The sequence below is a fragment of the Oryza brachyantha genome, chromosome 6 (genome assembly GCF_000231095.2).
Source record: "Oryza brachyantha chromosome 6, ObraRS2, whole genome shotgun sequence".
Classification (NCBI taxonomy): Eukaryota; Viridiplantae; Streptophyta; class Magnoliopsida; order Poales; family Poaceae; genus Oryza; species Oryza brachyantha.
The window spans coordinates 15,373,779-15,445,867 of NC_023168.2; the positions used below are offsets into that span (position 1 = coordinate 15,373,779).

General features: G+C 39.9%; 1 protein-coding gene, 1 long non-coding RNA gene and 1 pseudogene across 10 annotated transcripts; 2 read left to right on the plus strand and 1 right to left on the minus strand.

The window, feature by feature from the left end:
* The first annotated feature begins 28,814 nt into the window (after positions 1–28,814).
* On the plus strand, positions 28,815–31,038 carry LOC102722871 (annotated as a pseudogene).
* Positions 31,039–35,622: 4,584 nt separating this feature from the next.
* Positions 35,623–52,466, plus strand: LOC102699319. Of its 8 annotated transcripts, none has more exons than XM_015838785.2 (5): positions 35,623–37,105; positions 41,612–41,696; positions 47,199–47,335; positions 47,446–47,540; positions 51,025–52,466. In XM_015838785.2, exons 3-5 carry the CDS (start codon positions 47,221–47,223, stop codon positions 52,339–52,341), a joined length of 1,527 nt encoding a protein of 508 aa, XP_015694271.2. In that variant the 5' UTR covers positions 35,623–37,105; positions 41,612–41,696; positions 47,199–47,220; the 3' UTR covers positions 52,342–52,466. The 8 variants fall into 8 exon arrangements, with proteins under 8 accessions (XP_015694271.2, XP_015694274.2, XP_015694272.2 ...); XM_015838786.2 differs by lacking the exon at positions 35,623–37,105 and adding an exon at positions 38,269–38,643; XM_040524962.1 differs by lacking the exons at positions 35,623–37,105; positions 41,612–41,696 and adding exons at positions 46,555–46,710; positions 46,900–46,981.
* LOC102705822 lies at positions 40,801–42,793 on the minus strand. Of its 2 annotated transcripts, none has more exons than XR_001550585.2 (4): positions 42,248–42,793; positions 41,710–41,765; positions 41,499–41,630; positions 40,801–41,106 (listed from the first exon to the last, which is right to left on the minus strand). It is a non-coding gene; the product is annotated as an uncharacterized LOC102705822 (long non-coding RNA). The 2 variants fall into 2 exon arrangements; XR_423613.3 differs by having other exon boundaries at positions 41,499–41,633; positions 42,248–42,791.
* Positions 52,467–72,089: the final 19,623 nt, after the last annotated feature.

The window sequence follows — 72,089 nt, forward strand, 5'->3', positions numbered from 1 at the left end:
TGGATGGGTGAATGGATGAATGGCTGGACGGATGGATGGATTTGATTGGATGAATACACAAAATGGCGATTCGCGCGAGATCGACGACGAATCGGAACGAATGAACTCGGGAAATTATTGTTTGAGATGAATTTAGAAGATTTGCGATATTTGGATGAAATATAAATATCCGAGATTTGGATTCGGACTAATTTGAGCGAATGTGATATTGTTCTGAATTTTTTTTAAATAATTTCGCAAAACTTTTACCCTGAGAAATCTAGTATGTTAGAGACCTACCCTCCTTAAAGAGAATCTCGTCCCCGAGATTCCGCTCGAAGGAAGAATAGTCCTGGGAAATCTCGTTGCAATTCTGACTGTCTTTCCCATGTTGCTTCATCCATTGTATGATTTTTCCACTGAACTCTGCAAAATTTGATTGTTCTGTTTCTTAACTTTCTCTCATCAACCTCTAAAATCCGTTCAGGCATTTCTTTATAAGACAAGTCAGGTTGTAACTTTAAATCTTGCAAGGGTACTTGATCTGTTGGTTTTCTAAGACACTTTTTGAGTTGTGACACATGGAATACTGGATGTACAGCTGTTAGTTCTTCTGGTAACTCCAGCATATATGCAACTTCTCCTCGTCTAGCCAGAATCTTATACGGACCAATATACCTTGGTGCTAACTTACCTTTCACCTGAAATCTGTGTACTCCTTTCATCGGTGTCACTTTAAGATATACATGATCTCCAACCTTGAAACTTAAATCTCGTCTTCTATTATCAGCATAATTCTTCTGTCTACTTCGAGCTATCTTCAATCTTTCTCTGATAAGTCTAACATGTGCTTCGGCATCTCTTGCAATCTGTGGCCCTATGAGTTGTTTTTCACCAACTTCTGTCCAATTCAGAGGTGTTCTACACTTCCTTCCGTACAGAGCTTCATACGGTGCCATACCAATACTGGACTGATAGCTGTTATTGTAAGTAAACTCGGCAAATGGCAAACAAATATCCCAAGCTGGTCCATACACTAGTGCACAAGATCTAAGCATATCCTCTAAAATCTGATTAACTCTTTCTGTTTGTCCTCCGGTTTGTGGATGGTAGGCTGAACTGAAAGCTAATTGTGTTCCCATAGCTTGATGTAACTTCTCCCAAAACCTTGAGACAAACTGACTACCTCGGTCAGAAACTATTCTCAAAGGTACTCCATGCAAAACAACTATTCTTGTCATATACAACTCAGCCAACTTTACTCCATCATAGGTTTGCTTAATTGGAAGAAAATGAGCTACCTTTGTTAGTCGATCAACGATGACCCAAATAGCATCATAACCTGACTTGGTCTTCGGGAAACCAGTGATGAAATCCATTCCTATTTCATCCCACTTCCATTCTGGTAGTGGTAATGGTTGCATTAACCCTGCAGGTCTCCTATGATCTGCTTTCACTTTCTGGCACACGTCACATAAATTGACATGCTCAGCTATCTCCATTCTCATGTTCTTCCACCAAAATGTATCTTTCAAATCATGATACATCTTCGTACTGCCAGGGTGGATAGAAAATAATGAATCATGTGCTTCTTGGAGTATCAAATCCTTTATCTCCTTCTTCTTCGGCACACACAGTCGTCCCTTAAATCTAAGAATTCCTTGTTCATCTTCTGTAAACTCAGTAACAACTCCTTTCTGAATATCTTGTCGGATCTGTCCCAACTCCTCATCTTCTTTCTGTGCTTCTCGGATTTGATCTAGCAATGTTGGCTTAACTTCCAAGGCTGCTAGCAAACCCGGTTCCACGAACTCCAATCTTAACTGTTGGACTTCTTTCTGTAACTCTGGAGGACACTCCTTAATCATTGCGTTATTGCAATGTCCTTTTCTGCTCAAAGCATCGGCAACCACATTTGCCTTTCCGGGATGATATTGAATATCAATATCATAATCTTTTATCAACTCTAACCATCGGCGTTGCCGTAAGTTCAGGTCCGGTTGAGTGAATATGTACTTTAAACTCTTATGGTCGGTGTAAAGCTCACATTTGTTACCCAAGAGATAATGTCTCCAAATCTTCAAGGCATGGATCACAGCTGCTAACTCAAGATCATGAGTTGGGTAGTTCTCTTCATGCGGACGAAGTTGTCTCGATGCATAGGCAACAACCCTTCCATCTTGCATCAAAACACATCCAAACCCTTGTCGAGAGGCATCACAATATACCTGAAAATCCTTTTGGCTATCAGGTAAAACAAGCACTGGTGCTGTAGTTAGCTTGGTCTTTAGTTCTTGAAAACTCTTCTCACATTTGTCTGACCACTCAAATGATTTATCTTTCTTTAACAACTGGGTTAGTGGTCTAGCTATGTTCGAGAAACCTTCAATAAAACGACGATAATATCCTGCCAAACCCAAGAAGCTTCTTATCTCTGCTACTAACTCAGGTTGTTTCCATTCTGACACAGCCCTAACCTTCTCGGGATCCACCTTAACACCTTCAGCTGAAATGATGTGACCCAAGAATGCAACTTCTTTCATCCAAAACTCACACTTTGAGAACTTGGCATACAACTTCTTCTCTTTTAACCTTTCCAATAACAACCTTAAATGTTCAGCATGCTCTTCTTTATTCTTCGAGTAGATCAGAATGTCATCAACAAAGACGACGACAAACTTGTCAAGATAATCCATTAAGGTATGATTCATCAAACTCATGAACACTGCTGGGGCATTGGTAACTCCAAATGGCATAACAGTGAACTGATACAACCCATACCTGGTTGTAAATGCAGTCTTCGGTCTATCCTCCTTACGAACCTTCAACTGATGATACCCAGACCTCAGATCGATCTTAGAGAACACCTTGGCACCTTTCAATTGATCAAATAGGTCATCTATTCTAGGCAAAGGATACTTGTTCTTAATTGTCACTTCATTTAGAGCTCTATAGTCTAAGCACATCCTCAAGCTTCCATCTTTCTTCTTAGCAAATAACACCGGAAATGACCACTCCGATGTGCTTGGCTCAATGAACCCCTTAGCTAGCAATTCATCTTTTTGTCTCTTCAATTCGTCATGCTCTTTGGCAGACATTCTATATGGTGCTTTAGCAACTGGCTTGGTTCCCGGCTTCAATTCAATGCAAAACTCCACTTCTCTATCAGGTGGCATGCCTGGCAAATCATCTGGGAACACTTCTGGATACTCATTCACTACGGGTACCGACATTACTCCTTCAGCAATTACCACATTCACACATCTCTTCTTAAACCTATGCAACGTTGAGTTACTTCTAAACTCAACTTTTTCCCCATCCGTGTTAACCATCTTAACAGTTTTTCTAGCACAGTTTACCTTACCCTTATACTTCGACAACCAATCCATACCAAGGATTACATCTAGTCCACACATGTCTAGTAAGAGCAAGTCTACTGAGAAGAACACTCCTTCAATTTCTAACTTTGCTCCTAGACAACCCGAGGAAACTAATGACTTAGTTCCTGGTGCATGAATTACCCTAGGTACTTCCAAAGTAGTCAGAGGCAAATGACTTTTCAAAGCAAAACTTTCCGAAACAAATGAATGAGTAGCTCTAGGATCAAATAAAACCAAAGCAGATACTGAATTAACTGCAAACTTACCGATGATAACATCAGTCGCTTCTTCAGCCTCCTGGAGGTTGACGTGATTGACACGACCGTGTAGTGCTCCCTGGTTGTACTGCCCACCAGGTTTTCCTCCACGAGCCTGAGATCCTCCACGACTCTGGAAGCCTCCACGAACCGGTACTCCACTTCGGTTCTGCTGAGCTGGTTGTGATGGTGGGACTCTCACAACCCTAGCTTGTCCCTTGGCTTGAGCTTTAGCTGCTTCAGATGGAAGATTCTTCCAAGGACAACTTGGTCTGGTGTGACCCACCTGATCACAGTGATAGCAAATAACGTTGCTACCACGTGGGCAATCTCGTCTCAGATGATTACCTCCACAATTAAAGCAAGAGAATTGGGTTGGGCGTTGAACCACTCGGGAAGGCGGTGGATTTTGATCCCTGTACGCCTGAACAGGCATCCTTGTCACCATTCTACCCTGAGGTGCACGCTGTACTGCTCCACCTTGGGGCCGGTTGTTGTACCTCTTGCGTGATTCTTCTAGTTTTGTGCGGGTCTCCTCCTTCTGAATGGCAGCATCAACCAGTTCATGCAAGGTAGGAAACTTGAACCCGGACAGATGAAACTTCAAGGATTCTTGCATGCCATTAAAGAAAGCTTCAACTTTCTTAGCTTCTGAATTGACATCATCTGGAGCATACCTTGAGAGGTAAGTGAACTGCTGCATATAATCAGCCACACTCATGTTTCTTTGCTTCAGATTTAGAAACTCTCTTCGCTTCTGTTGCATTATCCCAGTCGGAATGTGAACCTTGCGAAACTGCTCAACGAACACCGCCCAGGTGATAGCATGTTTGTTGGCATGCATGGCTTCATAGTTGCTCCACCAAGCTGAGGCACCATCTGCGAGCTGATGGGATGCATATAAAACCTTCTCATGGTCATTGCACTGGATCGTGTTCAATTTTCTCTCAATGTCACGGATCCAGTCATCAGCCTTCAAAAGTTCAGTTGCTCCTGCAAACACCGGTGGCTTGGTCTTCTGGAAATCTGACCATTTGTTGCCAAGTACCGACCCTTCTGATGAGAATCCACCTGGAGTGTGACTGTTCAACAACTGAGTAGCAATCTGCTCTAGTAACTTCAACTGATTTTCTGCATTGATGCTATGGCTCCTTTCAAGTGCTGCCAGAACACGAGCCAAACTTGGTTCTCCATCACCATTACCATTCTGACCCAACATGCTGACAACTGTCCCGCACAGTCAAATCTGCAACGGTTTTTATAGATTGGTTGAGAACAAGCATGAATAGGATGGATCAAAGAAGAAATGAACAAGATTGGGAGGGAAAGAATAGATAGAAATGCAAATTTTCACAAGTGTGATGCATAAACCTAGCTACTAAAACAAATTAGTTTTTAAAGCAACTCCAAACTAACAAGATGTAGCTACAAATCCTAGGGGATTTCGCTAACAACTTGCACAAAGCCAACAAAACAACACGTCTAACAAGGACAAAAGCTAGCTCTAGATGAGAAAAAGGTAGGAAAACAAAAAAAATTTGAAGCTAGGAGGGCTAAACAGATGAAAACTTTTTTGAAAACAAAACTTATTTTAGCTAATAGCACTAAGACAGAGGGATAAGAAGGCAGAAAAGAAGGCAAGAAGGATGGAAAGCAATCAAACTTATGGTTTTTAGAAACAATTTTCTTATTTTGAACATAAGTTTTTGTCAAAACACGATTCTAATCCATCTAGGTCAACCTACTGTCAAGCTAAGCTCTGATACCAAGTCTGTGGGTATACCCTGTTTGAGCTCGGTATCCCGAAACCACCCACGATCGTCCAGGATTTTGATCGTGCACAGATTGATAAACAGAACGGCTTCAATTACAATACCGGTATAATTTACATGAAATAACATACAAGAGACAACTACAACAGCTTTTAGGGGCCAAACGGCCAAACTCACACAACAGACTAACCTACAAGCAAAAGAACCAAACACAAAACCCAACTAAACATCACAGGAACGCCTGAGAGCAGGCCGACCTAAAAGAACTCCTCGCCACAAAAGAACTCTTCACCTTCTGACGCTTCTTTGGCGAAGAACTGCTCCTCTGAACCACATTATATGCAAGGGGGTGAGTACTGACGTACCCAGCAAACCACAAACCAAGAATACAAATAGAATACATGCAAGTAGTACAAGGATATAGGGTTTATCAAGATTGGTTGATAACAAGCCTATTATAAATAATTTTTTCCTATTTCCATAAAACAGTTTATTTGCAAACATTTATAAATCAAAGGTTTAAAAGGTAGCAATATAAACCACCATCATTCTTATCAGATTCCAAACCAGATTTTAATTATAAAAACTACTCATACCATAAGAAATAGGAATCACCCAATGACACATCTCCATTAACCAAGAGCACGGCGTATTCGAATACGATACGACTCTGCAGCGTCTGCCCAGCGTTACCCACACGATACCACGACTGGATCAGAGTTGAGATAACAGAACCGTTCATTAGTCCCACTTACTACTAGTACCGCCCAGTGGGATATCGTCCGTCCTAGCAGTCGGGCACTCGCTCGGCCACAAGCAAGGCATAGTAGGGTCGCTGCTTTCACGGGTGCCACTGTTGTGAGATCATGTCAACTTGGCCCGCGGCCCCTTCCACATGTCCACTCCTATATGCTCCTAGAGCCTCTAACAGTCGTTCGTATAGTGGGACCACGTACTAAGTTAAGTCCGATTACTCGGTCCTGTGGATGGGCACAAACTATATCATTTTCCGGGGAAGCAACCAAATTAGCATAGCACATGCATGAAATAAACACAGTAATAAATGTCATAATATCCAGAACAACAACCTTCACCCGGAATCACCTTCCATATCACTCAAGGCAAGTGATTTATATCAAAACAATATTTTATGTAGCTCGATAGCGTCATCATGTGACGACGGGCATAACCGATGTATGTGTATAGAAGTTTGGTGGTATTATCCACTGCAATATTAATCTAATGAAGTGTGCAACCTATACCTAGGTTATCTGGGAACAGGGTATGGTAGTTTATGGTATCGACAATAATAGTAAATTAAGTACAGGGCAATAACTAATGTAAAATGATTATTTGAAAGTAATAATACGCCAAAATAACTTTGGAAATAAATAGTGCATAAAATAACTAAGTGGTTCTCTACTTAGGTTCTCAAGATGATCAAAGGATAGTTTCGTGGCTTGCCTTGCACAACGTGGTCTTCTGAAGCTTCAACGTAGCCTTCAGGGTCCACGTCAGCTCCTGCAGGGTCGTCGACGGCTTCGGGTTGATCGTCAATTTTGTGGATGGGTAGCTGGGGTGATGAATTTGGAGGAGATGGTGGTGATGGCTGTACCGTGGTCGATTGTTCCACTGCACCGACGATAGTAGCTCCGGTGATGCAGCCTTTGCTGGTTCTAGGGGGAAGGGGAAGGAGAAGTGAGGGGAGGCAAGGACTTGCTTCCACTGTGGGTGGTGGCTGGAGAAGAAAGACAGCGAGCAGAGGCGGTAGAAAGACGAGGCGGTGGGCGAGTGGATGACGACGAGGGAGAGGTGATGACTGGGTTGAGCTCTTGCTTCAGGTCGGTTCGAGGTGAAGTCGCATATGCGATGGCGACGCGTGGCGCTGGCGTGATGAGCTGCATCGACGACAGCAGCTACGCGGCAAGGTCGGCACAACAGCGCCGACGTTGGCGCCCACAGTAAAAAAAATGGGAGCGAGAGAGAGTTGGATGGGTGAATGGATGAATGGCTGGACGGATGGATGGATTTGATTGGATGAATACACAAAATGGCGATTCGCGCGAGATCGACGACGAATCGGAACGAATGAACTCGGGAAATTATTGTTTGAGATGAATTTAGAAGATTTGCGATATTTGGATGAAATATAAATATCCGAGATTTGGATTCGGACTAATTTGAGCGAATGTGATATTGTTCTGAATTTTTTTTTAAATAATTTCGCAAAACTTATACCCTGAGAAATCTAGTATGTTACACATACATAGAAGACTAGATGCACCTCATCTTTTCGCTTCTATATACTTTTTTATAAGTTAAAATTTAAATTTTAATTTTAAATTTAGAGTTGAGTTTGGGGAGATTTTTTCACTAATGTTTATTTTTCAACATTGGCTTTTAGATCAATAAAAATAAATATATAAAATTTTTATTTAAAAAATATTTTTTATTTGCAAATATAAAGAATCACGACATGCTTGTTGTCAGCGCGAGCACAGTTGACACGCACATCGGCGATGCTTATGCGTACTAAAGATGATACCAAAATATTAAGCATGATACATCTAATGTTTTGTTTGTTACTTAGGCCTCGTTTAGTTCCTAAAATTTTTTTTAAAAAAACATCCCATCGAATTTTTTGATACTTAAATAAAGCATTAAATATAATGAACCAAAAAACTAATTACACAGTTATGGAAGAAATCTTGAGACGAATCTTTTGAGCTAATTAGTCCATGATTAGCCATAAGTGCTACAGTAACCAACATGTGATAATGTCGGATTAATTAGGCTTAAAAGATTCATCTCACGGTTTCTAGGCTAGCCGTGAAATTCGTTTTTTCATTTATGTCCGAAAACCCCTTCCGACATCCGGTCAAACTTGTTCGAGGTGATGTTTTTACTAAAAAATTTTGACAACTAATAACCACCTTAGACTAACGTGCCCGTGCCAATATTACGGTATGCCTGAATGGGACATCGTCATGTGCATGTATGTTTTTTTTAATCGTAGTGCTGAAAGCTTTTGTGCGTCGCCGTCCATCCATCCATGGGTGATCGACCGTGATCAGCTCGCCGGCGAAAGGATCGTGGTGCGCATTGGGCACTGCTCTCCTTCGCCACGAAGGAACTACGGTACTTTGCTTGCAGGATCTTACTGTCTCCGCCGACTCGTTTCTCTTCTCTTCTTTCTCGTTGCCGCGTGACGACTTTGTGGCACCAGCATTTTGGGTTTGAATTGGCTTCTATCTCTCCGTTATATTGATGTAAAAATGTTGCCGTGTTGTTTGGGTGGTCGGGGTGGTGCGAGATGCATAGGTGTGAAAGTGGTGCCTATCTGATATTTTGAATTTCAAACGCAAATTATTTGTGTTTGATCAGGTCCCGTTAATTTTTTGCAAAAACACCACATCAAATATACGGACACACATTTAAAGTATTAACGTAGTCTAATTATAAAACAAATTACAGATTCCGCCAAGAAACTACGAGACGAATCTTTTGAGCCTAATTAATCTGTCATTAGCACATGTGGGTTACTGTAGCACTTATGGCTAGTCATGCACTAATTAGATTCAAAAGATCCGTCTCACGATTTTCCCATATCTGTGTAATTAGTTTTTATTTTCATCAATGTTTAATGTTTCATTTGGTTGTTCAAAAATTTGATGTAATGTTTTTTTAAAAAAAATTGGAAACTGAGCAGGGCCTCAGTACAAACTCACGTGACAATAGGCATATTTTGAGACAAAACTATCAAACTGAGGCGAGTTGTAAGATCCCTGTGAGAGAATTGATACGCTAGAGTCTTTAGCACAAAGATTGAGATTTCTCCAAAACGTTCGAAAACCAAACTACAGTCTCCGGAGGTGATTGTTTTTTGGTGTTTTATGGAAAATGGCAAACAACATATTTTTAAATAGAAAATAATTTGTATATAGAATTTTATATATGTATTCTTGCTATCTAAAAGTTAAAGCTAAAAAATAAACGAAAAACTCTAAAATAAACTTTAAATTTAAGATCGAAAATTTAAATTTAAATTATAAATATAAGCATAAATAAAAAGATATAGTTGTTCGCCTATTGTCATCTTATTTTTGAAAAAAAAATGTGTTTTGTTTTCCACTCCACGCGGTTTGCTTGGCCGCGCACACGTTATATGAAAGCAAACGTACAAACGATCTAAGGTGAAGATAAAAATTGTACTTTTAAAATGTTTATCCCACCAAAAATTTAAACAAAATGTAAGCTTGTATTTTCTTCACTCATCCCCGTCTACACAGGGGCGGAGCTATGTCTCGAAAAAAATTTAGCTAGAGTTTATTAATTTTTGTCATATATGTACTCTGTTAATCTAGACACCCGTAGCAATCTTTAAAGCACTGGAAAACAAATAAGTGACACCCGTCTATTTCACTGTAGCCCAGCGCCCAACGTCTACATATACAGCGTAGTGCTGTACTCGAGCTCGAGCTCACTTCATTATATGTTAAGGAAACTCAAACGGCCTCCTAATTAAGGTAATTACGCAAAAAATAGCTTATTATAGAAGAAGTAACAGACTATCCTTCGTCTTCTACCCTCGCCCCCCTAATCCGCGCGAGGTTTCTCGGAGCCAGGCCACGGCGTACGGCCGGGTGGCGCCGCCACCGGAGTACAATTCAGCCGGCGGCTATCACGAGCGAGCTCGACAAGGCAAGACGAGCCCAGGTGAGCCGGCGTTCACCGCCATCCAGTAGCCTGTACTGTAGCTAGCCCCGTCTCGCGCTCCTCTCCTCTCCTCTCGTCTTCTCCATCGTCTTCGTGCCGACCTCGATCATGTCCGCGCGCGTGTAAAACTGAAAACTAACCAGCTGGCGTTTCAGAGCTTCTCTGGTGCCGTTTGTACGTTTCTCTGTCTGTGTTTTTTGCAGAAATGATTGGAGTTGGAAGCAATTAAATCATGGAGTAAATCTCTGGATGGATGCAAGCTATCAACTTGGATTATGATGCCGCTCGGTTAAATACTCAAATGATTCTCTTTTTTTCAAAATTTATGAACGAAGGAAGGCGTGCCTGCAAGGAAAGCATTAACTGGAAATTTTGAATGACATGTTCAAACATAATTTCCAAAGTTTGAGCTTTTTCTAGGTCTGATGCGTGGTCTTTTGACCGGTCAAAGAGTATTTTCTTATTCCGTACCATTTTTATTAGGCAGTTTGTGTTCTTGCAACACAGGCTGAAATTTCACCGAAAGGTCATTAGGTACCCCTTTAATACTGAAGTGATGGTTAAATTTGGAAAGCAACCAGAGCTTATCATTTGTAGATCAAATCATCTCGGATTTTCTTTCCTCTTTCTAAGCACCTACCCCTTCCCGGGAAATTTTCCACTAAATTCTCCCTAGACCGACTGACATTAACGCGTCAAGCGAAAAGTAGATGCAGACAAGTACGTGTGTGCTGTTAATCACTATTTGCGTATGATTAGCTGCACTAACCCATATTATTATTTGCAGAGCTAGTCAGCGGCGACCGAGACTGCAGCGAGGAGCAAGCAGCTAGCGCCATGGCCGACGAACTCAGCACAGCACCGCTCGCCGCCCAGCTCGCCTCGCGCGCTGCGGCTGAGCTCAGCGGTGCTAACGTCGTCCAACACAAGGGTGAGGAACTGAGGATTCCCCGTCGGATGCATCATTCTCATTCATTTGCCCGCGAAGGGGGGACATTCCGCACGCTTTCGTGATGCCCTAGCTCCTCCATTTCTTGCAGCCTCCATGCCGTTCGCCGGGATAGAGAACGGCGCCAGGGTCTCTCGCCGGCCGACGACGGCGACACCTGTGAGACCGCCGCCGCCGCCAACTCCTCCGTCCTTGGCCCAGGTGAGTGACAAAGGACTCCTGCTTGACTCTCCGACGGCGATCTCGACGGTGCCGACAGAACGTACGTCACGTTGAAAGAGTCGACGGATAGGCCGGTGCATTGATGGATCAGTTTATTCAGTTGGGATTACTGCTTCGCTGGCAGTTGGACGAAATGGTCTACGAGAATGATAGACAGATGCTTTGAGCGTTGCGTTACCGGTCAGCTTGCTGTCAGGACAGAGCACAGTTCGGTTTTGGAACTTTTTGTAAAGAGAGCAGTTGCCAGTAACGGTTACAGTAGTATGTTCTCAAGTCAACTCTCAAAGCCTCAGGACTAGAAAGTGTACTATGATAGACTTTACGAACAGAAGAGAAACCCTCGGCTCAGCCAACAATGTTCCATAGCTGAACTTGTAAGTTGTAACTGTCAGATCATCGGATTTGGCCGTTTGTAACATGATACCTCGAGGTACAAAAGAAAGGATGGGAGTAAAACTCTTTGCTGAAACTCAATGAAGTTGCTTGTCTAGCAGTTGAGCACTCGAAACTTGAAACGAAACGAAATTGAACTGGAAATTTACAACCACAGAAAAATGACAATGCACAAAACTTGCAGGCCCTAATTTGCTAAATATAAAATCTACATACAAGATAAGATCATTATGCAAAAAATAGCCCAGATATGGGCTGAACATTTTGAAGCCCAAGTAGAAATATTGCAAGCCCAACTTTGAATGGATTACATGACTTTCTTTGAATGGATTACGTCTTCCACTGTAGGACGAGGAGGCGGTCACTGCAGCCGACACCGACAGGCTCCACCATGCCCAGGCGAAGGCGAACCTCGAGGCCGGCGGCATCGCCGTCGTCTTCGGCTTCGCCGTGCTCACCGCCTGGCTGTGCCTGCCCAGCGAGGCGAAGCACCCGAGCAACATGCGCTTCACCGTCTCGCTGCTGCTCGCGTTCGGCACGTTCGTCAGCGGGAACTGTCTCATGTTCCTCAGCATGAACATGATCGGGCTTCGCCGGCAGCTCGTCACCGGCGTCCAGCACGGCGCGTCACGGTGGCTGTTCTTCGTCTGCGCCGCCCTGTCCACCATGACGCTGGTCAGTCTTCTGGCGCTGCTGCCTGGGAGGGTATACCTGTGCCTCGTCGGCCTTGCGATGCTCGCCTCGGTCGCGATGCCCATCGCCGCGGCGTACTGGTACTTCACGCGCCACGCACACGGAGTCGGAGGCGACGGGGAGGAGGCGGCAGCCGCGGCGGCACCACCCCCTGAGTACAGGGAGGAGATGGAAGCCGCTTGGAAAACGACCACGGGCGTCACGAACTCGGCTTTCGGGGGCCTCGTTGGCGTTCTGTCCGGCGCGTCGATGGTCTCGGATGCCAGCTCCAGGACCTTGGCCACCTACGTCGCCGTCTTCTTCATGTTCTCCGCCGCCATGATCGGCATGTTCGTTATGACGGTGTCGAAGAGAGCTGTGGACGTCACCAACCAGCGGTTCGTCGTCTGCGCCATTAAGGTAGCCAACGGCTTCTTGCTGTGCTTGCTCGCTTGCGCGGCACTGGCAGCATCCTACGTGGTGATCGGAAACGTCATGGCCGCCGCCTTCGTGCCCCTAGCCATTACAGCACTGCTCTACCTCCTGCTGCGTCACTGCACTCCCGGCCGCGGCGGTGCCCGACCCGGCGCCCTAACGGAGGAGCAGGAGGCGCGGTTGAAGGCGACGGAGGACATCGCGAGCAAGGTGACAGCGACGACGCTCGGGGCAATCATGAGCGTCCTGGGAGGGTCGCTCGCGGAGGAGGCCGATCGGAAGGCGGGGCCTGTCGACGCCGTCATGGTCATCCTCACGTCGGCGTTCGTGTCCGGCTGCGGGTTCATGCTCCTCGCCTCCATGCCGGCGGGGTCGTCGGCGAGGGCGCGGCTCGCTCCGGTCGCCAGGGTGTTAGCCTGGTCGTCAATGGCGATGTTCGTGGGCACTGCCGTCGCTGTGTACGGTGCGCAGGCGTGGAGAATTTGACATCATAAGAATCAACGACGACTCGCCGGAGTTGAGCTGCCCCTTGGACTAGTAAGGATAAGAGGCCGGGGCGCCGGGCGACCAGGACGGCGAGTCAGTTGACTCTATATTGTCTTAATTAGGTCTAAGGTTCTTTTTTCAGGTCGCTGAGAATATCTCTACAGACTCAACTCCAAGGCTAGAGACCATGCAAGTTGTTAGTTTCTCTCCTGTAATAATTGCACGAATACCAATTCTTTGATTTGTTCGTCAAATTAATTTATCTAAGCTCTTTCAATTTACAAAAGAGAAATGAACGTGCCTTCACCTTCAACTGGGTTTTCAGTTTTCACTGTTCAGAAGAGTGAACTTGCACTATGGATAACAATTTTCACGTGGCATGCAACTTCGAAGCGTGTTCATCCGGTGTTTGGCCTCGATCAGCCGCTCTCAAGGCGCGTGCGGAGTCACCCGGAACACGACGGATAGAAGGTAAGGTTCGAGAGAAGAGGTTAGAGATCGACATATATACGGTTAGAATAACAGCTTATGGAAACTCACATATAAAAGACAGAATTATAAAGATATAAAATAGAAATAGCACGGTGGATCAAGTACGTAGATTGTACAGCTAGTATCATTATAAGTATGGTGACCTGCACATATCGTGCGGCTAGCATCATTATAAATTGTTACTTTTTAATTGTTAATTTGAACTTATTTTTTTTCAAATTATATTTTATATGGAACCCCATTACCTGTATTCTAAAGTATACTTGTACCTAAGCTCTTCTATATAATACTCAATTTTAGATACTTCTAAATTGTATTTATATATTAATTTTCTCTTAATTTTTGCCAATTTTTAATCAAAATTTTAGATTTTTCCAAATTGTTTTTATAGTGGACTCTTTCCTCAATATCAATTATTTGGAAAATTTTAATCGAGATTTCAATTTTACTAAATTGTATTTACAAATAGACTATTTTTTATTTTTCTTTATTTTAATTTCTAAATTGTATTTCTAACATGGTTCTTTTTAACCGAAATTTTAGATATTTCTAAATTGTATTTATATATGCACTCTTTTCTTAGTGTCAATTATTTTAAAATTTTTAATCCGAGATTTATTTAAGCATGTACTCTTTTTTATTATTTTCTTTATTTTAATTATGAAATTATATTTCTAATCTAATTCTTTTTAACCGAATTTTAGATGTTTCCAAATTATATTTATAGATGGACCCTTTCCTCAATATCAATTATTCTAAATTTTTAGTCTGGGATTTAGATTTTTTTCTTCTAAACTTTATTATGTATGGACTGACGTGTACTTTCCTTGTCCAATTGATGTTTCTAGATCCGATCTTTTATTTTTATCTCTTATAGAAACAGTTAGATGAGATGGCATGTGTAAATAAGAATTTATATCCGATTGATTTGATCTGTCCGATCAAATTTCTAACCTATTGATTCTTTTCTATTTATTTTTGTCCGATTGATTTTTCTCATTTTACAGCCGGTCAAGTTGAGATCAATCTTTTCTCTTTCTTAGTCCAATTGAATTTTTTTTCTTTTTTCGATTAATTTTTCTTTTTTTTCTTTTTTTTCTTCGATTAATCTCAGAATTTCTAGCCCGTGAGAGACAACGTGGAGGCTGTTTTTCTATTACTATATATATAATTGATTTTTTTCACATAATACTATCTACATCTAGCATGAAAAAATATTTAAAACCATAACATTTTTAAACTCTGCCCTAGCTTCTCAAACCTGTGTATCCGATATTCTAATTAATATAGCAATCTCATGCAAAAAATGTGATGGATCCTTTAATATTCTCTTCATAATATAACAAACTTATGACACACAAATTTTACGATATATTTGTTTTTAGTTTTTTCTATTTTTAAGTTATTGATGGCATCTTGTCATGTCTTTGATATCCTTATTCCGCCAACTAAAGATAGACGGACAATCCCTCGTATACCCTTAAAATTTTAGTTAGTTCTTTATATGCCTCTAAATTTTGTTTACTTTCATGTATACCCTGAAATTTGATTTTAATTCCTTACATGACCCTCTTATCAGTTGGCCATTAGTTGACTGTCTATTAATAGTTATGAGTTTGCTCAGCGAAACATTATTTATGACAAAATTTATTTTTAGATAATGAAATAAAAGATGTATTTTTTAAAAAAGTCATAAAAATGATAAGCACTCATACAAAGATAGGATACCAATGGTCATTATATTTTTTAAGAATGCTCCGGATCAAAAAAATATTATCCTATTAAATTTCAAATAAAAATTTAATTTGTTACATTTTTTGTTTTTAAAATTTAGGTCAAAATTTTTCACACTAATTATTTAGTCTCATTATTTACATAAAATGCACATACGATGCACTCAAACAAAATTTTGTTTTTCAAGTATATATGCAACCTAAATCATCAAGGGTATTAAAGATATTTTCCATAAATTTAATAGTGAAATGAAGAAAAATGTAACGACACAGACATACAATGGTTCAATTTGAAATTCCAAGGATGCAGAAGGGATTGGGTACATTTTATGGGTATAACTGGGATTGTGTGAGTTTCAAGGGTATGCACATAATTTACCCGACAAAGGGATATTGTATCATTTATTCGCAATATTTTATAAACCGATTTAGATAAGAAATGTGCATCAATCGCTATTGACACTTCTTTGTTATTAGTTTTTTATATTTTATTTCCTTGTTGTCATTCTTGGTTTTGGAACGAAGGTAAGAACTATGTTGTAAGTTCATCTGTTTTTTTTTTCATTTGAATCGGTGGGCCAAGCTATTCTATTTTATTTGGTAAATGTGTGAATTCTAAGAATTCTCAATTAACATGAGAGTTTATTCCTATTTTTACCTTATAAGGTTAACGTGGAGTTCCTGCAACTTGTTTTGTTTTCTGATTTTGTTTGCTGATCGCTCCTGCAGGCTGGAGAAAAAAAACATGGTGGGGCCCAAGTATTTTTGCTGGCCTCTTTCTTTTAGACAATCAATGGGGCCTGCAACTTGGTACAAAAAGATATGAGCGGGGAAGTGTGTTCTGGTCTAGAAACGGAGCTAAATTATATTGCTTTTCTACTACTATTATGATGAAGGAATAGTGTTTTCATCGTCCGTCTATCGTAACCGCACGCTACGATCCAACTCACCCTGAATCAAATAAAGTGACAAATCACGGTCCAGTGGATACGATGCTTATCTATATACCAGAGGTCTTCGCTTTAATCCGGCGCTAACGCACAACTCGGATTTCCAGTTTTGCTGCGGCTGGTGCATAGGTTGCACTTTCTAATACTGTTTGTCTCAACAACAAAATACTTTACCTACTCAACAATTCTTTTTATTTCTTTTTTTATATTTTTTTATACATTCATTCTCATTTATGTCGGTACAATCTTTTGTATTTTATTTACACTTTGTCATTTTTCTGTGTTTTTCTACATAAATCTAAGGTTTAATTTTTCTTTTGTGTTTTTCTCCACACAAAATAATTTATGTAGAAACCTTTTGTATTTTTCTACAGATGCTCATATTTATTTGTTTTTCTACACAATCTGAAAATTTAGTTTTTTCTATTTTTCTCAAATTTCTTCGTGGTTTTCTCTGCATAGAATATTTTTGTGTTTTCTTTCATATTCTCAAATTTTTATATATATACACAATCTCAATCTTTTTTTGATTTCTATGTTCTGAAACTTCTCCTTTATATTTTTTCTATTTATACATTCTTAAATTTGTTTTAATTGTTCAATTTCTATTTTTTTATATTCCTACGTTCTTTAGTTTTTGAAATATCTTAGAAATTTATATATTTTTTAGGTGGTGTATTCCCATGTTTCAAACATGGTAGGAATTTCTTTTTAAGTTTTCAATGACCACATGTCACGTAACCTAAAATATCCCTACGCTATTCCAAAAATGCTCTCCTGTACGGGGGTTGGGTAGATATCTATATGACTTTATAAAAATAAAGTTTTTGTAAATATTTAAATAAAATAATATATTTACTATTATATGTCACAACTATGTTTAGTGTGCCTCTATCTTCCTTCGCCATCGAACGACTATTGACGCTGAAAATAACGACCAACGGTCACACACATAGGCCTGGGAATCAATTTTAGACCATTTCAGTACAGAACCTAATTCTTAGAGATACTGGACGTGCCAGTCAGTTTGATCCTGTAACTGACAAAATATGACGTAGGAAAACAGTTAACCCCGAAATCGCTATTGGCAGAACAACCAATTCCATTCCAGGACCCTAGCCGATAGACTAATCGATCGGCTTTATAGGAATTTCATGGTTATAATTGTAAGATATGCCTAATCGGCTTAATCGTGAGCAAGATAAATACTGAACATCTCAATCAACCAGTTAATCTTAAAAGATCGAACCAAACCGAGACAGTCTTGAGATTAATCGGCCGATCGGACCATCACAGTTCAGCCGATACGAGACCATACATGAAATTAAACATAAACTGAAGTGCTACACTAATTATTAACATAAAACAACAACAACCAATGACATGCATACTTACACCAGACCTAGAAGATCGAATCTAATCGAGACAGTATAGATCTAGGTACAATCATACATGAGATTAACAGGATATTGTAACATGCAAATTATAAGATAGTCGACCAGCGTAATCCAATTCTATTAAACTCAACCGATCGGACATGTTTCTATAGATCACACCAAACATACATAAACCAGACTTAACCGAGACAGTATGCAATCTAGCACGATATAAACATAGAAGCATGAAGATCAATGAGATTAACAAACCAGTCAATGGGCTACTCAAGATAATGCTGGCTAAAACTCTAGCGATAAGTCCTTGCAAGTCCCCAATCCAATCTAATGACATGAACCTAGCGAACCCAATTGATCAGACTGAACCGAGACATAATCAGATCAGCAGGACTCATGCGAACAGATTAGACAGAAGAACTTACGAGGACTTGATCGAGAACTACCCTTATCTTAAGCCAAAACATATTAAAATAACGATAGAACTCACCCCGTCGATCAACTAAGCAGAAGATCGGACTTAACTGAGACAGTCCTGTCCTAATTGATCGACGGGTTCTAACGAACTAGAACTCACATTGCGAAGCTGACAAACCCCGCACCGAAAGCTCAAGCAAGTCGAAGGTTTTGAGACGATGCGCCAAGTTGAATTGATCTGAAGATAATTTATAAGAACCCCGGGCACCTATATTTATATCCCCGGGAAATAACTAACCGGATAAGAATCCGCCACTACCTAACTTTACAATGTCTGGACTCTAATTAAACAACAGAATCCTAAACAAACTTTAAAATGAATCCTAATAAACCTACACGGACTCACAGTTAAATCCCGAACCTATCTCCAAGCTTTGGGCCCAATCGAACTCTTATTCCTGTCCGATCCGGTCTCCATCGGCTGCATTCACACCGTACCCAATCTCCTGCCTCCAGCCGATTCGAGTTTTCCTATCCGGTTCGGTCTTCAACCATGTTTCAATCTTTAACGATAATTTGCAAAAATCTGGCGTTAACATCGACTCACCATCTTATTTAATTTGTTTATAATGTTCATCACAATTTACTATTCTTAATTATATGTTTTCTTATGCTTCCCAAATCTATGGTATGTGACCAACACTCTACTATTTCTGACTCAACGTGTAATTTATTTTCTAAAAAATATATATCAATTTGCACAGGTAAAATTTATTTTTTATATATATATTATTTTTCTACTATAAATAAAACGGACTAAATGTTATTTTGTGCTACAGAAAATGGGCCTATCATATTTGATCCGACCCGACAAGGCCTGTATTTACAAGCGCAGGAGGCGCTCTCCCGGGACATTCAGATCGCTCCATCGGATGGCCCAAAATTCTACGGAAATACTACCGAATGGGCTTCCGTCGGAAGCAAATATCGACGGGATGCATTCCCGTCCGAAGCCGTCACGCGCAGCGAGAGCTAGCTAGCGCAACCGGTGCAGATTGAGACCCGAACCAAAACGAGCTCAGCAGAAGAAGTACCCAACGGCGGCTGGCCACGGCGACGGCTCCGGAGGACGCTGCTGCTCCGGACGGGCCAGGAGCGAGCGCCTCGGCCGCGGTGGCCACGCCGACCAACGACGAGGCCACGACGGCGATGCCGGCGGCCGTAGCGACGATCCTAAGCTTGAGGGTGTCACCATCTCAATCGCTAGCTAGCTTTGGGGTATACGTACGTGCTCATAGCCTATTGATCTGGAGATGCTGCAGAGAACATAGAGAAACTAGCGACCGAGCTAGGTGGTTTTTGGATGAGAAGAACATCGGTAGAGGTCGGATTTTTTTACTTTTTTACATGTGATGAATATGTGATTTTCTTTATTTTTAGTATGCTGGTACATGTGAAATAACAAGACTTACATGTGAGGTCCTACATATGATACATACATGTTAGGTACCATGTTTATCTTAGAGATACCATGGTTGGTATATTTAAGATACCACATATGGTATATAGGAGGTACCATATTACCATTACTGGTACCTATCAGATATCATACTGTATAACATGATATACCATGGCTGGCACCTTTGAGGTATCACACATGGTACATAGGAGGTACCATGTTACTCATGTTACCATAACTAGTACCTGTCAGGTATCATATATGGTGCCATAGCTGGTATCTTTGAGGTAGCATGATATCCTAGAGGTATCATTATGATATCACAAAAGTATCATGGTATTTTTTAAGATACCATATTACCCGACATGGCATGGTATCATATTTGTTTCATTGTCTCAACCTCTGATTCTATCACAACATTTGTGACTTCTCTATGTGTCATCACTACTAGAGAAGATCCACTTTGATCCATTTTAGGTATCAACTGAAAAAAACAGGGGGGGTGGAGGGTGTTCATGTTATCCCATCACGTCAAAACAAATGATCAGGACAAAACTAAAAATCATTCACCCAATGGGACTAACCTAGTATATACTAGTGCAAAAAATCAGGAATAACCAAGCCTTCACAACAGCTGCTCCCCCTTATTTATCAACTAAGAGAAATAGTTAGGTATTCATCACTCAAGACATTTCATCAAACACATGTTGAGCACAAACCAATCACACGCATTCAGTTGGACTCAGTGAGACTTACAAAGAATCACATGCATCCCCTATTCACCAGTGACGTTGAGCAAGGTAGAGCGCGTGGAGGGACGCGAGACCAAGCCGAACCAGCCGCAGCTCCTGCTCCGTTCATCATATTTGCAGCGCGCATTCTCCTTGCCAACGACGTTGAGCGAGGTGGAGTGCGCGGAGGCGCACGAGACCGAGCCAGCTCCTGCTCCGTTCCATGTCTTGCAACGGACGCGCTTCTTGCCGGCAACATTGAGCGAGGTGGAGCGCGCGGAGGCGCGCGAAACCGAGCCGGAATCCGCGGGGAGGAAGTGCGGCGATAGGATTCACGACGGCGAGGAAGCGTGGCACCGACTCCCTACCACGGCGGGCGCCACAGGCGCGGCAGCGCCGGGGAGTCTGCGACACACGAGCCACGGGCGCGGTGGTGGGAGCAGGGAGAAGCGCGGGCCAGGGAGAAACGACAGGGAGTTGTTTTCCTTTTTTGCTTTTTGTTGCTACATTGTCGGATTCGGATTGTCTATCCCATTAATCCAACGAGTTACCGTATGGTAGCGTCCCCCAAATTCTAACATAAATTTTCACCAAAGTGATCCATATAGGAAAGAGGACTGCTAGGCAACGTGACCTCGTCTGGACGGGATAATTAAAAACAAATCGCCACGCATCCGCCCCTACGTATTGCCTGTCTCCACGCGTCGCTCGCCCTCGGGCGGTGTGTGGCATGCTGTGGCAATGTGCTGCCGGCCTCCACACAGCGTGCCGCACGCCTCCGTGCGTCGCCTACCTCCACGCATCGCTCGTCTCCGCAAGGTGTGCTGCCACGTCTCTCTCTTGCCTCCACGTGCCTCCCGCCTCCGATGCGTCTCGCGCCGCCACGCGTCGCTGGTATCAGATGATACCCCTGGTATGATACCAGATGATACCAATTGGTATCATTAGTTGGTATCATCTGTGTACCATATGATACCAGTTGGTATCATCTAGTATCATAGCATTGTGCGACAGGGGTAGCTCGAGGGGTACAGAGTATCATATGATACCATGTGGTACCAAGCAGTACCATATAATATCAGCATGTGTATCAACATGTATCAATAAGTATCGATAGGTATCACTTGATTTTCATATCGAAATCTAGATGATACCGATTAGTATCAACACGTGTCAGATGATACCAAAAAGATACCAGAAGATATCAGCAGGTGTCAATCCAGTAGGTTCTAAGTGGTATCACGTGATATCAAAAGGTATCAACATGTATCAAACAATATCAATAGGTATCGATTGATCACATAAGGATACAAGAAAATATTCACACTCACGCAAGCAAAAGCTAATCCAATACGAAACAGTCGTTGGGTTCGTGTAGCTAGCTCGCTCTAGCTAGGCGTCAATGCAGAGTGCAGCGGATGATCGGAGTGCAATGGTGAGCAACGGCGAGGGCAGTGCCAACCCCGAGGGTTTAGGGGCAGCGGACTTCAGGACGTACCTCTGCTGCTGCTAGCCTTGGTGGTGCCTCGGGGCGCTGTTCGGGCCACGACGGTGGCCGTAGGAGGGTTTGGATTGGTGGGGCGGCGCGGACGACATGGCTGGATCAGGGAAGGCGTGCGCAACAAAATTCATTTACGATCCCGTTCAAACAGAATAATGTTCTCTAGTTTTTCCAAAAAAGAGGACGGCTAGCGTACGACATTCCGTACTAACGGTATAGTTAATGTATGACTTATCCGCACCATGTGCGTTCACGTCACCGCACTGCGTGCGTCTCTTTACTACCGTGCCGCGCGCAATGACGGCCCTCCTCCGCGCGCCTCGTGTTGTCGTCCAATCATGTTATCTCGTCGTGCATACTATCGTGAGACTACATATATCACATTCTGGTTCTAAGCGGTATCATATGATGCCAGCAGGTATCGACATGTATTAGTTAGTATCTTGATCACAGAAACTTGGATGCTACCTATTAGTATCAATACGTATTAGATGCTACCAAAAAAATACTTGATGCCATCATCTAGTATCAAATAAGAACTATTACACGATAGTATTCCGTCGGACAAGATACTTAAAATGAAACAGAGAAGCAAACCCGCATCCCCGCACGTCCCCGCATGCCGCCCGCTTCCGCGCGTCTGCCTGTTTCCATCGTCGCTTGTGTCCGCCCTCCTCCACCATCGTCCGCCCGCCTCCGCTGATGTCGCACTCTCGCCGCCGCGTGTCGCACACCTCCACCGCCATCGCGCTCAAATGCGCCTCACGTATCAGCGCGTAGCTGGTACAAGATGATGTCACTGGTATGATACCAGTTGGTATCATCTGGTATCATAGCGTCGCGTGACTAGGGAAGCTCAAAAAGATACAGGTATCACATGGTACTAGGGTGTACCAAGCGGTACCATATGGTTCTAAGTGGTATCATACGATGTCAGCATGTATCAACATGTATCAATAAGTATCGATAGATATTGCTTGGTTCTCGTATGGAAACCTGGATGATACTGATTAGTATCAACATGTGTCAGATGATACAAAAAAGATGCTAGAAGGTATCAACATATATCGATCCACTGGGTTCTAAGTGGTATCACATGGTATCAAAAGGTATCAACATGTATCATATGATATCAGAAGGTATCAACATGTATCAGATGGCAAGGAGCATGACTAGTTTCAGAGAGGAACCAAGGTCTGGATGCTCGGAAATGTTTGGTTTGTCTCTATGTGTGCAGGTGACTTGAGGTTAACTGTGGACAATGGTAAGGAGCATGACTAGGTTCAGGGAGGAACCGATGTCTGGATTGTCGAGATGCTATGTGACATGGTTGGACTAGAGTCATGATTCTCTGAGGTCATGTCGGTCAACGGCAGTGGGATCGTGACTAGGCTCAGGGAGGAGCTGAGGTCCGGACGATCGAGGATATAGGGTGACGATGTTGAATACGAGGTGACACATGGTATACGTGTGAGATGAAATCATAACGGGCTTCACATGTTATGTATGCGAGCACCCTGAAAAATTGGGAAGAAAATTGGAGACTAATGGACGAAGGAATAAAGGAAAAAAAAAGAGTGCTACAGTGCACACAAATAGTACCTCTGAGCAGTTAGTACCGTAACGAAGTTAGATTATGTACGTGTGCGTACGTACTTCGGATGTATTGGGTGCATAGATGTTGTTGGTCCATCCGATCCGCGTGGAGATACGCAAGCATTAATCTTTCCGTTCTCTACGGTATACCGTAGGCTAGACTTTCTGTTTAGAAAAACGCTATGCGTACGAATTTTAACGTACAATTATCGTACGATCAAATATGGACGTTGAGCGGCGTGAATGGAGCAGCGGTATCGCTGTTTCTTCGTAACCCCATCGAACAGCGGTGTCGCCATTACTTCGTAACTCCATCGTACAAAAACATCGTATGGATAGTGCCGCTCGATCCATATATATATAGGCCCAACATTTCCTTTAGAGGCTTGCTATTTCAGTGCTCCGCTTCCACATCCTCCTATTTGAAGCTAATAGTTACATGCTACCTCGCAATGGAACTATATTTGATAAGAAAATAGTTAGCTCAAAGCACAAATATTTCACAATAAACTATGGCAACACAATTCAGACAACAGGAGAGAACACATAAACCACTAGAATATATAGGCTTCTTCGAGAAAAAAGTTGAAGTTATTCCCGTTGTGCAATTATAGGGTTTTCCCTTTATTGTTTAAGTCAAAAAAAGAAAAATAATGGAAAAGAGGCAGCTAGCTGACTGGGCCACTACAAGACCCATCAGGACCGAGCAACCCAGCCAGCATAGCATGTACCCAATCTTTTCCCCTGGTTGTTTTGTGGCAGCGGAGAGAAAGAGAGGTGGATGGAGCTCCTGGCAGCGGTGGCGATGCTCAACTGTTCGCCCGCCCTAGGTGGCGCGTCCGCCCGGAGGACACGCGCTACGGGCAGCGCCACAGCTCTCTCTCCTCGCCTACAAAGCGGATCGAGTCCCCTGGTTGGCGCAACAGTTAAGCTCTGTTTGTCGCGCTGAGGTGCCTGACCTAGCCACTGGTGTCCGGTGACGTGCGAGATTACGGCTTGCGCCATTTTTCACCATTCTCTGGTCGGTGTGGCGTGCAGGTACTGGTGCCTGTGGTGAGTCGCTGCCACACCTATGTGGTGCAGTGAATCATCTTGTTGTTGTCAACCTTGGCCTAGTATTTGGGACCTGTTGTCGTGTAGTGATCATCTGTTCCTTGGGTTAGTGTCGTGGACTTTCCACTCGATATCAACATCGGCTCAGTATCTCTGTCAATCATCCGCCGATTGAAGACTTGGACGTGAGCGGCGGAATTGGTTTTCTGGGATAGAATTTATAGTTCACTGAGTTTTATCTTCCCACGTAGATTGTCTACGTGCTATGAGTTATCTATTACTCATTTTGATTTACATTATTTATGCAATCTACTAGTTTATTACTTGCGTGTGATTGCACATTCTTTGGATAGATTAAACTGCTCGATGATAATAAACTGTATAGTGATACAACACTGACAGTCCGGAGACTTTAAAGTGTTATCTTTTATATATGTGTAAATTCATTTACCTTATTCTGAAAGCATATTTACTATTCAGTTTTAGTAGCTTCTTGTCAATTGGTAATATAGCTTGTTATATAATCATATAAAACTTGATCTAAATCTCTCTGGTAAGACAGACCGTCACGTGTTAGTCAAGGATCTCTGATCACTATTTGTGTTGGAAGGCTGCCTATGCAGCAACCCACAATTTTGAGAGCAAATAATAGATTACAACCATGTTCCTAATTTTCATATGTTGTCTTTATCCGATTGCCATTTTTAATATAGAAATGAACTTGAGTAGCTTTCTTCACTGTATAAAAACTTTTTATATGCTCTTGTTCATTTATATCTTATTAAATTATGGCTGCAATCCGAATAGCAGCATTGTTATATTCAGAATTATTTTATTCAATTTGTTTGAGCATATTCGAAGCATGTCACTTATTCATCTAAAAACACAACAATTCCATGTTATTTTCCTTTGTAGATGGTTCTGATTATTACTCTATACTAAAAATAGATTGGATGGCATCCGAGTAAAAGCAACCAATGGTAGAAAAAAAGTGCCTCGGTGGAAGTATACTCGGGACCAAAACCAAAACCACGAAAGCACGAATTATAGTTTGAGACACAAAGTGCAAATCCTATCCTAGATGTATTGGTCAGTTTTCACCGAATTTCTAAATAACGGCGAGCTAAAAACCTAAAACAACATAATTCCATAATCTTATATGTTTGCTACTTGTTCTATTTTCACGTATATGACAAACAATAGTTTGCAGATTTGACTATTCAGAGGTTATAGAACATTCTAGAGTGTCGGCGGAAAAAAATGAGGGTTTTAGCTTTACTCTCGTTTGCACTTATGACTATGGAACAACAAAGACATAGAATTATTCACATGTTTCAGTATGATCTTTTACCTGAACTCCTTGGATGATGCTCGGCCTTGAGCTGGACTATCCACAGCGACTGCCTGTGTCCGACGACTCACACCGGTCGACGACGACGAGGAACGCAGCGCTGTGTTTCTCTTTCTGTCTTTGTCGGTGAGGTACACCAGTCAGGCCACCTCGCCGACGCACATCATGATTGCGGAGAGGCTTGCCGAGGTTGACGTAGAATCTCCGGGTGGTTGCGCCCGAGGAGGTCAAAGCAGTGGGTTGATTTTAAAGTTTTTTTATTATAGATTATTTTTTTCAGATTTTCAATTTACTAAGAATATATATATATATAGTTTTTATTTATAAATTATTTTGTTTATAAATATGATATGCTCAACTAACCAATTTTATCTTTAAGAAAGTATTTCTGTACCAAAATATACTCCTAAAATCATAGTACTCGAAGTATATAATACTATAATATACTAAGAAAGATAACATCAAATACAATAAGTGATGTAACTAAACTTTAAAATTTAACATGTCATACTTATGCTTTATATGGAGGAGAGAGGTAGAAGCAAAATAAACTATAGATTTATAGTCAGCTATAGCACAAACTTCATGACACTGAGTATATAGGGGAGATAAATCATACATCGATAATATAGTATATGTTCATCTCCAACTATTTTATAAATTTTATCTACATATGTTCAAAAGATTTTAGAGTTGTTACGCCCATTTTTGTCTCTGTCACATCATCGAATGTTCGGACACTAATTAGAAGTATTAAATATAGACTATTAATAAAACCCATCCCACACTCTGGACTATTTCGCCGAATCTATTGAGCCTAATTAGTCTATAATTAGCGAATGTGATGCTACAGTAAACATTTGCTAATCATGAATTAATTAGGCTAAAAAATTGTGTAATGAATTAGTCTTTATTTATGTAGTTAGTTTTATTATCAGTCTATATTTAATACTCTTAATTAATATTCAAACATCTGATGCAAAAAAAAATTCTTAGATCCGGACAGCCCATAGATTTTTAACCCGACAATTTTGCTCAGCACTACTCATGCACTGGGACACAAGCGCAGCGCGTGGCAGGCGAGTACATCTGGGAGGTAACGTCACGGCATTGCGCGGTTGCGCCGCGTGCGTGCATATGCCGATGCCATGGATTGCAGTCGTTGGCTCGCCGCCTGGACAAGGTATGGTAAAATATGCCACCAATTTTTGTTATATTTAATTGTACTTATAAATTTAAATTTTTAGCATCAACTGTATATTTAGGATTTTTTATTAAAATTTATTTCTTAGCCTTAAATTTTAGATTAAATAACATATATAAATTTTTATTTATATATTATTTTTTATTTACAAATATATCGTTTAATATTTTATAAAAAAAAGTACAAACAACAATCGACCCCTAGCCCATTGCTTTCACAGTGGCGTGTATCCTACGCTGCACTAGCGTCGTAGTAGTACCAACCGGAAGCTTCTCGGATGCTTCCCGCGTCGAAAAGGTGCCTCCGTCGCTCATGGAAAACGTGCGGCGCCCTATAAATACCAGCTCGGGATGCACAATTATCACATGCCCAATAGGCCAAGTCGCACGTTAATTTTTGTGGCTTCTTCCTAGCTCGCCGCGAGCTTGCTCCTTCTTCCACTTATACACTTACCTGAGGTAATTAATTTCCTTTCTGTCGATCTGTGAGTCCTAGAGGCTAGCACACGTTAATATATATGATGTTATAGTCAAATATTTAATTAACTTTCTAGAGTTACTACATTAAAAGTAGTTAAAAACCACTAACCAGGTATTCGACATAAATATCTAGGTGCTTCGAGAGTAGGCCTATTCCCTTTCCCCCGAATGGTCCACCTTTGGATTAATTTTAGTCTTCAGTTGGAATAAAGAAATTATATAGCACCTCATTTTTTTACTTATACTTATGCTTATGTTTATAAACTAAAATTTAAATTTTCAATCTTAATATTTAAATTTACTAAAATATTTTTTCACCAAATTTTATTTTTAGCCTTGACTTTTAGATTGAAATATATATATATATATTATTTATAAATTATTTTTCGATCGTAAATATGTCCTTAAAATCATCCACTAGGATGCCTTTTATGAAGTCCACTTACTTTTTTAGCGCAAAGTTATACTCTGAAGAGGCTAGGAGAATTCATTACAGACACCTTCCATGTTATAGCAGTAGGTGTCAAGGAGGCTGACAGGGGAGTGTAAAGGGCAGCGACTAAGTAAAACCACCAATATATTTTTTTTACTTATCCTATTTAAGAAGGTAACTTAAGATATTATATTTTTATCTTGATACTTTTTACCATAAGATACGGAAATAAGGGACATGAAATGAATAAACTCCATTGAAATTGAAATAATCAAAATTTGACCATTGTCGAAAAGTCCCTAGGTTAGACCAAGGGGATACGTAATCCATCCACATTTTTTTACGATCCCATTAATTAAAGCCTTGAAGTCTGTACTCGAAAAATATAGGAGTAGGTAAACGAAAATAATAGAATTAATATTTCGTTAAATACAGAGTAAACGACTCCAAAAGAACTGACAGTTCTTTTCACCATTTTTTTCTAATCCATACTCCCTCGGTCCTAAAACGAAACAATTTTTATCATCCATCCTTCTTTCTAAAATAAAGATATTTCAACGCCTACCTACTCATCTGAGGCAATAATAGTTATTCTTTATTTAACTTTTCCATGTATATTCTCTACCCAACCAATTGTAATATTCTTTTATTTCCACCTAGTTTCTTAATCCCATTGTTCAGATTAAAAAAGTAAATGCTGACAAAAAAGTGGTTAACTTCATTTTGCCTTCTGTGATATGCAGCTTTCTTCTCATTTTTCGCGATGGAAAACACAAACGCTGTTTATCAACAGGCTTCAGCTTCGGTAATTGTTTGTCATGTAAGGTCTTGTTTAGTTTCCAAAATTTTTTTCAAAAATATATTATCTAATTTTTGGACATCTAAATAAAGCATTAAACATAGATGAACTAAAAAACTAATTATATAGTTATGGAAGAAATCTTGAGACGAATCTTTTGAGCCTAATTAGTCCATGATTAGCCATAAGCGCTACAGTAATCAACATGTGCTAATGACGGGTTAATTAGGCTCAAAAGATTCGTCTCACGGTTTCTAGGCTAGCCGTGAAATTCGTTTTTTTATTCGTGTCCGAAAACCCCTTTCAACATCCGGTCAAATATTCGATGTGACACTTCTCTTAAAACTTTTCTCAATCTAAACACCACCTAAGTTGTACCGTCTCCGTCTTAAAAGAACGATAGTCCTATTTTGTTTGAAATTGAGTAGGTGAAGAAATTAAATAAGAGATAGCTATGATTGGATAGAAAAAAGATAGGTTGAAAAGTAGCTATAACAAAACTATTCTAATGTTAACGTTACTTGTGTTCTATGACGATGATAAAAAAGATAGGTTGAAAAGTAGCTATAACAAAACTATTCTAATGATAACGTTACTATGACGATGAAGAAAGAATAGTTATACTTTAGGAATGGAAAAGTATCATATAAATATATACAAATTACATATCTTTTCTTGCTAATTTCAGCCTTTGGTGTAAATTTTAAAGAAAGTCCATTTTACTTCACCCAACTAATTGAGTGGACTACCTAGCCCTCTAACTATTTTTGGCTTATTTGGCCTAAACTATTGAAAATAGTTAACTTCGCTACTTCATATCATTCTCTTTATTTTCTATTCTTTATATAGGTTGTATTTTAAGCCGATATTTTTAGAACCAGAGATGACACCATTATCAAAGTATAAAATTATTTTCAATATTCTCATGACTATTGTTTAAACTTTAAAATATTGATGTTTAAATCAATCTAAAGTGCTTCCAACCTATGTAAAAAGTTTGAGAAATTCTTAAGGATTGGCGAGATATTAAGTTGTAGTGTATCTATCATCCTATCAAAGTTTTATCCTATCAAAGTTCTAGTGCAAACTATGACTAATATTGAGAGAAACAGAAAAATAGAAGTGCTCCAGTGAAACGGTTCGATGGAGTAAAACGGAATTTTTTTCATATATTTAAAGCCCTTTTCATATATATACAAAAACTGTATAAGCCACTTCTATCCAACTGCTTTTCTAGTCAGCCTACAGTTATGAGAAACTTTACGGTCCTTAAAAAGTATTGCTATATATTAAATTTTACACTAAAAATCCTAATACCTAAAGATATTAAATTTTGCAATAGAAATAAGGTAACACGCTGTGATATATATTAAGAACTACTACCTCCGTTTTATAATATAAGATGTTTGACTTTTTTGATCGTAACATTTGACTATTCATCTTATTCAAAAATTTGGTACAAATATAAAAAATAACAAATCGTGCTTAAAGTTTCTTTAATAATAAAGTAAGTCACAAACAAAATAAATGATATTTCCATAATTTTTTGAAATAAGACAAATGGTCACATATTGCATGTAAAAAGTCAAATATCTTACGTTCTGAAATGGAGGGAGTATAAAAATACCTTATACCAATTTTGAGAAATTTGACATATAGGTTATATATATGTCGTACTCCTTCCATCCGAAAGGATTTCTGATTTGAATTTTTTGCTGCAGCTGGGAGAGAAGCCATGTCGGAAAGCCAACGGCCAGCAGAACCTGCAGCTGGGCATCGTGATGACCATCTTCAACTCAGCGGTTCTAATGGACTACCTCGTCGACGGCCCCGCATGGACGGGAGGGGCCATCGGCGGCGTGCTATTCAGTGCCACGCTGCTGCTCGCGTTCGCGATGTTGCTCTGCGGGAACGCGCTCACGCTGATCGGCCTCGTGGGACGCCTCTCCGGCGGCCGGCGCGTCGCCGTCGCCTCCAAGTGCCTGGCCGTAGGTTGCGTCTCGCTGTCGGCAATAACCTCGCTTCGCCGGCTCATCTGCGCGTTCCCATGCAAGACCTCGCCAACCTGTGCCGGTTGTGCATGCCTCTGCTTTGGCCTAGCCTAGCATTAAACAGTGATTCGAGATCACCAAAGCTCCCGCGAGTCGCGATGGCCCTACGTGATACGGGCTTTCTTCTCTCCCAATAGGATTGGTTTGAGTTTATTTTTGCAAAAAGGATAACAGTGATTCAAGTTGAGTTTCCTATCCTGAACTAAGCCTGTTAAATACCCATCAAGCGCTGATTATGGTTGATCGCTTGGTAAATGTACTGGTCTTAAAAACCACACGGCACGGTACGATGAACTGTATAAACCGGCCTCTGTTCTGTTTTTTGCCCTGTTATGCTTATTTCCAGACCGACTGTCTATCGAATACTTCCTCCATATTAAAAATTTAGACTTGATGTTTGATAATCTGTCTTATTTTAAAAAAAATATTGATATTAAAACGTATATTATTTTTAAAGTATTTATAGGGATAAAATAAGTTCTAATAAAATAAATAATATTTCTAAAATAAATTGAATAAGACGAATGAAAAATCTATCTAGGTATTGACAATATCATACTATGGTTCATCTAGGTCTTTGGGATCTATAATCTTCTAATTGATTGCATTAAAAAGACAAAGCTGTTGGATTGTGTGACGAACTTTTGATGGTAGAATGCCTCTGATAGCAACTAGCAAGATCCGTGTGATTAGCGCATGATAATCGTGAGACTTCATGCATCCAGTTTTAGATCCTCCAATTTAATGTGTTTATTGATCCTCGCTAAATACTCCGAAGGAATTTAATATTTGTCAGGCATGATAGCATTGCGGTCTTTTCCTCCTAGAAAAAGGTATCTATACCATTCCAAATTTAAACTACAAAACTGACTGGATATCTTTTAGTCTAATATTAATGTCTACAAAAAAAACTAAAAATACTTATATTTTAGAATATAATGGATAAATTTTTTAAATTAGTATTGACTAGCCCACTTTTGTTTTCTCTATTTTTTCCTTTACCTAAAAATAAATCTCATGTGTCAAATTTCATTTACCAAACCATAAATCTCATCGTTTTTTTTCTGTTACCTAAATATAAATTTGTTGATGTCTTTATGTGAACGTTGACGTGTCACACACGAAGGCCTGAGAGTCACTTCTTAAAACGCTCTAGTGCAGGAACTAAATTCTTAGAATGTGCGGGCGTGCCAGTAAGTTTGATCCTGCAATTGACAAGATAAACAATAAAATAAGCCGATCGGCTATCGGGCCGATAGGTAACTGAGAAACCAGCCGATCGGCTATTGGGCCGATAGGTAACTGAGAAACCAGCCGATCGGATGTTGATGTAGCAGTATTTAGCCGATAGGCTGCTTGATCGACTGTTGAAAGCTTGGATCAGCTGAAAACCCGCCACATATAAACTCAACTAGTTGAATAAACAATGATTCCTTTGCTACTACCGGCTAAAAACCAACTTGCACGTAATTCTCGTAAGCCGATGCAACACAAATAACTACCGATCTAACTAAATCAAGTCGATTGATATAAAAATAATGCAGTAAGGCAATCGGCTACTGTATTTATATAAATATAATGAACATGTAGATCGGCAAATATCATCGGTTATAAACGATTGACAAACAACCAAGATCTATAAAATATCTAGCCTAGATTACTAAGAATAATCATAGAAAATCGGATCAAACTGAGACAGTTCAAGAATACGCTTAGCAATGTCAGGATAGATACTAAACAGATCTAGATTGCTATCAAGCCGATGAGCCGATGACAGATAACTTATCAGCTAGTACTTCAATAAAACAATGAGCAAGATACATTGATTTGATATAAAACATTTGATAAATGCAATCCAATAGATCGGACCGAACCGAGACAATATCAGATTAAATATATTAAATGACAAATATCAAACCAATGTAAATCACACAAGGTGGTCAATCAGATCAACCCAAGATATAGGAATTACCTAAGCTGAATCTAATGCAATAACTAGCAATCATACAACCAGGCTAGAAGATCGGACTAAACCGAGACAATTCTAATCTAGCCGATATGATTACCGTGGCCGGTAGAACGTAATACTTACCACTCCGTCAGAGATCGATACGATGCAGCCCCACATCAGGTGCTAAGTTCCACCGAAGTTGAAACCTCGATGAAGAGGGTGGCGATGGGCTGAAAGTAATTGATCTATGTTATGAGGAGTAGATGATTTAGAATAACCCCGGGTGTACATATTAATACCCATGGGCGGATACGAGTCCATATCGAACATAACACACAACTCCTAATAGATTAAGGCAATAATAAACTATATCTGTAATACCACACACGTTTCCTAATAGATGAAAAGAAATAACAAGTTTCGATCGAACTCTAACTCACTTAGAGATAAAGTAAAAAATCCTAAACTAACTCTAATTAACAGATAAAATTACGTCATCATGTCTTAGTCTTTATGATTCCTTCTTGAATTCGGACTCTTCCGAATAAGATTTTCATCTGCTAATTATGTCTTTTCTTAACCGAATCCAATAAGGTAATTTTCCAAATTTTGGTGTTAACAAAATCTCAATTTCTTTTTTTCCTTTACATAAACGTAAATTCATGTGTCAATTTTCATTACTATATGTCTACGTCACTTACAGTAGTTACCCCTATCCCCTAAACTCAAAGGTAATTAAGGCCCTGATCATTGACTCGTGCTTATGCTTACAAACAGAAATTTCAAATTTAGAACTCAGTTTTGAAGTTTCTTTGGTTTTTTTACTCATAGTTTATTTTTAGTGCATTTTGCTGTTGAAATGTATACCTGCTAATGAATGACTTCTCTCTGTTTTTTGGATAAGGACACCTATAATCTGATGCATTTGTATAGTTAGGATAGCCATCGACTGACCTGTGAGCCTGTGAATAATATAGGATTAACCCTGGTTTAAATAAATAAATTTAATATCATTTAAAAAATGAAACTTAGCATATTTTGTTAAAGTAGAGCTAGTCCTAAATTACTTCCGGATTAACTCACACGCATCCCTCATATATGACCGGCTGGTTTCATGAGAGTATTTCCAACAGTCTCTCCAAATTACACTCTCCAAACAGTCATATAACCAACTCTCCATCTAATTTGGCTAACCAAACTAGATGCTTGGTCCAACAGACTCCCTATTAATCCTCTCTAAAATACAATGAACCCACCTGTCATCTTCTCATTTTCTCCGGCTCTCTCTCCCCTTCTTTGTCTTTCTTCCTTTGCTCCTTTCATTCCTTCTAGCATACACAACGCGGGGACGCCGGGGAGGCAGAGCGCGGACGGCGCTGGGCACGGTCCCGTGCGGCGGCGGCAGGGGACGACGCTGGGCCACGGACGGCGCCGGCGCGGGCCGCGACGAGCCTCGGCTGGGGACGACGGCGGGCCGCGGACGACTCTGGTGCGGGCAGCGGTAGGCTACGGCCGAGGACGGCGCGGCGGCCGCAGCGGGGCACGATGGCGGGCGGCGGACGGCGTCGGCGCGGGCGGCGTCGGGCCGCGGCTGGGGACGGCGCGGCGGTCGTGGCTGGGGACGACGGCGCGGGCAGCCGTGGATGGGGACAAGAGCGTGCGGCGGACGACGCCGGCGCGGGTAGCGGGCGACAGCGGCCGGGGACGGCGCGGGCGGCCACGGATGAGGACGACAGCATGCGGCGGACGACGCCGGCGCTGGTAGCGGGCGGCAGCGGCCGCCGCGGGCGCGGATGGCGAGGCTGGGGACGACGCCGGCGACTGCCCTGCCGCACCGGTGCACCACGAGGAGAGAGAGGGGTTGGGAGGGCGTGGTGGGGCCAGTCATGAGACTCTCTAAGTTTGGTCAGCGAGGGATGTCATTTGGCCATTCAAATGGCTTGCCCAACTAAGAGACCGTTCGAGTGAATTTTTCAGTGATATTTGCTAAAATTTAGCTTGGCCAGCATTTTCTATTGAAGTTGCTCTGATACGGAGGACACAGGCGAAGTATTGATGTCATTAATGGAAAGAGATTAACGACCCAATTCCCTACCTCCAAATCTCCAATCCTCCATGCGACCAAAGCCACCGAGCTGAGGTGGGCCCATGTTAGGTAGAAGAGCTGATTGGCCTCGTCTCAACGGGAGCCTTTTTTTTTTTAAAGAAAAGAAAAGGAAAAAGAAAAGGAGAAAACGAGGCCCTAGACCCGTTCAGCGAGACAGCGACGCGAATCTGTTGGATACACGGCAGCCCACCTATATAAGCGAGCGCAGCGCGGCAGCACTCGGGAGACGGCCGCGCGCACTCTAACTCTACACGGGAGCGATATGGCTCCGTCACAGACTCACAGCACGGGACGAGCTCGTGGAAATTCCGCGTGCGTGCAGCTGGCGCCGGCGCATCGCGGCATCGGAGGCTCGTTGTCTCCGAAGAGCATCCTCGACCATGGTTTCCCGGCAGAAGCCCATCTCGCCCAAGTTGTTGCGGAATCGGATAAGAGAGGCGGTACGGTCACTGGCTGACTCAGCCCGCGTTAGTTTTGGATGGAGGTAAGTTAATTTACCCCGGTATAGAAAACGTAGTAATAGTTTAGTAAATGATTAATTAATTATTAATTATTAAAAAATTATAAAATAGTTTAATATGATTTTTTAAAATAAATTTTCTATAGAAAAATTTTTGCAAAAAATACACCGTTTAGCAGTTCAGGAAGCGTGGGCGCGGAAAATGGGGCATCTTAATTGCCTCTATTCCTATGGACTCTAATGAATCTAAACATATATACAATATAGATCAATAAATGAATTTAGATATAGCTAAAAAATCTTAATACGAAACTTAGGTAGTAGTGATTATTACTGTGTGGTTTGATAAGACAATGGTTATAATGAAATAGAAAGTTTCAAGCGTATGAGTTGTTAGTTATGTTGTTTGGATGGTGGGTGTGAGAGTTTTGGGAGGGGGTTGACAGGAGAAATTTAGAAGCAAATTTCCACATCTTCAAAACCTAGAGAGGGGTGATAGTTTGAAAGGAAATTATCCTTTAAGTACAAGAGAATAAATCTGAGCCATATACCATAATTTAAAATACAACTCGTCTTAAAACTCCCTCTTATTCACATACATGTATACTTCTATCAAGAAACTAGAAGTAGAAATGAAAATCCAATATATAATCAATCCTTCAATTAACTCTTTCCTCTAAACGCCGGTCAGTCCCTTAGAGCAGGTGCAATCACATGCTATAAACATATTTTAAAGAGATAAAAAGGAGAGAGAATAGAGTGGGTTATTAATTTATAGTCAGGCTATACATGGGCTCCAAAATAAAATGTGTCTACGACATGTGGGATCATGTATTCATGTTTTGTAGGTAACTATTGTATGAATTCACTATTAGATTGACTATAAATAAATTAGAGCTAGTAGTTAACTATACTATTAAACTTGCTCTTACTAGAAGCTGCAAACAAGCTGTAAACATAATGACTTGGGGTGGATGAGTTGGGTTCCTGCTGGCTATCGATCCTTCCATGTGAACTGCGAGTGCTGCCTTATCTAATTGAGATGATTTCATTATTACTACTGTTTTGAAGTGTAATATTGATTTTATCTTTTTTAGAGTTTTTATTTTTACTCCTATTTTTCTAATATGGGCCAACGGAATGCCCCTCGTTTGGATTGAAGTTAGTAGACAGTCAACAGAGTGAAATGAAATGTGTAAAAAAAATAAAGAAACTAATTCCGAAATTTTTAGAACACATATTTGCCCACGTTACAGCCAGAGATAGGGGAACCAGGCAACTAGTGGAACTGGACACATTCGCGCGGGAGGGATGGGCTTGGCTGTCGGTGGCAGCGACGACGGCTAGGAGGGCTCGTGACCGCGGCTGCTGGGAGGGCTCGCGGTGGACGCTGGGTGGGGGAGGTGGCGGCTGGGAGGGCTCGCAGTGGCGACGCTGGGAGGGCCGGCGGCGGCGTCTGTGAGGGGAGGCCAGCGACGGCTGCTGGGAAGGGAGGCAGTGGGTGGGGTGGGTAGGAAACGACGGCTGACGGCAGGTAGCTGGGAGGGCTCGCGGTGGCGGTGGCTGAGGGCAGCCGCTGGGCGATCACCGCTGGGAGGGGAAGCGACGGTTGTTTCTTGCGACGGCGGTGGCTAATTCAGGCGGCGGCCAGGAGGCGAATCGACGACTGGGAGAAGCACGTGCAAGGTGAGCCAGTTCCTCCCCCATCCTTCGCCGGGTCCAGTGCAGTCGTAGGATTTGTGGATTTTTTTATTGTTAATTTCCTGTAAATATTTCTGGTAGGGAAAATATCTTGCTCATGTGATCTTGTTTTATACTTACGTTGTGTTTGAATGGGGCTAAAATTATTTAGCCCTTGTCATATCAGATGTTTGAATACTTATTATAAATATTAAATGTAGATTATTAATAAAACTCATCCATAATCTTGAACTAATTCGTGAGACGAATCTATTAAGCCTAATTAATATATGATTAGCCTATATGATGCTACAGTAAACATGCACTAATTACGGATTAATTAGACTTGAAAATTTATCACACGAATTAGCTCTCATTTATGTAATTAGTATTATAATTAGTCTATGTTTAATATTTATAATAAGTGTCCAAACATCCGATGTGACGTGAACTAAAAAGTTTTAGTCCCATCTAAACACCCCTTAATATCTATATTGAATGTTGTTAGCTCCAATAATTTAGGCTCTTTCAGTTTGTAAGCATGGAGAAAATAGCCAGCATTCAAGAGATGCTCCAGCATGAATAGAGTATGGGCAGAAAATTGATTACAGTTCGACATGATATGCTACCTCTAATTGTTGTTAAATTTATACCCAATTTTTTATAAAGCTCTGTTATTTTACTAGAAAAATTAGGTGTTTCGTTAAATTAAAGATGATTGTACTTCTGTTAATGTATATATACTGTTGGGATTGATAACGAGGGCAAAAAGCAAATGTAAAAAAAAAACAAGGTTAAAAGTGTAATACGCGAGAAAGGGTAACAGACTACTTTACCTCAAAGTTAACACCGTTGGTTTCTTCTTCCAAAAGAGGCACAGATTGTTAGTTCAGTTAAAAAAATATGGGTAAAAATAATATTTCTAAAAATGATGGGTAAAAGTAGTATTAGAAACCGAAACAGGTGTAACAGCGAAATTGCCCCTATCTAATTTGATTATTTCACGTAGGTCGGAGTGATAATGAGTTAAGACATTTGGGTTCTTTCGTAATCCTAATTAATCCTTAATTTTTTAGCTCAAAATTCTAAAAAGAATATTTTAAGTCTTTTTGAATCTAACCAATAAGTTTTATAAACTTTTATAGGCAAGAAAGTTAGGTCCATAACCATCAAAATTTCATTTTAAGTCATTTTGAATCTAACCAATAAATTTTGTAAAAAAATTATAGACAAAAAATTTGGGTCCATTACCATCAAAATTTTACTTTAACTCATTTTAAATCTAAACAATAAATTTTATAAAAAACAAAAAAGGTTAAATGAATTGCCATCCGTACACGGAGGCCGCTGGAGCCGGAACAGCAAGTTGGTGAATCCGCACACGCTTTGCCATTGCAGCAAAGCTGAAAAGGCGCCCGCATGTTGACCTATTCAAAATTATTTATCAAATCTAACCACGGCCCGTTTATGTGAGATTTGAAAAATCGGGATGAACAAGCGTACACGAGATTGCTCGGAGAACTGGATCGTCTGCATTAGAGAAGGTAATGCAACCCTCGGCATTAGCTTTAGTCCTATCCTACACCAAACTCTTGTACTTCTTTTGAGATTAATTACTTTTTGCTCTTTATTGTTGTGCTATCGGTACATGACCATTCCATGATATTGACCTTTTAACTTATGTAAAATTATTAAGAGTAAAATTCAGCTTATGCTTAATTTGATTTAGCAAATATGTTGTCTACTCATGCATGGTATGTATTAATTGCTATACTCTGATCAATTTTATTTTTAATATCGTTGATTTTTAGACACATGTTGGATCATTTAATCTTATTCATATTTTTGCAAATATGAAAAAAAATACCATGCTTAAAATTTCTTAATGATAAAATAAACAATGGCAAAATAAATGCTAATTATGTAATAGTTTTATTTTTAATAAGATAAATGGTCAAATATATGTTTAAAAATAGTCGGAGATAACACAGTACGTCATAACATTTGGTAAAGGCAAAACATTTCGGACACTAGAGAGGTGGACTTGGTGATAATGTTACAACTGCTTATAAGTCAAACTTAAAATTTTATATCTTAATTTTAGAATTAAATTTGTAATTTTTCTATTATTGTTTCCTTTTCTCATTTTTTTTGAGTTGCTATGTACACACGTATAAAAATTTTACATGTAAATTATTTTTTGTTTATAAAAACAGCGTTGTTTTTCTAAATAGTGAAAATGTGAAATGATGGGAGCCCACATTTGGTCTAAGGTCTTAAAGATTATATGGTTATCTTCCTTCTTAAGATGCATTTTATACTTAATCTCATTATTAGGGTTATATATTTTTCTATGTAAATTACCTTATGTACCTTATGTACTTAGATCGCGTTCAACGGTTTATTTTGGCCCATTAGCCATACACAAAAATACAATATGATTGACTTGGCTAATTGAGTAATAATTATTAAAAAAATAATAAATGTATTTATTTTTTTTGAAACCAACTTTTTTGTAGAAGTTTTCACACAAAACGCACCATTTAATTGTTTAAAATATATGTTAGTGAAATACGAGTAGCCAAGCCATTTTAAGCTAAAAAGAACCAGCCCTTATGACCATTTCTGTGAACCAAACAAAATACTTAACACAACTATAGTACCATGATTCTTGGTGGACCATACAAAGTACAAATACTAGGATTAATAAGAAAATGAAGACTCATAAACTAGTTCATTCTAATAATAGTAACAGTAGAAGAGCAAAGATAATAGAAATACAACAGCTAGCTGCAGCCGTTCAATGAAGATGGTCCCTTGTTTAGTTCCTAAATTTTTTTTAAAAAACATCACATCGAATCTTTGGACACTTAAATATAAATAAAGTATTAAATATACATAAACATTAAAACTAATTACACAGTTATGGGAGAAATCGTGAGACGAATCTTTTAAGCCTAATTAGTACATTATTAGCCATAAGTGCTATAATTACCAATATGTGCTAATGACAGATTAATTAGACTCAAAAAAATCGTCTTGCACTTTCCAATCGAAATCTGAAATTTATTTTATAATTAGACTACGTTTAATACTTTAAATGTATAACTGTACGCGTCGACATGACATATTCCCAACAAATTTTGGCATCTAAACAGCGCCTGAATGGGTAGTATTTAAGCTAACACCACCCTCTCTACACTACAGGAATCTATTTAATCTATGATGAAAAAAATCGTCATGATCACTGAAAATTTGTCATAGAAATTTATCTATGATGATTGTACTTATCGTCATCTATTGAGCGTCACAGATTAAATCTGCCGACGTTTTCTTCAAATCGTCACGGATCAGCACAATCTATAATGTTTTTTAACCGTCATAAATCAGTTTTGGCTCATGTAGTCTAGCCAGGCCCAACTTTTATGACGAAATTAAACGTCATAGTGGTTGCCACTTGGCAGTCAACATGGCAGGTGACGTGGTCGTTAACACGTGTATGATGACGTGTCACTAATGACGTGACAGCTAACGTCAGCAATTATTTTTAAACAACTCATTACTTTTTAATGGCCCATTTTTTCTGACAACCCATTAATTTTTTAGCAACCCATTAGTTTTTTAAATTGGCTCATTAATTATTTAACAACGGTACATTATTTTTTTTTAGAACTAAACCATTTTAAAATAGGCCCATTTCAGAACTGACACATTTTGTCAATCAAATCAAATCCCACTAAACAGACCCAAATTTGAGCTCACCAAATTCAATCCAATTTTTCATACATCTCAGATTCAAACCTAATAACATTAACAAGTCCCATGTATCCATGACAATGAGAAAGTAAATCCAAATGAACAGACAACAGAGATTGAAGAAACATATGCTTGCAGCTACATACTGCCCTAGAACTACTAGTACTTGAACTAGAAGTGCTACCAGCCCCTACACTCCGAGAATTGTCCAAATTTATAACTGAAACTTGTTTTACTTTCTTCTCTTGCACCTGTAAATAAAGCAGATCAGCATATAACCAAGGTCAATACAGGTAATAGTTAGATTGTGATACTATGTGAGAGCAAGCCACAGTGTAAGAAAACAAAAGGCATAGCTCATGTAAGATCACCAATAGACAAATGCAACTTGTCAGTGTTTCCAGAAGTTAAGCAGTAGTAACAAAGTGATTTGGCTGATATCACAAATAATTTTCCATGCGTAACTAGACAGTGCTCATCTATGTTTCATATATTATCCAGTAATGATGAAACAGTCCACACAAGCATCATGATCCACGGTTGTAATGAGCAAAATTAAGGCATGTCTTCTTGTTCTAACTGAGAAGTGGTGGTTAATTATAACTATAATGTCTCTCATAATACAAGAAAAGATATCCTTTACCTCCTATATCACAGAACTGAAAATCTATGTCTGTACAATGTTATATTGGAGTTTGCTCATCGAACATGCTCCAAGCATCACCCACATTATGACTTGTTTCACTCCACAAACAGCTAGATGGATCTGCAAAGTCTGCTGAAATCAGACAAATTGCTCAGCTCGTTTTGCTGGGGGTAGCTGAAGAACTACTGATGCAAAGTAAGTTACATACCAGCTAGCAAATCTTTCTGCAGATCATACTCCTGACTTTGCCATCCCCACATCTCACTGTAAAAAGTTCCACATCGAAGGCCACCGTTATGGAATACAGAGCATATATATTTACACATCTTATGACAGCAGAACTGGCAATGTTAACTAAATAATTACATCGAAAGTTCAGCTGAGCTGACTGGGATCACGGTTGTTGCAACTATGGACTGATATATGAATCAGGAACCAACAATTACAAAGTACCAATCACAAAGTTTTCATCCTGTCAACCACATTATAAGGGTTTTTGCTGTAGAACGCTAGAATATTCAGAAAGCTCAACAGATTGCAACTAGTGGAGGGCAAGCAATGAGAAGAAGAAAAAGAGAAAGCTAAACACTGGCAATCTGTAGGATAAAAATGAAATTTTGGGGAGTATTTATGAAGGTTGAGCAGGGAAAATTGACAATGCACAAAATTAATTGTTCATATAATCATACTTGAACAACAAAATGAAATCAATCAAAATATTCAGCTTGGAGGCTGGAGCTTGCTACCTTGCTGAGTTGCTACCCCTGCAATCTGGCTGTCTGGACAGACAGGACAGTGGAGTAGTGGACGCCGCACGCCGGCCGGCTGCAGCCTGCAGCTCGCCTCACCGCGGGCCCGTGACGCCGGCGCCGCCGCCTCGGCCGCCGATGGTCCAGTCCCCGGCGCCCCCTCCCGGCTCCCGCTAACACGCTCGCTGCGACGCTGCCTCGCTCGGCTCGTCGTCGTCGGACGCCGGCTCTACCGCGCGCGCCCGGCGCAGCGGCGGCTCGGCCAGTCGGCCGGCTCCCCGTCCCCGACGACCGTCGTCGCCGACCCCCCAGCTCCCCGCTCGGTGGCCTCGGCTGCTCCCGGCTGGCGGCTCCCGCCGTCCTGCGGACCCGCGACCCCGCCTCGGCCTCGCTCCAGCCTCCCAGGCCCGGTGGTTGCTGCCGCTCGGCGCTCGCCGGCGTCGCCACTCACCCGCTGTCCTGCGGTCCTGCCAATGCCGCCGGCACCGAGAGAGGAAGAGAAAGAGAGTGAGAGCAGAGAAAGAGTGAGAGAGGAACTGATTGAGTCAGCAGAAGGGGAAACGGGGGAAGCAGGAGCATCCCAATAGCTCATCCATTCTATCCTTCATTCCAGAAATAATAGAGGATCAAGAGTAGATTGTATTTATCAGATAGTTTATATTAGATCTCATTGTTTTATCGGAGTACCGGCCGATAGGTTACCAGTCATCGGCTCATTGGCTTGATAGCAATCTAGATCTGTTTAATATCTATCCTGACATTGCTAGGTTTAATCTTGAACTGTCTCGGTTGGGTCCGATCTTCTATAATTATTCTTAGCAATCTGGGCTAGCTATTTTATAGATCTTGGTTGTTTATCCGCCGTCTATAGCCGATAATTTTTGCCGATCTACGTGCTTATCATATTCACATCAATAGAATAGCCGATTGCATTATTGCAATATTTTTATACTAATTGGCTGGATTTAGTTAAGATCGACGGTTATTTATGTTGCATCGGCTTATGAGAATTACATGCAAATTGGTTTTAGCCGGTTGTAAGATATGATTCATTGTTTATTCCAAGTAATTCGTCGGTTTATTTATTAGCCTTATTAATCTTCATGTTTCCTATAATCATATCGTGCTTGACTGCATACTGTCTTGGTTAAGTCCAATCTCTGTATGTCCAGTTCGATCTGGTTATAGGGGCTTGTCTGATCGACTAAGATTAATAAGTGACTTGACGGATTATGTTGGTCTAATATTTAATTCAAGCCTATTTCTATCGAGTTTCTAGCCGGTCCAAGCTTTTTACAACCGATTGCTTTGCCTATCGACTAACCGTTGCAGCATAAACATCCGATCGATTAGATTATTAGTCACCTATCGGCTCGATAACCGATTGGTTTGCTTTTTACTCTTTATCTTGTCAGTTGCAGGATCAAACTGACTGGCACGTCCGCGCATCATTCTAAAAAATTAGGTCCTGCACTGGAGCTGTCTAAGATTGACTCTCAGGCCTTCATGTGTAACACGTTAACGTTCAAATTTTGACGTCAACACATATATAGATGATCTGCTGGAGTATAAAGCGATATGAAGGATGAAAATGTTTTAGATGATCATCCAAATAAAGATATGGATGACCAAATTTAGATAAGCTATTGGGGATGCTCTAAGAGGAGGATGACAATTTTGAAACAGTGAGGAGGGAAATTTTTGCTGGAAATTTTGATTCAATTTTTATGGCACTAAATCACCTCCTATGAAAAGGTTATAAAAAACAAAGTTGTAGAACTCATTTAGATCTACCTTTTTTCTTTTGGTCATTTCTCCATCCGAGTTTGATTGAAATATATAAAATTTGAATTTCAAATTCTGACAAGTTTAAAAACTATTTTTAAATACTAAATAATTTTAACTCAAGAAGTTATCAACAACAAAGTTGTATAACTTGTCAAAATGTACAACTTTTTTTCGTCATTTTGTCATATGACTTTGTTTCAATAATTTGAATTTGAATTTCAAATTATGACAAGTTCAAACAACATTTTTCAATACTAGATGACTTCAACTGAAAAAGTTATCGATATCAAAGTTGTATAACTTATCAATATCTATAACTTTTATTTGGATCATTTTTTCATCCAACGAAGTGGTTTTTAATATAGTTCACAAAATATACATTTGTTTTGAGTTATAAGAATATCAATTTGTGAACAATGTATGAACCCACTTTATTAAAACTAACTAAGTTTTTTTTGGAAAGCTTATAGACCAAAAATCTGTTGTCATGTCAGCTTGTAGAATTTTTAGACCAAATTTATGTATTATTGTAATTATTATGAGGTAATTTGGGGATAGAAAATTGAATTGTCCATAGAATATAATTTTATTTCCCATCTGGTCTCCAGAACATGGGCTATAATGGAACATATGATCATAAATATTATTTTTCTGTAATTTTCTATACATTAAATAAATTTCTATACGGTTATCCAAATTAATTTAAAATTGAACTATGTGTGCCTCTTATAAGATAAAAACAATTGCAAAAAAAATATATTTAGGCTTATGTGTTCCATTCTAACCTACATACTAGAGATGGTTGAAAAATTAAATTGTCTTATAAGGACAATCCAATTTTCTGTCCCTAAATTATCACACAGTAATTACAGTAATATCTATATATATGTGGTCAGAAAATTATGTAAACTAACATGACATCATATTTTTGGTCCACAACCTTGTCATAAAAAACTTACATTGTTTTAATGAAATCGGATCATGCATTATTCACAAATTGATACATCTCTCATGTAGTTTCTAATAAGTGAAGACAAATGTATCTATTTATGAACAATGTATGGTCTCACTTTATTAAAATCATTTTATTTTTTATGGTAAGTTTATGAACAAAAAATTGGTGTCATATCATTTTGCATAATTTTCTGACGAAACATACATATTGTTGTAATTATTATGTGTTTATTTAGGGATAGAAAATTGAATTATACTTACAAGACAAATTAATTTTTCATCTATCTCAAGGACATGGGCTATAATGGAACATATGAGCCTAAATATTATTTTTCTGTAATTTTTGGTGTTTTATTAGATGCACTTGTAGTTCAATTTTGAATTAATTTATGTAATCATGTAGAAATTCAATTAACATATTTTTAATATAGAAAATAGTAAATCGACTCCAAAATTATTGAAGCTTATAATAGACAACTTATACTTACTCTATTACATATAAAAAATAAAATAATATATACAAGATAATAATGTTTACGTGTTCTTCATATAATGGTGCAATAACTAAACAAGAAAACAAGAGAGGGAGAGGGACGAGAATTGGACTTTCTTTGGCCTGAAACCAAGGAGAAGGGAGGAGAGTTGGACTCTAGTGACCAGATCAAAACAGGGGAGAGAGAGTTGCTGGGCCGAAGGTGGCCCAAAGCTGGGATAGTTTTTAAAGATTTGAGATTTAATTTAAATACTGAAATGATCTTTTATTTGTTAAGAATACTTCACGTGCTCAAATAATTCCTAGAAAAATCTAAAAAATTGATGAGCACACGAAGTGTTTAATAAAATTTTATCTTGACTATTTTCATGTTGAAAATTTCTATAAATTTTAACCTATCCTTGCTTTTGCATTTTAAACTTATTCCAAAGAAAATATTAAAGAAATAAATTGTTAATTAATATTTTTCTGGGTCATGACATATAAAATTTATAAATATTATATTATATTATCATTATATAAATTTCTGGTTATGTACAAAAAATAAATCCAACTATAATTGACTTTCAAAAATTTTTTTTTTCGTATTCTAAATATTATATTATATTTTTCCCTTAGGTATAAATTGTAGAATTAAATTATCATTTAATTCCTTGGTCCAAAAAATATTATCATTTAATTCTTGTAGTGGTATTAGCTTCTAATACGGAGGATACTAATGCAGATGATCCGGTCCCATCTACGTCAGCGCTTACGTACATGAAAGTCCTTTCTTTTAATTTGCCTAGGTATGTAGCTCCACCAAATAAAACCTGGCAAAATATGTTTTATAGGGTGTTTTTAATCCGGATTTTAAAGGTTGATGGTAAAATTGTATGTTCAAAAATGAACTTTGAGCAATTCAAGACTAAAACTGGACATCACCGAAATAAAACAAATTATGTTTATTGTGCATGTACTATTTGATATTCTGTCTATCATAAAATATATCTACTTTTAGTATTTACATTTGTTTCAAAATATAATTCTTTCTCCACGCTTAGTTTTTCATCTCATCCCATCGCACTATTCCCGTCTTCCACAAAATTTGCTACGAGCTAGTAGAAAGAGAGAGAGAGACAGTTACTTGGAATTCTCAACTCTCTCTCTATTTTTCACGCTCTCTCTCTCTCATGGTCGCACGTATTTGGGAGTCTGTCAATCCAGCGGCTTGTTGCTGGAAAGGGTAAGTGTGCTTGAATTCATTTGCTGAGTTGCTCACGTATCTTTGAGCTAGTATGATTGATGATTCTCTTCAATTTGTGGGTGGTGTTGATCTGTCTGTTGGATTGGTGGGTTGTTTTCCTTTCCAAATTTATTCAGAGTTCAGTGATTTGCTTCGTTTCTTTTGATTTTTTTTCCGTTTATACACAAGGGAAAACGATGCGAACCAGCTCGATTTTGATCCCCTTCTTACATCTCGTTTTGGAGGGTTGAGCGGCTATAATTTATACATGGTACATCCCCGCTAAAATTTGAGCTTTCGTTCATACAACCGCAGGCTATGATCATCTCGATCTGATACTTAGGTCCGAGGTTGAAGCTAAATGATACGGGCCTGACACGGTCCAATATATTTTGTTCTTTCGCACAAAGGGGTTCTTTAAATTAGAAAAAGAAAATCCGATGACGAGCTTCAAAGATGATCGTGTGTTCCTCTGTAAATAATTGCAGAGATTAGAAGGCGAACTGCTTGATGGATACGAATAATACCATGGTGGCCACGACCGGCGAGGCAAGCAAAGCACGGAGCGGAGGCGGAGGAGCAAGCGCCCCATCCTCGCATCAGACTAGCAAAATTGCTAAAGCAGGTGAGCACTCTCACCGAGACCGGGGGCAAATCCAATTCTTCTCCTCCTGATTTATGTTAATTCTGCTCAACTTGGTAATGATAGTTGCAAGCTCGATCGCTTCCTTCCAGCATCAAGCTTCCAGATTTCGATGCACTCCCGCGCCGGCGACTCGAAGGCCGTCGCTATCCCGCCGGTGCCACAAACTGGTCATGACTACAACCGGGTAAAGCCGGATACCTTTTTTCTTTCGTGCTTCTTTTTTTTTTCCTCGGGAATTTTTGCACCAGTTTTACTTCTACGACGGCGACTTCTTCGTCTTCGTTTCGTGCACTTCGCCCGACCGATCGATCGACTTTCCAAACGAGAATCAGACTTTCCAAACGTGAATCAACTCGCGACAGGGTGACAGATGATTAAGCAACTGGTGACAGATTAAAGGCACGTACAGAGATGTTTATTAGCTGACTCTCTCGTTCGCCACATAAGTAAATTTGGCGACGTGCATGAAAGAGAAGGAGAGAGAAAAGTTATTGTCATGCATGACAATGGCTTAGAGTCGACTCTTAGCATATACTCCCTTCATCCCAAATTGATCATCATATAAGGAATGTGTACAAAGACCAAGAGTTTATTTAATTAACATTGAAAAAACTAAAGTTAGAAATCCCAAGATGCATGTATCCATGGAAAATCAAAATTTGCAAATCACATTAAAGCTGATTGGATGGTTGCATGGAAGCATTTAATGTGCGTGTAAACCGAAGGATTATTCGTACTACAATTAATGCATAATAAGCTATCTTCTCTAATATGATGATCAATTTGGGATTTCTCCTTTGCTCTTATATGATGATTAATTTGGGATGGAGGGAGTATCAAAGAAAACTTTCTTGCATGAGGGTGTATAAAAAGAAAACGTAATAAAAATATTTTATTACATTAATAGAAAGTGACTTTACCTTTGTACGTATCATTATAAAATAAACTCTTGGTGCTGACGTGTTTTAAGATAGAGCTCACAACAACTCTACCATTAAACATACCCAAATGGATACTCCAGGAACGATCTGATCTGATATGAAACTGCCGCTTGTCGGCTAGATATTGGGATAGTGTAGTTGGAGGCAGATCTGTTGTTGGTTGGATGAGGATGAGCACCACCTGGATTGGATTGTGACTTATGAGTTGCATCGTCTTACGTTGGTCATGGTGCTGGATTGCTGGTTGGCGAGCTGTTATCAGTTGGTACAACGGTCAGTTGGTTCGGTACAACGGTCAGTTGTCTGCTACTCATTGAAATGGACAAATTTAACCTATCTGACGTGTAGACTGTGCACTATCGAAACGGACAAATTTGACCGTGACTGATGTCATGCGCCCGACTAATCCATCTGTTGACTAATTAAATCATGAACTGAAGTTGAAAAGGTATGCAATTACTTATGGACAACAGTAATCACCTCATGGGGCAAAATTAAATAAACACACAATAAAAAAGCGTGCACGCCTTCTCCAAACAAAAGAACCCTACTTTTCATAGGCCCAACCCAACTAGTCCATTAGACACAGGCACGCTCTCAGCCTTTTAAATTCATCTACAAGAACCTAATAATATAGTATTATCTCTCTCCCAATATAACTACATTTCTAAATTCCATATCCAATATTTGACAATTCGTCTATTTTAAAAAATATATTTTTTTAAAAAATAATCGCACATAAAGTATTATTTATGTTTTATCATGTAATAATAATAACAATTATAATCATTTTTTTCAAATAAAACGAATGATCAAACGTACAACATAACAGTGAAAAAACAGTTATTGTGGGTACCCAAAAAGCACTAATAGAATAATACAAATTGGCCGACTAAAGTGCAGTATCTTGATCTTGACGAGAGAGATTTTTTTTTTACTTATAAACTTTTTTATTTCTAATTTTAAAATTAAACCCTCACACAACTTATTATCAGATCTAACCCTTTTAGTTATGTCACCTCACCTAACATGGCTAAATAACATTACCATTTAACGGAGTGAGATGGTTATTTAGCTCTCATTGCGATAATAATATGACAAAAGAATAATACCACCACTCCAACTCTTCATGATATAGCAGTGTTATTTGATCACGTCAGACGAGGTGGCATGATAAAAATGTTAGGTATAAAAGTTGTGAGAGAGTTTAGTTTTAAAAACAAAAGACAAAAAAGTTCAAAAGAATCATAAAAGTTCGACGAGAGATAGTCGAGAAGGCTGGTTTAGGCTAGCCCCAAGATGAAATGGGAAGTTCAATGTCCAACTTGCTCGGTTAACTATGACCCGAGTTTGAACAGATACTTATAAAATTATTGATTTAATCCCTGGTCTAATCCTAAGCAAGTTGCTCTCAGATAAACCCCTTTAAGGGTAATTTATCTAGGTTCCATTATGATCATCTACCTTTTTATCGAAATGCACCTTGTTAGTAATAGATTGAAATATATAGTAATCAATTATGTAGATTATAAGATTACAAGAACCACATCTAAAATAGGGATATACTATACTGCATCCATCAAAGTATAAGTATTTCTAGGTTGTTTAGAATATTCGAAATTTAAAAAGAAAAGATTATTATACCGCTTAATAAATAAGAAGTTGTTGGGAGTCGGATGGTTGATTGGGATAAAATGAGAAGAATTTAGAATGAAAAGTGATTTATTGAGTAAATATAGTACTGTATCAGATATACTTACGTTTTGTAATAGATGAAGTATATTGTTGTCGAAGAGTTATTTTAGATATGTGTTTGTTTGTAATGATATTCCTAGACGGAATACGCTTGTAATGAAATCCATAGACGGCAAAACGGCCATCTAAATTTTAAGTGTATTTGGCTAGTGGGCAAGGATGGATGAGGTTGAAGAGGAAATATTCGTGCTTCATTGGCTTTTGGGGAAAAATTGGTTGGATCATATCACAATGAGAAGAATATTCCTAGGTTCTGCTAAACCAAGCACATGTAAAAATGAGATGCTCTAACCTATTTTAGCTAAACCTTGGAACCAAAAACATCCATATGCTAATCTTCATTGTTAGTGTTTAATGATAATAAATATATTTTGTTATACGTTCGTATTAACTTATCAGATTAGTTTTTTTTATTATAGATAGTTTGTGTATTTTGTTGTTAAAAAATATAGATTAGGGTATAGTTGATCATACTTAATATATTTTATTATCAATTACTCCATCCATAAAAATAAATTAGTTCAAATAAAAAGATTTATGTATTATGATAGTTTGTTTAATCGTTAATTTAGTAACATCGTTCTCATGTGATTGATCTTTTTGATTTTGTCAGTATTAATAGTAAAGTTTAAAAGTGGACATGTTTTAAAAAATAGTTACTCCTTCCGTTTCACAATGTGAGAGTTTCTAACCTTGCCTATATTCATATTAATGCTAATGAATCTAGATATATATATAAATTATATACATTCATTAATTGATAAATTTAGACAAGCCTAAAAAGTCGTATAATATGAAACAGAGGTAGTATAGTTTAGAACAGAGTAAGTAGATAAATACATCTCTATTAGTGAAATAGCTTAAGTAGTTTAATCTCTTTCTTGGCGTAAAATGTTCCAACGGGTGCATGATTTGCACGGGTATAAAGGAAAGTGGTCTCTCGGCTAAGCGAAATGTCTTCCATTATTGCAGGATCGGAAAGCCGCTTCTGCAGCTGAGAGGGAGGAGGAGGAAGAAGTCCGCAAAGCTAACGAACAGAAGGCCAAGCTCCAGAAGGACATCGAGTTCGGCGCGCTGGTTGCCAGCTTATCCGTCTCTGTGGGGATGACCGGCTTCTTCCTCAGCCCGCTTGTGAAGGGGCGGAAAGCCTTGTACCTCGACATCGCGATGTTTCTTGCCCTCTCGTCTTTCGTCTGTGGCTCTTCCTTTATGCTCCTGAGCATGCAGCTTCCGGGTGCCATGGAGCGCCAAATCTCCGGGCTCCACCGCACCCTGTCCAGATGCCTCTTCTACACCTGCAGCGTCCTACCGGCTCTAACAATACTCTATCTGCTGGTAGTTATGCCGTTCATCAGGCCTTACATCTACATCGGCCTCGTCGTCATCCTCGCAGCGCTACTGTTGCCGGTTGCTATTATGTACATGTACTATCGCCCGTGCCCGAGCAGCAAGACCGACAAAAACACGGATATGGAGATGGCAGCACCGGCGCCTGAGATCAACGAGAAGACGGAGATGGCAGAACCGACGCCTGAGATCAACGCGCAGAAGGAGATGGAAACCGGCTATAAGATCACCTCGGCCATCACCGCCATGTCGTTCGCTGGCCTGGTCGGTGTTCTCTTCGGAGTGTACAAGGGAGGCAGCGGAAGCGGCGGCGCCATCTCCGGCTCCGTGCACGTCGCCGTCATGTCCATGTTCAGCACAGCACTGCTAAGCATGCTCCTGACGATGCTGTTGATGAAGGCAATGGAGAGCGAGAAACCAAAGCTCAGGGAGTTCGTCGCCAGAATGATCCCGTATGCCAATGCCGTCCTCCTTTTGTTTCTTGCGGTCGCCGCTCTCGCCGCGTCTTTCGGAATCCTCAAGTGGTACGTGCTAGCCACGTTGGTGCCCCTCGCCTTGGCTGCTACCGTTCAATTCGTCATCCAGTACTGCACAGACCAGAAAACCTTGCAAGTCGGCGACATCGAGGCACAGCTCAAGTTGATGGCAGACATGGCGAGCAAGATGACGGCGTGCTCTCTGGGGATAGTCATGGCTCTATTCGGTGGCTTTCTTGGGGACGACCGTAAAACTGATGAGAAAAAGGTGGCCCTTAAGATCTGCATGTTCTTACCTACCTCGGCGTTTGCTTCAGGCTTGGGGCTCATAAACCACACTCTGCTTCAGGCTTTAGCTGCAAGAGGTAGCTCCAAAGCGGCCAGGACCGTACTGCCTTGGTCAGCCATAGGGTTGCTTTCTGCAGCCGCGTTTGCTATCTATGTCGTGGAGGTTGTGAAATCATAGCATGTAACCATATACTGATATTAGTTGATTTTACTCCCGTAGTTTTCCCTTCTTTATTTTGGAGAGGTTTTCCACGTTAAAATTTGTGTCTTCTTTTGTCCAATGTTTCTTAGATGGTATTAGAGTATTAGAGATTCGATCATTTTATTGGTTTCAAACTTCATCGTGCAGCATCCCTTGTACGTGTTTGGTTCTTTTTGTCGAATTGTCGATCATGTCAGTTCATCGAGAGCAGGGTTCGCAACGGGGTATATTAGAACTAGGTTGGGCAAGAATGACCTTGACCCCCAACGGATCCAGGGCCTTGACCGGGGCCCATGGGGGAAGGTGACTTGGCGAGGTTCCTGGCAGGCAAGGTCACGTCAGCGTCGTCCGCTGGAAAAACTGCGGAGGAAGAGAGGCAGGGGGCAAACACGCATTGGCTGGTTGTGACGGTCAGGGCAATGGCCACAGGCCGTGGCAGTGACAGAGAGGAGATGGGATGCATCGAAGAGGAGGAGAAGAGATGGGGCGTGATGGCAGGCGTAGGGTGATTTTTGGCGCGGGTAACAGCGATGGACAGGAGATGGGGCATGGTAACGACGGAGAAGGTAAGTGGAGAGGTCAAAATTGGAGACCGGAGAAGTGGATAGGGTGATGATGGCTAGGTGAGAAGAAAGAGTTGAGAGAACGTGGATAAAATAGGGTTAGGGTTTATCGAAGGTATAAGTAATTGAGGAGTTAGCACTTACCTCTCTAAGAGCTCAAATGTATCTCCGCCATTGATGATTATCCATTTTTCAAATAAAAATATTGTATTTATCTCAATTAAAAGATCACCGTGAAAGAAGGAAAAAACTGACACTGATAATTATTTTTTACAAACTTAATGTGTAATTAGTCGTGCATGCCATCAATTTGGGATACAAATTTAGCAGTAGTTGATCGCAATTTTTAATAATTTTACATGTAATTAAGTTTAACATGTCAACGTTGTCATATTTGAGATCATGCTAAAATATAAACTGGATACCATAAAATTAAATTGAATTTCATAAGCGCCTTTGTAGACACTATTATTTTTTACAACGATTTACAATTAAATTATGTGTGTAATATTCTATCTGATTTCACATGTTTGAAGTATTATTGGTGCCTTTAACAAATTATAGCTGTGAGTTCAATTTACAAATATTTACTTACCTTATTAACCTGGTTGTTCTTAATGGCATATGCAACATAAATACTTTATTTTATTTCGTTGTAATGAAGTATTACCTCTAGCAAGGTAAGAGACTGTATCATCCATTGAATCAAACACCTGGATGGTTCAAATATACTTGGAGAACCTTAAAATTTTCTATAAGTAATTAGGTCTATTGTCCCAAATTTACAGCGGGTATTGAATTTCGAGGCTCTGCCGGAATTTTTTTGGTCTGTCCCTGGTCCTACTAGGGAAACTGCCGTCCCTGATCAAGATATCTATCTCAGTGCTTTCCTTGGCGGGCCCAAGACATGATATCCTAGGATGATGAAAAGTATGGGCATGACCTAAACATTGGGCCCGAGTCGGTCCGGCTGAAAGCATGTGCCTGGACTCTAGGGACGTTTACGGCCTAATATTCCAAGAATGATCGACCTTGTGTTATCCTTAATTATTTACTAGCAAAATATCCTAGTATTGCGATAGGTGAAGACAAATGATAGTTTGTAAATTGACTTAGGGTGTGTTTACTAGAGCATGTTCCCTGACTATACTCCCTCATTTTCCGATGCACATTTGTAATAGCTAGACAATGCGTCTTTTTAGCAATATGCACTAACAATACTCATATTAGTGACGTTGAAATTTTTCTATCTAGGTAGTCCTATACACAAGTTGGCATCACATACAAAACAGGAATAGTGAGCGACATGTGGCCTGCATCCTTGGGCAACCATAGAGCTTAGAGCAAAATGAGGAGGTGCCTAATTTTGTTTGCGTGTAGCCACATACGTAGTACTATGGTCAAAATATACCAAATGAATGAGTATCCATAGGCTATAAATATTACTTCTCTAAACGGTGACTATATAAAAGTGTGTAATTTTCAACATTCCTGAAGACAGAAGAAATTTGCAGAATGTCATAATTCTGTTTATTTAATTAATATGTAGTATTGCAATTTGCAAGGTCTTGGAATAAATGTGCATGTGCATTTTGCTAGGAAATGAACAATGGAAGAAATACTATACGCATTTACTGGCCACCTAGTAAATTCAGAAATCATGGCTGTCTAAACTCTAGACTTCTTGTTTCGATCTAAAGGCATTGTTTAGTTCCCAAAAACATCATAGTCTAGTTCTTAAAAACATCACATCGAATCTTTGGATATATGTATAGCACTAAATATAGCTAAAAACCTAATTGCGCAGTTAGGATAATCACGAGACGAATCTTTTAAGTCTAGTTAGTCCATGATTAGCTATAAATACTACAGTAATCCACATGTGCTAATGATAGATTAATTAAGCTCAAAAGATTTGTCTCACGGTTTCAAGGCGAGTTATGAAATTAGTTTTTATTATTTGTGTCTAAATTTTTTTTTCAACATTCGATGTAACACCTAAAAATTTTGTTTTTGTGAATTAAACACGCCCTATGATTAATCAAAGGATGTCGACGACCTAACCTGGATTGGACTGGAGGTAGGGTCGTAGCCTTGTAGGGCATGTCGACAGATGGGCAGGTGGCCCAAGGCGAGCCGACGACGTGGCAAGTTGCGACTGCACGAGGGTGATGCACGCGAGGCCGTTGGTGAAATGAAAATTTTTACATGTCACATGAGACGATGTCACATGAGATGTTTGATCGGAAGAGGTTCTCGGACAAAAATGAAAAAAAGAATTTCACGGCTGGCATGAAAACCACAAGAAGAATCTTTTGAGCCTAATTAATCCATCATTAGTACATAGGTGACTGTAGCACTTATGGCTAATCATGTACTAATTAGGCTCAAAATATTCGTTTCACGATTTCTCACATAACTGTACAATTATACTGTACAATTAGTTTTTCGGTTTATTTATAATACTCTATTCAGGTATCAAAAAATTTGATGTGATTTTTTTGATAAAATTTTTTGGAACTAAACAGGGCCTTGGTGGCAGATGGCTGGTTGGACGGTGACGGGCGCCGGGTGGTGGGCAGGTGCAGCCGCCAAAGCACACGAGGTTGGCAGGCGGGTGGCCTGCGACTAACCACGGCGTGACAGCGGCGGCGACCATCTCGCACGCTGCGCACTCCACACAGACGACACCACAAGGAAGAGACGGGCTGGCGCTGGGCGAGTGGCAGTTGGCAGTGGCAGGGAGATGTCTAGGGCAGAGATGGGAGAGCAGCCTGCGGCAGCGCGGCGGGCAGATGAATAGGAGGAGACACGAGAGAGACCAGACTGTCTTCGGCCTTCTCATCCCCTCACCCTCATGGGCTTTTGCCCTAGCAGTAATGGCCTATTGGGGGTATTTTGGGCTGGCGGGGTAGGGTTGTCCCTGGCTGAATCCGGGTAGTCACATACCTCAGGAAGCTCGATTTTTTTATTATTTATTTTTTTAAAAAATATTTATAGAATTAGATTTCTATTTTAAAAAAATGAAAATCTAACCTCCTTGCGTCCAATCAGAGGGCGAGATGCTTAAAATGTCCTCTGAAAAGGCGTAATAGCTAATGTGACAGACGACACGGCGGTCACGGGTGACACCTATTGAGGAGGGCAATGACTTTTTCCATTCAGGCCCCTTGGTACCATCATAGAGGACGGCAAGGGGGTAGAATGCAAAAAGGCACACGCACCCGAGGCCAGGGATGGTCTTTTTGTAGGCGTCCCCCTTGCTGCCCTCTACCTTGGCGTTTTATACGCCAGGCCCATAAAAGGCTGACATCTACTCCCTCACCCTTATTTGAACCCTCCCCACTCCACAGAGTCAGAGTTTAGGGAGGTATGTGTTGTGGGCAAGCCCTGCTGGATTTTCACGACCGACTCCAGTAAGTGTTCGAAATCTTTTTTATATGTGAAATAAATGTCGATTGTAGTTAAATTATAATGATGTGTTTTCCGTAGAAATGTACTTTGTGGTTAATAGTGACATAGTAAATTAGGAGATAGTTTAATAAAAAAATATAGTTAGGTTATTATCTAGTTGAAAATATAGTTCTCATGTATTCCGTACTCGCCACAAGCCACAATAACGTGGGAAGAAGTCCAGTAAAGATGTCTTGGCTTCTGACAAGTGCATGTGTATGTCCCGTCTTTATTCAAGATGCACTTTTACTTTACTCTCGTATCGATCAGCACAAAATCTCAAACCTATGTTGTTATGTACCCTACGGAATGACTTAATGCTTGCTTGCTTTAATTCGTCTATTCTCAATGTCTTCCATAATCACGTTGCCAAAATGTAGCATGTTGTTGGCCTTATTGGGTCATGTGGCTCTGAATTGCTCCTGGAAATATTTGCAAATTCCGTGTATTATGAACTCAACGATTGCAACTAGGAGGAGGCCTCTCACACCCGGCATGTAGTTGTACACCTCTGCCAAATTGGCTGTCATTATCCCATACCTCGCACCACCACTGTCATGAAATAGGGAGCATTTTTCTTTAGGTTAGTTCTCAATCCAATGAGAGAATTTCCACATGGTGTTTGCCCCTCTTCTTATCAAGTAGATATTGACCTTGTAGATTGTTCTAAACTCTATTTTGTTGTAAGCTCATCTAAGTTCCTCCAAAGCGCGTTGAGCTTCCTCTGATTCTACACACAACCTCTTAAACATATCCATAAGCTGCTTGTTTCTAAATTGACAGTAGAAGTTAGTACTCATGTGTCACATGCACCACCTACTTTGCACATCTGACAATTCTTGGGCAATACCCTCTTCCATGCTTACATCTCTCAACAACTCGACGACACGAAGGAGCCCTGCATGTCAGTCATGAATAAGGCAAACTCCAGGCCGTATCTGAACAATGACATGCTTCACATGGTTTAGAAACCAGTATCAACTGTAGGTGTTATCACTCTCAATAAATATAAATACAACTGGTAAAATTTAGTTGTTACCATCCACACCAATTGCAGTCAAGATTTGTCCTCTGTACTTTTTAGAGAAATATGCAATAAATGCAAAGTATGGGCTGACAATGCATGGATGGAAACATACATGCACTCAGTGAGAAGAAAACACGTTGCAACACACTTGATTTGGATGTGACACTGATAGTAACGATTTGATATCATAGAAGCTTCCCGGATTTCTTTGTAAAATGACCGCTAGTACCCTAGGTAGATTGTCATATGAAGCTTCAAATGTACCAAACCGACTCTCCACAATCTTTTGTTTAGCCCTCCAAGCCCTGAGATATGTGATTGTGTATTTATATTTGTCTTTTATGGGCCAGATAATTGACCTTGGTTCGTACCAAAAGTTGTTTATAACATCATCGTTCATCTCCGCGGTAATGAATGAAGATGTCATGTTTCTATGACACTTCTCAATCCTATGAACATGATAAGTATGTTTAGGGACAATTGATGCATCCCAATAATCTTTCCATTTACCCTTGTAAGAATGTACCCTACATGGACAACCGTTATCTAACTGCTCACACTTCACTTTGTAAACTGACTTGCTAGATCTGACTACCCAAAATTCCTTTCTCACTGATATTATCCACTGTTTTACTGGCTCTGTCAAATCCACCCTATACTAATTATTTCGCCCCGTCTATGACCTTGTTTTCCTTATACTTGGCACATGATGACCCTATGTAATTTGAAGTCCAGAAAAATCCTCATTTGATCATTCTAACAGGTTTACATTAGCGCATTCTTCATCTGTCGATTCATCATCATCAGCCCTCTCATTGTATGAATCTTCCCTATCCATGCCATCAACTATTTCATGATGTACCTCCCCCTTCATCTACTACTCCGGCCGGCTTCATGTCTTCTCCTGCCTCCTCTTCCTCACATGCAACTCCTTCATCTTAATTAATTGAGCACACTCCATCACTTCTCCGACTAGGCCCCTCATCCTCATGGGTACTCGCTGCCTGAGTATCCTCCTTATTAAACACTACAACGAGAAGTGTCACTGCAAGATGGGCACCCACATAATTAGAGTGGACCTAGAAGATGTGTGGGTCACCATGCAAGCACCCCTTGGATGTGATGCTCGATATGAGCCCTCTTAGGCAAACAACAGTTGAGGATTTAGCGTGGAGGAAGTTGGTGGTTGGCCTAATGGTTTGGCCAATCACCAGCATCTTTGCTCACTAGACTTGGGTGGTCATTGTTGCTTTATCTGACACGCTTTGCTTCTAGGTTCCTCATTGATCATTTTGCATTGATATGGTGATGCAAGAATAGGGAACAATGTCATATCAGGTAGGGCAATAATAAGGAGGATATGGATGATGCAATATAAACATGGAGGTGATGAGAAGTCATGATGCTAAAGGAGCGGGACAGAGACAGGGAGGAGGACAGACAGAGTAGGGCACGGGGCACCGGATCTGCAAACATGCTTGCCCGGGTGATATTGGAAATGAGGTTGTCAAGGCTGACCAAGACAAACAACAGCTGATGAGGACATCACTTCATTGGATATGCCCATAGCGTCACACGTTCCAATTCCAAGTTCAAGACCAATTCGGCCTCCAGAGACAGCACTGACTTCAAATGGACCTAACTCCTTCATGCCATCTCTGGTTAGGGTGATCTTGGACTTGATGGAAAGCTTATCTCGTCACTTTTCAAACGCATCTAGTCTCATGTCAAATTCCTCTCGAGTCAATGGGAATCATCAAAACAAGACAGTGCTGTTACTAAAACCGAACTTGGGCCTTGGGTCCTTTAATAGACTAGGCCCATCTCGAAAGTTTCTCCCTCCACCTCCACGAATTAGAACTTAACCCTAGCTTTATTTTCCTCCATAAATATCTTTGTACACCCTCAAAAACATTTGGGTTTTGTCTAGTTGAATTTGCTAAGTGCTATTCATCTTGTCTCTAGTCCTCGGTTGTTTAGTCGGCGACTATAGATTCAGAGCCCCCTCAATAGTTGGTCGATTAGATCTACCACTTCAACCACAACTATTCCTTTGTGCTTAATTACCTATTTGCAATATTTAGATTGCATCTTGTCTCGTTCTTGCAGTGTTCTCTCGTTTGCATTGCAGGGATCATCAACCACGCGCCACGGTTGGTACGACATCGTTTGTGGTGTAGCGATTGCACGGCGTCCTAGACTTGTTCTGGTTGGTAGCCACATCGCAAACGTCACACTCAATCAAAACAAGAGTTATCCCCTCATCAGAAGATCGCGCCATGAGAGAGAGCTTCATCAGTTGGTATCAGAGCGTCGGTTGCCTGGTGAGGATTTTATTTTATAGATTTATTTTTTTCTTCCTCCCATGATCCACAAAATTGCCGCACCACTTTTCCCTTTACCAAGCCTTAGTTTTGAGACTTGCAATTTTCTTTCAGTTTTGTGTTTTTGAATTTTAGTCCGTGGTCATGTCTAGTGCTGGCTTTGTCTAGTTCATCATTCTCGCTAGAGTCTTGCATCTGGTCTCACGTCGTCTAGAGTTGTTTATCGTCATTGTTGCAGCGTCCTGTTGCTAGCCGACCACGTCTTGGTTGTGGGCTGGTTTATTTTGTGAGATAGCTTGGAGAAGGAAGAAAAATAGCAGATCAATGTATTCATGATTTTTGGACTGTTGCTTGCACGTGGGAGGAATTAAATGAACCTATTTCCGTAAAAAAAAATCCAATCGATTTCCTTTTCCTTTGAGACGCTAATCACTTTCTTAGTTTATCCAGTCCTGTGCATGATGATTCCGGTTCCCTTCCTTTCTTGTTTGTTTTCCTTAACTAATTAGTCCCTCCCATAATTTTACTTGGTTTATTTCCTTCTCTCATGTACATGCATGCTTGGAAATTAGTGTTCGGAGCATGTGCAAGCACACATCTGTTCTGATCTCACGCTCTCCACTCCTTTTATCTATATCCGTGCGCGCGCATGCATGCAGGTTCTCTCTTTGCGGCATATTGACTGAATCTCTCCTCGACGCATGAATGACAGTCTTGCATGCCTGCGTGAGTTCTGCTAATTTCTTCCTTTAGTACTGGGTCGTGCAATTTTTCTCCTCTGGCTATTCGAGTGTGCTTACTCAATTCATTCTTTTGATAGAGTCGTTGTTTCTGTGTGTGTGTATATATATATATATATATATATATATATATATATATATATATATATATAGGCAGAAGGTGCAAAAGAAAGGAAAAAAAACAGCCGCACCCAAAAAAAATCAAAGAAAAGACAAAACAAAAAAATAAGAAAAAAAGTGTGCATTTTTGTTTTATCTCTTGGGAGAGTTTTGTAATAAAATTGAGTGTTGCTGATGCTAGTTCTAGTGTTAATCATTTGCTTGCTTGAGCTAGAATCAGGTCTAGTCTAGGCTAGCAACTTTGACCAGTAATGTGGACTATTATTCAATTTCGCATTTCTATTTGATTTTTGCTAATCCATGTGATATAGTTAAGCCAACCAAGATCCACGTACTACTAACATGTACAAGTCCGTCTTTGCAATTGCTCCACTCATCAAGCGTGTCATTGTGCCACGAACCAGCCACGGTGATTGACCTATTTCTTTTTGCATTATGTGAGAACATTATAAGAATTTGGTAAATGCTTGAGTGGAGTGCTTCCGGAAGCTCTACATATCTATAGACAGTTAGGAGCTAACAATTTCTTGTGAGTTTTTTTTTCGCTGTTAACAATGTCAGGTGACCTACCGACACTCGAGAATATGGAGCATAGGTTAAAGGGCATGGAGAATTGGTATGAAGAGCTAATGCGCAGCAATCAATCACACAAGGAAAGCACAGATAAGCATTTAAAAACCTTAAGTGAAAGTCTGGTCAAAGTAGTGGATCAAATTGAGAAAATGAATCAATCCCATAACCAATTAACTGAAAATATGCAAAATATGAATCTCGGACATGAAGCTATTATTCGACGTCTTGGTTTGCTTGAGGATGCAGGTGGAGAAAGTGTAGGTGCTGCTAATCGTCGATGCCAAAGGAATGATGGAGATGAATACAAGCAATCTATTGCTGACGATGAGGAGGATGGCGAGGAGGGGAGTGTTGGAAATCGAAGAAGGCGTCCAATTAGGAACCGAGATGATACTTTATCTAAGGTAAAATTCACCATGGCTTCTTTTGATGGTAAGTTTGAACCTTCTGTTTATCTAGATTGGGAGCTAGCTGTTGAACAAAAATTTTCTTGTTATGAATTTCCTGACAATAAGAAAGTTAAAGCTGCTAGTAGTGAATTTACCTCCTTTGCTTCTTTGTGGTGGAATGATATCTGTACAAGAGGGCTTAGACCTAGAACCTGGAATGATATGAAACGAGCAATGAGGTCTAGGTTTGTTCCTTCTTACTATGCTCGTGATATGTTAAACAAATTACAACTTTTACAACAAGGAACTAATTCTGTAGAAACATACTATCAAGAGATGATGATTGCTTTGTCCCGTTGTGATTTGCAAGAAACTGAGGATGCTAGCATTGCTCGATTCAATGGTGGTCTTAATAGAGAAATTCAGGATATTCTTGATTATAAAGATTACAATAACATGAATAGATTATTCCATGTTGCTTGTAAAGCGGAAAGAGAAGTGCAGGGACGCAACTGGTATAGGAGTTCTTTTACAAGTGCTACCCCAACCCGACAGTGAACACCACGTCAATCTACTACTGTTGCACGTTCAACTTCTTCCACGCCACCTACCTCCACCCCTTCGCATGCCCAAGAAACAAGCAAAAATATTTCAGTTCAGAATCCAGCCAAGAGTGCAACGTCAGTGGCTTCCACTGGACGTACCCGTGATATTACATGTCATAGGTGCCATGGCATTGGACACATTGCACGGAATTGTCCAAATCAACGAGTTCTCTTTGTGAATGACGATGGTGAGTATACTTCTGCTAGTGATTATGATGATGAACATGCTTAGCTGCCACTAACCATGCAGGGGGACAAGATAATGATGACATCGAGGAAGTACATTTGCATCCAGAGTCGCTAGATCAGTATCCTAGCCTAATTGTCAAGCTAGTACTTAGTGCTAAAGAGAAGTGTGAAGAGCAAAACCAACGTCACAATTTGTTTCAAAGCAAAGTTCTTGTGAAAGGCCATACTGTCAAAGTGATTAATGATAGCGGGAGTTGCAACAATTTAGCAAGTGCAGAGATGATCAAGAAGCTTGGCTTGACTACCCATCTACATCCACATCCGTATCATATTCAACGGTTTAATACATGTGGTAAGATGAAGGTAACACGCTTTGTTAAAGTACCTTTCTCTTGTAGGATCGAACAAGATTAAACAAACCTACCAGAGGGGGGTGAATGGTAGGGAAAAACAAAACCCAAAAATCTTTCGCGGAATAAAAGATTACCTCTGTCGAAGAAATTGACGAAGACTTGCTACCTTGATCACGTCGCTCCTGTGTCGCCGCTACCTTGATCGCGCCGCTCATGTGCCGTCGAGCAGATCATCGAATCGCGCCACTCCTATGACGTCGATCGGATCGTCGGAATCCAAAAAATCATCAGTAGATGAAAGTCGAAAACGTAGATTGAATGATCTTGACTTTATTGCATCAACTGGTATTTACAAAGTGCACCAACAGCACTCCTATCAAAATCGTCGATCTAGAATCAACAACTAAGTCTCACAAAAAGCACACCGGGGGCATACCCCTCGGTCTCTATTTATATCGAAAAGTCTATCACCAAATAGGAGTAGGACTCCTTATACTAATATGGCTCATCTCTTAGTTTTCCTAATCAAATCCAACGTGCCAAAATCAGCCGTGCTACAGTAGTCCGACTGCTACAGTACCCGCCGCGCTACAGTAATCCGGGTCCGCTACAGTAATCCGATCCGGTTGCTACAGTGCCGCGCGCTACAGTAACGACGCTCCTACAGTGTCCGAACCTGTAGCAAAATCCTTTCCTTTTCTCATCCAGTTTTGATCTGATTTACTTCCCGATTTTTCCGGCGCTTACACACACAACATGTGAAGCCCGTTACGATTCCATCCCACACGGTTTTGCTCCACCATGTGCCAACTCGTATTCAATATCGTCACCTGGCATCCTCGATCGTCCGGACCTCAGCTCCTTCCTGAGCCTAGTCACGATCACACCGCCATTGACCGATATTGACCTCAAGTCACCTGCACAATTAGAGACAAACCAACCGTTTCCGAGCACAGATATCGCAACCTGACTCACATTAGTTACACACACTCGCACCAACACCTTAATTGTTTCCAAACCAAATTCAATTTATAAACCAAATCGCAAGCCAATTGTTCATCAGAAAATATTAATCATGCTTATGATCTTACAATCTCCCCCTTGATGAACACATTGGCAAACACTTCAAAATTTGTATTGTTGTTTTTGTGAAGTAACTCCAAAAAGCATGCAATGCAAAAATCTCTCACTTTTGAAAAGAAAGAAAATACTTTGAGTATGACAATTATGCACAAATTTTTTTTACCTTGTTCTCCCCCTTTTGACAATGAATTCATCAATGAAGGTTTTTTATTTTCATTTTTTCTCGGAGAGCTTTGCAATGTACCAATAGTAACTCAAGAACTTGTATTGCAATAACAAGGTAGAAAAAGTGACTAGCTAACTAACAAGCATGCACTAAAGTAAAACCATGAACTTGAGATATGGCAATTAAGATCAAGTCAACATTAAGAATTCATGATTTCAAAGAGTTATAATGCAACATCGGTATAAGCACATAGATTGAAAAATAGATACTGTACATATATACCCATTGTATTTATCACTCTTTTTCAAATTAGCTCTAGCACAAAATTAGCAAGAGAATTTTTAACCTTTTTACTTGAGCCTTTTTGGTCAATTTTTTTTTCTAAATTATTCCGGGTACGTCCTTGTCGTCAAGACTGTTTCCAAGGATTCGGCACCCATTATTTTTGCTCACATCGAATACGTCCTTGTCGTCAAGACTGTCCAAAGATTCGGTATTCATTTTTTTCTCTCATAGATATTTTTTATTCTCTTGAGCAATTTAAAAAGCTATTAAGGAATAACAAATCAATAAAGCATATATATAAGCATTTAAAAACAACCCATATGCTAGCATCAATATTGCATATTTACTTAATTCAAGTATAGAATTTAAGTGTCATGCATCATCTCCCTTAAAAGCAATATCAAAAGCTCATGTATAAACAAAAAATGCAGACAAACTAGATTACTAATCATATTCTCTAACAAGTATTGCAAGCAAGTACTACAATATACTAAAGGCACGAAACAAAGCTCTTCCTTTTTTTTTCTTTTTCTTAAAACACACCATGCATTAATTAAAACATGTATGCAAAATCAAAAGAGGAAAATGCAACACGGAGCCAAAAACTCCCCCTTAATTGATGCCAAAAGGATGAATAACTCCCAATTCTCCCCGAAGAAAAGCAAATCGAGAAGAATCCAAAGGTTTCGTGAAAATATCAGCCAATTGCAATGTAGTATCAACAAATTTTAATTCCACATCTCCCTTTTCAACATGATCCCTCAAAAAGTGAAAACGAATATCAATGTGCTTAGTGCGTGAGTGTTGAACAGGATTCTTAGCAATATTAATAGCACTTGTATTATCACAAAAGAGAGGAACTTTCTCAAAAGTAAGACCATAATCTCTCAAGGTTGAAATAAGCCACAAAATTTGGGAGCAACAACTAGCGGCAGCAACATATTCAGATTCAGTAGTTGATTGAGCAACATTAGATTGTTTTCGAGAAGACCATGCAATCAATGAAGTACCAAGAAAATGGCATGTACCACTGGTACTCTTCCTATCAATTCTACAGCCTCCAAAATCCGCATCCGAACAACCACTCAAGCATATAGAAGATGAAGTAGAATACCAAATTCCAAATTCAAGAGTGTGTTGTAAGTACCTCATGATGCGTTTAACCGCTTGGTGATGTGATGCTCTCGGAGAAGCTTGAAATCGAGCGCACAAACACACAGCAAATTGTATATCCGGTCTTGAAGCAGTGAGATAAAGCAATGATCCTATCATACTTCTGTATTCCTTTTGATCAACCGCTTCACCATCTTCATCAGGATCCAACACAGTAGCAGATCCTATAGGTGTAGTCATCGGCTTGCAATTGTCCATCTTGAAACGTCGTAAAAGATCCTTGGTGTATTTTGTTTGATGCACAAATGTACCTTGAGGTGTTTGTTTAATTTGCAATCCCAAAAAATAAGTCAACTCGCCCATCATACTCATTTCAAATTCCCTGTGCATCGTTTCAGCAAACTCCACAACCAAAGGGTGAGATGAACAACCAAAGATGATATCATCCACATAAATCTGAACGAACAGTTGATCATCACCATGCTTAAGAACAAAGAGAGTTTTATCAATTTTTTCCATTATAAAACCTTTAGCAAGTAAAAAGTTTTTAAGCCTATCATACCATGCTCTAGGTGCTTGTTTCAAGCCATACAAGGCTTTAGACAAACGAAAAACATGGTTGGGAAAATCAAGATTTTCAAAACCAGGTGGTTGTTTCACATAAACTTTCTCCTGTATATAGCCATTTAGAAAAGCACTTTTAACATCCATTTGAAATAATTTAAAACCTTTTGAAGCAGCAAAAGCCAACAAAAGTCTAATTGCTTCAATTCTAGCAACAGGAGCAAAAGTTTCATCATAATCCAACCCTTCCATTTGAGTAAAACCCTGAGCCACAAGTCTAGCCTTGTTTCTAACAATTAAACCATCCTGATTTTGTTTATTTTTGAAAACCCATTTAGTTCCAATAATATTATGACCAACAGGAGGTTCAACTAAGTACCAAACTTTATTTCTTTCAAAATTCTCAAGTTCTTCATGCATGGCATTAATCCACGATTCATCAGTTAAGGCATGAGTAACATCTTTGGGCTCAAAATTAGCAACAAAAGCAGAGTTCACATGAAAATCACGAGTGATTACCTTCGACCTTGTAGTACGTTCATCCAAGTTACCTATTATTTGTTCCGGAGGATGTCGTCGTTGAATATGAAGTGGAGTAGTGGCTTCAGATGAATTTTCATGTTCTGTACCCTATTCTAACGAACTAGAGGTTTCTGGAGGTCCACCACCATCCGCACCTGAAGCACATGAGGAAGATCCTCCGGGCCTGTTTGACCGCTCTTCTGCCTGCGGTCTGACTGACATTGTGCCACCGGTCTGACCAGCTGACAATTTGTCGTCGTCCTCGTCATCACTTTCCTCCACAAATATATCCTCCCCCTGAACCTGTGATATTGTACCTGAAATTTCGGGTCTAGTACCTGGACTAGCCTCATCAAAAGTGACTTCACAAGTCTCAACAATTTTGTTAGTTTCTAAAACAAGTACACGGTAACCTCGAGAATGGGCAGCATATCCTAACATAAGTCCATCACGAGAGCGTGATTCAAATTTATCTAAAAACCCAGACTTTAACACAAAGCACTTACACCCAAAAACACGTAAATGAGAAATCTTAGATGTATGTCCAAAACGAAGCTCATAAGAAGTCTTTCTAAGTTTTGATCTCAAGAAAACACGATTGGAAATATAGCATGCAGTATTAACCGCTTCAGCCCAAAATTTCCTAGGTGTACTGTACTCATCAAGCATAGTCCTAGCCATCTCAACCAAAGAACGATTTTTTCTTTCAACCACACCATTTTGTTGAGGAACCCGGGGAGACGAAAATTGATGTTCAAGACCTTTTTCATTGCAAAACCTCTCAAAAGAAGCGTTTTTAAACTCTCCACCATTATCGCTTCGGATGGTTCTTAAAGATCCAGGAAGTTGCATGGCCAACCGAAGATACAAACTTTTAAAGTGTTCAAAAGCCTCATCTTTGGTAACCATAAAGAAAACCCAAGAATAACGAGAGAAATCGTCAACTATAACCAACACATACCACTTTCCTCCAACAGATTGCACTCTAGCCGGACCAACAGTGTCCATGTGTAAGAGCTGTCCTGGTGCATCCGTCATCACAGAAAATGTAGGAGTATGCGAGCATACAACCATTTTAGCATGACGACATGGCGAGCAAACCAAATCAACATCTTTTTTAAGTTTAGGCAAACCACGAATAAAATCTGAACCACTAATCCTAGTTAGATGATCAAAGCCAATATGTCCAAGTCTGCGATGCCAGAACATCACATCTTTAGAAAACTTTGCAACAAGACATATAACTTCAGAAGAAATACTACTTTCAAAGTCAGCTTTAAAAACTCTTCCATATCGAGAAATATTAAGCACAACATCTCCAGAAAAATCAAAAATTTTACTTCCACTTTTCTTAAACAGAACATCAAAATTCTCATCCACAATTTGAGAAACGGAGAGCAAATTGTACTTTAGATTTTCAACCAAAGCGACATCATTCAATGTAAATTTGTCACTTACCTTGACAGATCCAGTTGCAGTGATCGTACTAGTAGAAGCATCACCGAAGATGATTGAATCCTTCCTTGATGCCCTCACGAGAGAGGAGAACCAACTTTTATCACCGGTCATATGTCGCGAACAACCGGAGTCCACAATCCACACGTTCTCCTTCCTCGCCAAAAATGCCTATGCATAAGCAGATGCCGAAGTCTCAGTACTGGGGTTAGATAATAAACATTTAGGAATCCAGTACTGAGACACACGACCAGATCTAACAGGAACATAACCAGTAGAAAATTCAATATGTTTCCTTTTAGAAAAATGATCCCAAGGCTGGTTTAATTGCTTAGGAACATGCGGTCTGACCAAAGCTTTACCACCGTTCTGACGGGGGTTATAACACCGGTTTGACTGCTGGTACTGCTGCAGTCTAACCGCCTGCCTCGAGGTAAAAGCCAATTTTTGCCATCTTTGTTTTGCAAAAGCAATTTTCCGTTCCTTTTTCTGCTTTCTAGCAAGTCTAAAACAGAAACCAACAATATGGCCATCTTTACCACAAAAGGAACATGTATACTTATCACGATGAGTTGAAGCACAAGTTGATATAGCAGGTTTAGCATTAACAACCGATGTAGTACTAAAGACAGATTTGGCATTTACAACAGATTTAGTGTTAAAAGCAGGTTTAGCATTCACAACATGTTTAGCACTCACAACTTTTGATGAAGAAGCACTCAAGGAAGACATGATGCCAGCAGATTTAAATACAGTGGTCTTAGGTTCAGGTTCAGTCAAAATTTCACCATTCTGAACAATACTTAAAACAGTAGGAGGATGTCTAGAAAAGTGAACATGAGGATCAAAACCTAAACCACGATTGTGTGTGCTAACTTTAGATTGATCAAGAATCATGTTAAGGTTCCTTTTTCCATCAGAAAATCTTTGCAAAGAACTTTTTAAATAAGAAACCTCTTGAGTTAAACTAGCACAATTTTTGCAAGAAATCACTTCATCTCTTTTAACAACTTCCTCCATTTGTTTAACACATTCCAAAGCATGTTTAAGTTTCATCTCATTAGCAGGACATGTCAAGCAAGGTTTAGCACTAGATTGCTTGATTCTTTTAGAGCTAATCAAGTTAAACATAGAACTAGCAAACACAGCAACTCGACATTTGTTTAAAGCTCTCTTAGCCAAGAACAATTCATCAACCAATCTAGTATTCATTGTAAAGCTAAGAGCAAGACAGGATTCAAGTTTTCTAGATTTCTTGGTTACAACATCAAGTTTTTTGCAATTATTCTGATTAACTTCTCTTACAGCATTCACTTCAGCAAATAAAACATCACACGATTTGCATTCATCATCATTAGAAGCAAGAGAATTTAATTTACTATTTTCAATATTAAGAGAATCAATAGTAACTTCTTGTTGACTAATTTTTTTCTCAAATTTAGAAATCTTGTAACCAAGTCTAGCAATCACTTCTTGAAAATATTCAACGCTAGAAGGACCAGTTACCTCGTTGTCATCGTCAGAATCTTCAAAACTTTTAGCCATGAGACAAACACCAGCAATGTTCATACTCTTGTCTTCTTCTTCATCATCTTCAAACTCAACGTCACTGTTTTCTTGAACAGCTGCAAAAGCTTCATCCAACGCCTTTTGATAATACTTCTTCATCTTCATATTCTTGATTTGTTTCTTATTCTGCTTGGCATCTTTGGATGCATCTTGAGGTTTAGCTTCTTCCTGTTTACCTCTTCCAAGCTTGGGGCACTGAGAACGGATGTGATTCGGTTGACCACATCCAAAGCATCGAATTGGTCCTCCTCTTCTCCTGATCCTGATATTACTCACAGCTTGAGAAATTCTGTTAGCGGCCAAAACCAAGTCCTCCTCACTGATCTCTTTCAGTTGATCATCGGACAAGGCGGTAAAAGCAGCAAAGGCTGCCAAAGAAATAGACTCAGAAGAAGATCCAGATGAGGATATTAAAGCAGTAGATTTCAAATCAGTCCTTTTTGAAAGAATATTCATCTCATATGTTTTCAATTTAGTATAAAGAATATCCAAAGTTAAAGCATTCATATCAACAGACTCTTGAATTGAAGTAACTTTAACATCCCAAACTTTCATATCAAGGCCATTCATAAAGTGACGAGCAATCTCAGATTGAGAATAGTTAACATCATAAGAAGCATCAACAGATCTAAGATCACTCAAGATTTTATTGAAACGAGCCAAATAGTCATCCAAGGATTCTCCAAGTTTCATCTCAAATTTTATGTACTCCTTTTTGAAAACATCCTTTCGCAACTCTTTGATATTTGAAGTTCCAGTATGAAAATCATTTAAAGCTTTCCAAATCTTATTAGCAGTTGCAAGATGCGAAACACGATCAAAATCGGAGCGAGAAATCCCATTCAGAATAATATTGCGCGCTTTGCAATTATTTTCAAATTCTATTTTTAGAGCCGGAGTATCAATGCGTTCAGGAATCTTATAAGGTTGATTAACTTTAAGCCAAATATCATAACCCTGAGATGTAATATAAGATTCCATCTTTTTTTTCCAATAGTCAAAATCAGATCCATTAAATATGTGAGATTTGTTTGAAAACTTTTCAGCCATGGCAAACAAATCTAAAGATCGGTGAAGATCAAATAGAAAACGAGGCTCTGATACCACTTGTAGGATCGAACAAGATCAAACAAACCTACCAGAGGGGGGGTGAATGGTAGGGAAAAACAAAACCCAAAAATCTTTCGCGGAATAAAAGATTACCTCTGTCGAAGAAATTGACGAAGACTTGCTACCTTGATCATGTCGCTCCTGTGTCGCCGCTACCTTGATCGCGCCGCTCATGTGCCGCCGAGCAGATCTTCGAATCGCGCCACTCCTATGACGTCGATCGGATCGTCGGAATCCAAAAAATCATCAGTAGATGAAAGTCGAAAACGTAGATTGAATGATCTTGACTTTATTGCATCAACTGGTATTTACAAAGTGCACCAACAGCACTCCTATCAAAATCGTCGATCTAGAATCAACAACTAAGTCTCACAAAAAGCACACCGGGGGCATACCCCTCAGTCTCTATTTATATCGAAAAGTCTATCACCAAATAGGAGTAGGACTCCTTATACTAATATGGCTCATCTCTTAGTTTTCCTAATCAAATCCAACATGCCAAAATCAGCCGTGCTACAGTAGTCCGACTGCTACAGTACCCGCCGCGCTACAGTAATCCGGGTCCGCTACAGTAATCCGATCCGGTTGCTACAGTGCCGCGCGCTACAGTAACGACGCTCCTACAGTGTCCGAACCTGTAGCAAAATCCTTTCCTTTTCTCATCCAGTTTTGATCCGATTTACTTCCCGATTTTTCCGGCGCTTACACACACAACATGTGAAGCCCGTTACGATTCCATCCCACACGGTTTTGCTCCACCATGTGCCAACTCGTATTCAATATCGTCACCTGGCATCCTCGATCGTCCGGACCTCAGCTCCTCCCTGAGCCTAGTCACGATCACACCGCCATTGACCGATATTGATCTCAAGTCACCTGCACAACTAGAGACAAACCAACCGTTTCCGAGCACAGATATCGCAACCTGACTCACATTAGTTACACACACTCGCACCAACACCTTAATTGTTTCCAAACCAAATTCAATTTATAAACCAAATCGCAAGCCAATTATTCATCAGAAAATATTAATCATGCTTATGATCTTACCAATTCAACCACAACTATTCCTTTTTGCTTAATTACCTATTTGCAATATTTAGATTGCATCTTGTCTTGTTCTTGCAGTCTTCTCTCGTTTGCATTGCAGGGATCATCAACCACGCGTCACAGTTGGTACGACATCGTTTGTGGTGTAGCGATTGCACGGCATCCTGAACTTGTTCTGGTTGGTAGCCTCATCGCAAACGTCACACTCGATCAAAGAGAGAGTTATCCCCTCACCAGAAGATCGGGCCACGAGAGAGAGCTTCATCAGAAGGGCTTGTTGCCGCACTAGCTGCTATGGCCCCTGATAATAAAAAAGAAAATCAAGCGAGAGGAGGAAGGATGAAGAGTGCGGGGAGGGATGGGCTAGCGACAACAATTTTCTTTTCATGTTATTGGCATGTGAGTCCTATAGTTCTTGTATTTTTTGCTGGAATTTTCACATAAAAAAGGTAAACCAAGTCAACATAACCT

Excerpts from the sequence above, each read along its gene's own strand:
- LOC102699319 (XM_015838785.2), top strand. The coding sequence starts at position 47,221 with ATGGATACGAATAATACCATGGTGGCCACGACCGGCGAGGCAAGCAAA. Across the intron at positions 47,336-47,445 it reads TAGCAAAATTGCTAAAGCAG|CATCAAGCTTCCAGATTTCG; the intron begins GTGAGCACTCTC and ends GCTTCCTTCCAG. Across the intron at positions 47,541-51,024 it reads CTGGTCATGACTACAACCGG|GATCGGAAAGCCGCTTCTGC; the intron begins GTAAAGCCGGAT and ends CCATTATTGCAG.